Raw genomic sequence first — 72,089 nt, 5'->3', positions numbered from 1 at the left:
AGCAGCTCACAAGAGCTGCTGGTGCAATGCCGCCCCCTGCTGACTCGCGGCCAATTGGCCACCAGCAGGGAGGTGTCAATCAACCCGATTGTACTCGATCGGGTTGATTTCCGGCGATTCCTGTCTGCCTCATCAGAGCAGGTGGACAGGGTTATGGAGCAGCGGTCTTTAGACCGCTGCTTCATAACTGCTGTTTCTGGCGAGTCTGAAGACTCGCCAGAAACACGGGCCCACAAGCTCGGTTCGGAGCTTGATAAATGGGCCCCATGGTTACCGAATGTACAGTCACAGGCTCAATGTAACAATATTTCAAGAATCACACAAATGCCACCAAATAACAGATACAAAAAACTAATGCAAGAGAAATAAACATCTTCAAATTGGTGAGAGAAATAAAACTGCAATGTCCTGAGCCTGAATGTGACCAAATTTTTTCCTTTTTATGTATGTGGTGAAGCATTTAGTTTACTGGTGGATAGAAAGGTATGGGTGGAAATGGCTTAAGCTACACCTACAAATAGTAATGAGGTATAATAGTAATTGGTTATTGGTATGTAATGTTGAATAGGGAAAATCAGCAGGCAAAAGCTGCTTTTAAATGGGGGTGTGGGGGGGTGAGGTAGTATGATATGGCTCCAAAGGAAGACAACAATTATAATGGATAATGGAATGTAGCCGAGAGAACAATACAGTTATTGCGGAAGTGAAATTTATGAATATGATTACTCTAAGAGTTGCTAGGTGTTGGTGATATCTCTTACTGGATGTGGAGAGTTGTCATTAATTATATTTTGAGGTGGGTAGTTAGGATTTGAGTTATACTTTATCTATGGGTATAGTAAATGAAGGAAGAGGGTACCTGGAGAAGAAGAGAAGGATTCTCTCTCTAGAGATGGGAGGAGATTGTAGGGTAATGGGCGAGTAAGTTGGATTGTGTGTATTATGAGAATGAATAGACATAAAAGTGATTTACAAGAGAAATTAGTATAAGACAATAAAGTGGAGGTCGGAAGTAGTGGGTCCGGTTAAAAGGGTGAGTTATGTTATGGGTACATAGGGTACTGAAAGTAAGTTAAGTATTGTGTTGATTGATAATAATAATAGTGTGTGTCTACCTGTAGCAGAGTTAGGGTGTAACCTCTACCAAAGAGGGAATGCCAAATGGATATTATATGAAAAAAGGACAAAGAGAGGAAGTGGAATATAGTTAAACCACTACATAATAATTAGGCTAAGGGTGAGCTACGAAACTTCAAGACAGGCGAATTTATAACATATAATTCTAGATATGTTAATCTATATTCTCATTGAAGGTTATATAGGGTCCCTGGGTTTAGCTAAATTAATATACACAGAGATGTACCAACCACTGGAGGTACAAGTTACTCCTTAGAAAAGTATCATTACTGTATATTCGTGTGAACCCACAGAACATAATAAGAAGGAACAAAGCCAACACAATTAGGAAAAACTTTGACTGCCTTGAAATTAAAAGGAAAAAACAAGTAGTGCATACCTAGCATATAGGTAGTCATTATTCACATAAGTATGTCAAAATGTCCTTTTTGGAGCAAGGAGCTGTTGTTTAAATGTCTAATTGGGGCCATATCTGGGGTCAATTCTCAATGGATAAGGAAAAAAGTAGATTTGAATGTCCTCACTGGATGTAACCTAAAAAGAAAAAGCATATAAAACTGCTGCAACCCGCATAATAAAGAAACAGAAGGTTAAGGTGTAAATAATACGTAACAAAAGAGAATTCTCAGTAAAGGATACTTATAATCAAGGGCTATAACCAAAAGCCCGAATGGAAAGAGAATTGGTTTTGGAGTGTCTAGGAATATTCAATTCCGAGAACCAAATCCAGTGACCAGGTGAGGGTGCTCATTTAGTTGTCATCTCTGAAAGCAATCTTGTTGGTTAGGCCCTTTTGGAGGCGGTTGCCACACAGGGGCTGCAGTGTTGAGTTCTCTGGGGTGGTCCTTCGGTTTGACATTCTGCTCTGGTGATAGATATAGGCTTACAGGCCTAAGTAGTTTCATCCCTTGATCCAGGGAGGAGATGATATATGAGTGATCCTCTTATTGGAAGAAAACCTTAACTGGGAACCCCCACCTATACTTCACATTATTTTCCCTTAGGCATTGGGTAAACTGTTGGAGTGAGCGTCCTATCCTCAAGGTCTGCCAATTTAGATTCTAGGTCTGTAATCATGTCTGATAATGATTGTGTATAGGATAACAGACTCGCATTATCTACGGCAAGATCCTCATGCTTCCTCTCCAAGGTTTTGGTACGCTCCCCTAGAGATGATATGTCTCTTTTTAATTCAGTGACCGACAGTTTGAGGTCCTGCTTTAGAGAGGTATAATTGGTGTCCATTTTATCTGAGAGAGCTTTAATGGAGTCCAGGATAGAAGAGTGTGAAGATATAGATCTGCCAGTAGTTTGGTTTTAAAACTTATGAACTCCCTTAGATGAGGCTATGGAATCCCTGGAATCCTCATCGGACACATCCTGATCTAAGAGGGTTTTACTGTTGAAGTGATCCGTCAAAGTTCTTTTAGGATAGTCTGCCTGCTTTTGTTTTTTCCTTTGAGAGTGCACCATGTTGGCAAGTAAATGACTTTGTTAATAAAGACGTAAAGCACAACACAAATGATATATTCCAAGTTGGGAGCATGGATTGGAGAGAGTATTCCTGGCACCCCCTATCTAATGGGTTTAATCCTGCATTATTAGGGTTTCAGACCAGTTGTGTAAGTAGATTAGAGTAAATGTAATGGTCAGTAGGCTGGAAGGCAAGCCCCTCTCCTGGGGATTTTCTCCCTCAGAGCGATGTGGGAGAAGGTACTGGAATATGACCTGCAGTCAATCAAGATCAGTGGGAAAGGGTGGAGAGGGACCTGTTGGCAGAAACTGTTTACTAGAGTGATTATAGAGTAGTCTTTTAAAACCATGAAACAGTAGTAATGTCCTTTTATAAACTTCTTGCAGGGTTAAGAAAAGCAAAAATGTAATAGGAGTCTAGGGTAGAAGGCATAAGTAACAGTAAGAGGCCACTAGGCCTGGAATACAGAGGGAGTTGACTGCTGAGTAGGCTTTATGTATAAATAAAATCTGTTCTAATTGTCCCCTATAAATGCTTAGTGCAGATTTAGATATAGGTGGTAGGAGGGGTATGTTTTGAGTCTTTCAGATAGTGGATACCAGATTTAGGTGGCTGGGAGCATAATTGGGAAGTAGGCCGATATGAAATGGCTATGTACTGGCCACGTGGGATGTCACTTGCCGTTAATGCTTAGTAAGCTCAATAGGATAAAATAGGGAAAATCACTGTTGGAACTGAAAACCCCTTGAGATCTAGGGATAGCCACAGGCTGCATGTCTCATATAACCCCCATCTCTTTAACTATAGTGCCCACAAGTGTCAGATTTATACTGAGGCCTTGAGTGCTGCATCAATTAAGCGTATCTGGTAGTATGATGCTCTGACGGTTGCTCCTTGAGCAGCTGGGTATATGTGGTGAGATCCGAGGTTCTCTTGCGGCGTGGAGTTACAGGGCGGTGAGTAATTTCTCCCGATCGGGAGTTTCCTGAAGCTAGGTAGAAACAATGTAGTCGGGCAGCTGATCGCCGAAGTTGTGAGGGGTTGATTGCGGTCTATCTGGCTAGGGATGCCGCCAATTCTGCCAAAATTTGACCCCTGCTGCAAGTTCCAAGTCCATCCACCTTTGGATATAAATTTGCCGATGTAGAAAGTTAGTTTTTATGTATTTTACATGTTAAACGTACAGAGCTCAGTGAAAGCATGTACTCTCCGCTACAAGGCAAGCTCCGCTGTGTTAGTTGGTTTTTTTTTTTAACTTTTATTGGGTGTTTTTTTTTTAGATTAGGTTTTTTTTTGTTTTTTTAAAAGAGCTAAATGCCCTTTTAAGGGCAATGCAAAAGAGCTAAATGCCATTTTAAGGGCAATGCCCATTCAAATGCCCATTTTCAGGGCAATGGGTAGCTTAGGTTTTTTACTTTGGGGGGTTGGATGGGTGGTGGGTTTTACTGTTGGGGCGTCTTTGTATTTTTTTCAGGTAAAAGAGCTGATTTCTTTAGGGCAATGCCCTACAAAAGGCCCTTTTAAGGTTTAATTGTTTTTATTTTGCATAATTTCGTTTGTTATTTTTTGTAATTTAGTGTTTGTTATTTATTGTAATTTAGTATTTTTTATTTTTTGTAATTTTAGAATTAATTTTTTTTAGTAGTGTTAGGTTTTTTTAATGTGTAATTTAGTTTATTTAATTGGTAGTTGTTTTTAAATTTTAGTATAATAGTTGTTAGGTTAATTGTTAGTTTAAACTTAGGTTTAATAGGTTCAGTTTATGGGTTAATAGTTTAATTTATTTTTTTGCGATGTGGGGGGCTTGCGAGTTAGGGGTTAATAGGTTTATTTAGTGGTGGCAATGTCAGGGAGCGGCGGAATAGGGGTTGATAACTTTTATTAGTGGCGGCGATGTGGGGAGCGGCAGATTAGGGTTTAATAACTTTATTATAGTGTTTGCAAAGCGGGAGGGCGGCGGAATAGGGGTTAATAGGTAGTTTATGGGTGTTAGTGTACTTTGTAACATTTTAGTTATGAGTTTTGTGTAACAGTTTTGTTGTGCAAAACTCATAACTACTGCTCTCTGGTTGCAAAATGGATCATGTCGGTATAGGCTGGAACGCAAGCATTTTAGCCTCACCGCAAAACCTGCAATAATGGCGCTATGGAAATCCCACGCAACAACGTAATTTTTTTGAGTGCGGGATTGACGTTGCGTTACAGGCTAAAATGCTTGCGGTATAGCTATACCGATTAGACTCGTAATGACCGTGTTACTGTTTTTACGCTGAAATTGCATTTTTTAGCATTAAAACCATAATGCAAAACTTGTAACCTAGGTGAATAATAAGAACAAAGTAAATCGTATAATATAAGTAAATTGAAACATGTTTTAAAAAATTGTTTGCTATGCTTAATCGCAAAAGAAAAATTTTGCGTTTCATGTCCCTTCGGGTAAAATTGCAACACATGTTAAACATAATTTAAATATCCATTAATTCATTATAATTCTACTAAATAAGTATTTCTTATCGATTTCCAAAAAGGATAAACCATTGCTGGATGTATGTCGTTTTCCTGCCATTTTGTTTTCTATATTCTTAAATAAAAACTTTTACTTTACTTAAATAATCTTCCGTACAATACAGAGCATGTTTCTGTGCTTTTAGATTATTCAGCTATTGTTTTCCATATTTATTGTAAGCATGTTCCAAAGAATTATACAAACAAAAGGAACCTGTGCTTTAAAGGTCTTACAATCTAATCTCAGAATATGGAGATAAAATGACCTGCTTAATACCATAAAGAGTGTCAGTGGCAGGACTTGAACTCACGACCTTGTGATTTGTGATGTGAATTGTTATGCTCTTACCTCCATAGTATAATCAATACCTAATAACTCAATATCATACCACCAGGAACATTCCCTTTTTGTTCCAATTAAAAATCCACCAATGGAAATAAAAAACAAGTTGATAGTAATGTGATAGCGTAATATAATAACATCTATTATAAATTAGAGAGCACAAGTGAAAACACACACACACACACACACACACACACACACACATATATATATATATATATATATATATGTATATGTATGTATGTATGTGTATATATATATATAGATAATATATATATATATAACATAGATTATACACAAATATTTTCATATCTATTAAAAATGCACAATTGTTTTACTCACAAATTTATGGAGTACTGTTTAGTAAGAACCAGTGTTATATTTATCAATAGGTGAAGTAAGAAGCTGCCTATGTTTATTTTCACCTATAGGAAGATTTGAGAGGCTTGTCAGATGGTACAACTCTTCTATACACTTCCCATTGTTATTTTTAATCTAATATTTTCATTAGACTGCAAAGCAAAACTAATCAAATACTGCACTGGGTGATTTATTTTATTTTTTTGTTAGACTTAACTCTATGCTTTGGGTTATTTTTAGGGTTAGGGTTAGTGAAATGGTTAAGGTTAGATTTGCAGCTAGGTCTATAAGTAGGGTTAGAGTTATTTTTAGGGTTAAGGCTAGAGTTGAGTTAATTTTAGGGAAGGCGTTATGGTTAGAGCGATGGTAAGGCTAGTGTTAGAGTTCAGCAAGGGGTGGGACAAACGATTATAATTATTGCTAGGTTTAAGTTTAATGCAGGTTTTAAGGATAGTGTTAGGGAAACAAGAGGGTTAGGGCTAGATTAAGGTCTTGGGTTAGAGTTATGGTTTGGCTGAAGGGTAAGAGTTAAGATTATGGTTAGCATTAGTACTAGGGATAAGTTTAGAATTTAGGGCAATAATTAGGGTTATTTCTAATGTTAGGGCTTGCAAAGGGTTATGGCTATGGAGATGCCTTATAGTAGCATTCTACCATCCTTTTTCCAAAACTAGCAGATACTGTATGTTTGTACAGTATTGGCTTGTGGGATATAAACGCTTTGGCTTGTAAGCAAAAATCCCACAGCTATATTGGTGGGCTGTAACATGCTCCACAAGCATAACAACACAAAACATTTTTCTTTTCTCACTAAAAGAACATCAGTTTTACAGCAAACAGTGTCATATATTTTTTTATTTAGTTACCAAAAAAAATAAAAAAAATTACAATATTCCTTTAACAGCTGTTACTATTACAGACAGACTACCAGTATTAATGTCAGTCCCTTAAGGTTAATGGCGCATAGGGGTCAATTAATTAATGTGCGGACGGACATGATATGATGTAGCGTATCATGTCCGCCTCACATTGATAAATGCCAACAGCATACGCTGTCAGCATTTATCATTGCACCAGCAGTTCTTGTGAACTGCTGGTGCAATGCCGCCCCCTGCAGATTCACGGCCAATCTGCCGCTAGCAGGGGGTGTCAATCAACTCGATCGTATTCGATCGGGTTGATTTCTGTCTGTTGCCTCAGAGTAGACGGACAGGTTATGGAGCAGCGGTCTTTAGAATGCTGCTTCATAACTTCTGTTTCCGGTGAGCCGGAAGGCTCACCGGAAACATGGGACATCAAGTTCCATACGGAGCATGATAAATTGACCCCAGTAAGTGGTGTTTGTAAAATTAGCCTATGAGTCTTTTGATCCTCAAAACTGTAAGCATTGCACACACTTTTTAGACTATTTTCTATTTATTTAAAAGGTTATATTTTAGGCAGTTCCTGCTTCTATGGAAAAAAAAACTAAGGGAAACAAACAAACAAAAAAATTACAGTGTAAAGTGGCAGACAAGATAAACCAGGATCCTAGAGAAGAAGAAGTTAAAGAATATTGGCCAAGGAAGAAGTCCTGTCTTGAGGCACCTTTTGATACTGGGAGATCTAGGCTGAGTTAGGAAGACTTGTGGATGTAGTCAAGGTTTTTTCATTGAAAGAGTAATGAGCAGTGGGAGTGGATTCATACAAGTTTAGTAGGCATGGTTGGGCATGCCAAGAGCAAGGTTGGATGGTCTGAGGGGGAGTCACGGTGAACCATGTTCGGAGTGAATGTTCTCTGCTTGCACTGTGGAAACCTGGACATCAACAGTAAATGGAAAGCTGTGGGAAAGACAAAAGGGCAGGCCTCGGACAATCCAACAGTATTCAGGATGGTTGGGAGCTCTGGTTATGTGGTCATATTTCCCTTCACAGTTTTATTATTTCAGTCTTTGAATGGGAATTGATCATCAATAAATAAATAGATGATGTAAGAAGCTGTATTGATTATTCACTAATGATTTATGTCATAAATTAAGCTTAATTATCAATAATTATTATGCAATTTGCTAGAGGGTCCACTGGGGTTAAGGTAGAAAAAATGATTGGAACAGCCAATAGAATGCAAGCTCAATCCTATTGGCTGATTGGATCAGCCAATAGGATTAAACTTCAATCCTATTGGCTGATTGCATCAGCCAATAGGATTTTTTCTACCTTAATTCCCGATTGACTGGTAAAATTCTATAAGCCAATCGGAATCTAAGGGACGCCATCTTGGATGACGTCATTTAAAGTAACCGTCATTCAGTAAGAAGACTCCGGATGAAGAGGATGCTCCGCGTCGGATGTCTTGAAGATGGACCCGCTCCGTGTCGGATGGATGAAAATAGAAGATGCCGTCTAGATGAAGACTTCGCCCGGCTTGGATGAAGACTTCTCCCGGCTTCGTTGAGGACTTCGGCCCGGTTGGATGAAGACTTCTGCAGCTTCCTTGAGGATGGATGTCCGGTCTTCAGAACAGTAAGTCGATCTTCAGGAGGTTAGTGTTAGGTTTTTTTAAGGGTGGGTTTTATTTTTAGGTTAGGGTTTGGGCCTGCAATAGAGCTAACTGCCCTTTTAAGGGCAATGCCCATCAAAATGCCCTTTTCAGGGCAATGGGGAGCTTAGGTTTTTTTAGTTAGTATTTTATTTGAGGGGTTGGTTGTGTGGGTGGTGGATTTTACTGTTGGGGGGTTGTTTGTATTTTTTTTACAGGTAAAAGAGCTGATTACTTTGGGGCAATGCCCTGCAAAAGGCCCTTTTAAGTTTATAGTTTAGTTTAGGCTAGGGTTTTTTTTATTTGGGGGGGCTTTTTTATTTTGATAGGGCTATTAGATTAGGTGTAATTAGTTTAAAGATCTGTAATTTGTTTTTTATTTTCTGTAATTTAGTGGGGTTTTTTGTGATTTAGCTAATTTAATTTATTTAATTGTTTTTAATTTAGTTAATTTATTTAATTGTAGTATAGTGTTAGGTGTTAGTGTAACTTAGGTTAGGTTTTATTTTACAGGTACTTTTGTATTTATTTTAGCTAGGTAGTAATTAAATAGTTAATAACTATTTAATAACTATTGTACCTAATTAAAATAAATACAAACTTGCCTGTAAAATAAAAATAAACCCTAAGCTAGCTACAATGTAACTATTAGTTATATTGTAGCTAGCTTAGGGTTTATTTTATAGGTAAGTATTTAGTTTTAAATAGGAATAATTTAGGTAATAATATTAATATTTATTTAGATTCATTGTAATTATATTTAAGTTAGGGGGTGTTAGGGTTAGGGTTAGACTTAGGTTTAGGGGTTACTAAATTTAGTATAGTGGCGGCGAGGTTGGGGGCGGCAGATTAGGGGTTAATAAATGTAGGTAGGTGGTGGTGATGTTAGGGACAGCAGATTAGGGGTTAATAATATTTAAATAGTGTTTGCGAGGCGGGAGTGTAGCGGTTTAGGGGTTAATTTGTTTATTATAGTGGCGGCGACATTGGGGGTGGCAGATTAGGGGTTAATAAATGTAGGTAGGTTGCGGCGACATTGGGGGAGGGAGATTAGGGGTAAATAAATATAATGTAGGTGGCGGCGATGTTGCGGGCAGCAGATTAGGGGTTACTAAGTATAATGTAGGTGGCGGCGATGTCCAAAGCGGAAGATTAGGGGTTAATAAGTATAATGTATCTGTCGGTGATGTCGGGGGCGGCAGATTAGGGGTTAATAAGTGTAAGATTAGGGGTGTTTAGACTCGGGGTTCATGTTAGGGTGTTAGGTGTAAACATAACTTTAGTTTCCCCATAGGAATCAATGGGGATGCGTTACTGAGTTTTACGCTGCTTTTCGGCAGGTGTTAGACTTTTTCTCAGATGGCTCTCTCCATTGGTTCCTATGGGGAAATCGTGCATGATCACGTATGACCAGCTCACCGCTGACGTAAGCAGCGCTGGTATTGAAGTGCGGTAAGAACCTCAATTTTGCTCAACGCTCACTTCTTGCATTTTAACGCCGGGTTTGTAAAAACCCTTATTACCAGCGCTGCAGGTAAGTGAGCAGTGAGAAAAAAACTGCTCGTTAGCACCGCACAGCCACTAACGCAAAACTAGTAATCTGGCCGATAAATTGTCAACTGATATTATACTGTTTCGTGTGTTTTTCTTCCACATATTGGACCATAATACCAAGAACTAAAAATTATTAATGTTGTAATTCGGTTGCATATTAATTTATTTATTGATATTCATAAATTATTGATGCCTAACGTAACATGTGGCGTCGAGGTATGCGATTATGCTTGATTATTGGAGAAAATACAAATGTTTAGCTTTAAAAGTTACAGTAACTTGTGTGTCTTTGTAGATAAATGAATAAATGAAAGAATTAATGATGCATTGTACCCAGTTTTTATCTTTTCTGCCTGTGCAGAGATATATCAAATTTGTGAATCAATGTGCAACACCTGTATAAAGAAATAAAGTTTAATATTATGTTTATTGGTGTAGAAGATAGAAATTAATTATTGTGATTTTCTATTTAAATCTTTGCTGTTTTTTAGAAGCTATTTTATTTTGTGCCACTGACTGACCATTTGGTAGTCACATGGTGTGTGTTGAGGCCAGGAGGCCTACTTATCAAGCCGTCAACTTACTTGCATTCAACAGCACCAATACGCTCGCCTGACATCGCCTAACATCGCTTCCGCGGACCTGAATACGCTCTCCATATTTAACAAAAAGCTGTAAAAAAGCCGCGCACCAAGTACGGGGCGATGAGCAGTGGACTGTTGTTAACTAACAGTCATCGATCTCGCTGCTATTCGGCTTTTTCACAGCTTTATTTATACCCTGTCACTAAACACTGCCACTATACTAAACTGTTTAACCCCTATCCCGCCACTCCCGGACCCCGCCACAACTAAATAAAGTTATTAACCCCCATCCCGCTGCTCCCGGGGCCCACCACAATTCTAATAAACGTATTAACCCCTATCCCGCCACTCCCCGACACTGCCGCAACTAACTAAATGTATTAACCCCTATCCCACCGCTCCCGACACCGCCGCAACTCTAATAAACTTATTAACCCCTATTTCACCGCTCCCGGACCCCGCTGTAACTAACTAAATTTATTAACCCCTAAACCTCTGGTCTCCCACATCACTAGCACTTACTAAACCTATTAACCCCTAAACCGCCGGCCCCCCACATCGCCATAAACTAAATTAACCTATTAACCCCTAAACCTAACAACCCACTAACTTTATATTAAATATTAACTCATCCCTATCTTATAATAAATTAAAACTTACCTTTAGATTTAAATGAAACTATATTAAACTAATAATTAACCTACCCTAACTATTATACTAAAATTACATTAAACTATATTAAACTAATAATTAATCTACAAATTAAATTAACTACATTACATTTTTAAACACCTAACCCTACTCAAATAATTTAAATCTACAATTAAAAATTACAAAGTTACAAAAAAACTAACAACTAAGTTACAAAAAATAACAAACACTAAGTTACAAGAAAAAATAAAATGATCAAATATTTAAACTAATTACACCTAATCTAAGAACCCTATGAAAATAACCCCCCCCAAAAAAAACCTAGCCTACAATAAACTACAAATGGCCCTTAAAAGGACCTTTTGCGGGGCATTGCCCCAAAGAAATCTGCTCTTTTACCTGTATGTAAAAAATACAAATGCCCCCCCAACAGTAAAACCCACCACCCACACAACCAAACCCCCAACTATTAGCTAACCCAAATAAAAACCTAACTAAAAAAAATCTAAGCTCCCCATTGCCCTGAAAAGGGCATTTGTATGGGCACTGCCCTTAAAATGGCATTTAGCTCTTTTTAAAAAGCCCAAACCCTAATCTAAAATTAAAACCCACCCAATAAACCCTTAAAAAAGCCTAACACTAACCCCCAAAGATCCACTTACAGTTTCTGAAGAGCCGACATCCATCCTCAACGAAGAGGCAGAAGTCCTCATTGAAGCTGGCAGAAGTCTTCATCCAAGCGGCCGAAGTCTTCATCCAAGCCCGCAGAAGTCTTCATCCAGACGACATCTTCTATCTTCATCCATCCAAGATGGCGTCACTTAGATTCCGATTGGCTGATAGAATTCTATCAGCCAATCAGAATTAAGGTTGAAAAAATCATATTGGCTGTTGCAATCAGCCAATAGGATTGAGCTTTCATCCTATTGGCTGATCCAATCAGCCAATAGGATTGAGCTCGCATTCTATTGGCTATTCCAAGCATTGAAAAGCAGGTACGCTGGGCCGGAATAGTGGCGAGCGTGCCTGGTGGATATTTGATAACTTGCAAAAGATTAGCCAAATTTGGAACATCTGCAATGATGTAAGCATCGATCTGTGTCGGACTGAGAACGACGTCACAAATTTCAATTTTTGCCAGTCTGTAGGCTTTGATAAATAGGGGGAATCAGGCTCTCCACAATTATGCTGCGGAATTCCGCTGTATTTGCGGTTGACAGCTTGATAAATAGGCCTCCTAGTGTAATTTACATATGAAAAGACCTTTAACAATTCACTTTGAAACTGGTTAAACTAGTTTTTGTTTTTTTGCTGCCTCCATAATGAAAAACACAAATTTGGTTTAAATCTGTGTTATTTAGCTAGAATCACCATTCTTTTTATTTGTGTTTTATTCATTCATTTCTCTCTTTTTCAGGAATAAAAAGGAAAGTAAAAAAACAAACAAAAAAACTTTAATCTTTTAAATAATGCATGTAATTTTAAACAACTTTCCAATTTACTTTTATCACCAATTTTGCTTTGTTATCTTGGTATTCTTAGTTGAAAGCTAATATGATAATTGATAATCCCTTGAAGGCTGCCTCTCATCACATGCTTTTTTTTTAATTTGCTTTTCACAACAGGGGAGAGGTAATTCATGTAAACCATATAGATAACATTGTGATCACGCCCATGGCTTGTGGCAGACACTGCACTAATTGGCTAAAATGCAAGTCAATAGATAATAAATAAAATGTCATGTGATCAGGGTGCTGTCAGAGGATGCTTAGATACAAGTCACAGAGGTAAAAAGTGTATTATTATAACTGTGTTGGTTATGCAAAACTGGGGAATGGGTAATAAAGGGATTATCTATCTTTTAAAACAACAAGAATTCTGTTATTGACTGTCCCTTTAAGATATAGTGTACACCTTGGCTAGTAGCTGGAGCCAGGGGGAGGAGCTTTTCTTTTGTTACATTGTGTGAGTGGTCTTATCTGTAAGACATTAGAATTATATGCCTAAGGTAACCATTGTATGGAGTATGTCTTTCAGTTTTAACATCCAGGACCAAGGAGTTACAATGGAAATGGTAACAGAAGCGGAAAGCCACTGTCACTACAATGTGCAGCTGTGCAGGCTCTTTGCCGCAAGGTTCAATATGAAGTCCAGGAGAAAGTCTGAAAGATGGGTACTTATCCAATGGTTGTGGTGGGGTTGTTTGAATTGCAGGCATAATGACCTATAGCCTTTAACAGAGCTTGAAGAGGAGTTGTAGTTTGCTTCACTAACTTTATATGTCCGGAAGGATTAAAAGATGCAAAACATAGCTGTCATTGAGACATATTGGCCCATAATCCTTTACTGAGCCGGAAAGAAATGCTGTATGTTTCGCATTTCTAAATTTGAAGTGTCCAGGTAAGGGTGGAGATGGGAAGCCTGCCCATAGTTGTTATATGATTTCTTTTTGGAATTGAAGACATATTGGCCCATGGCCTTTAAATGAACTGGAGGTGAAACTGAAAACGGGAACACGGTTATGATCCAAGAAAAAGACTATTGTTTAAATTCTGATCTAATGTGCTTTTTTATTATTGCATCTATTTAACATGTGTGTACTATGATCTCATGCATACTCCTCTCTTATAAGTTAATGACAGTTGCACAATGCTTCTATAGCTAAGGTGACTTAGCCAAAGTTATTTAGTAGGTGGATGGGTGAGAGGTTTTACCTTTTAATTCTGGTTGGGCTATTCATTGGTTGTCCTTATCCATTTAGGAAGGGTTGTAATGCATAGCACCTTCATTACAAGGTATCAGAATGTCAGCATGGAGACAGCAACTTGGAGTTAAGAGGAATTATAGTAGGTAGGCATTTTGGTTAAATAACATATGAATTAATAGTAAGGGTGATGAATTTTGTTTTTGTTTTAATTGGGGTTTAGTTAACAGTTCCAACAAGATAAGTTTGATTTCCAGTTTAATTTGTGAGACTCTGCTGATATTGTGTTTATCAGTGAATTAGGAGTGGGGTGGATGTATAGAGACAATTCTCAGGAGATATAGTGTAGGTATTTTATCTATCTCCATATAGTAAAATATACTTAAGACACCACAACCAAATAGTTACTTGTGATAATTGGCACAAAGAGATCAGCTGACCATCATTGCCTGTGTTCAAGAACTTTCCAGCGAGAGGATTTTATCTGCTGTTTCTGTCTGTGCACATCAGTGCCTGTGTTTTTTCATTTAAGAACTTTTCAGCAATGGGAATTTTATTGCCACTCGGCAGCCATAAGAAGAGACCTAGGCATCTACTTATCAAGCTGTCAACTTACTTGCTTTCGACGGCACCAATACGCTTGCCTAAGATTGCCTAACATCGCGGCCGTGGACCTGAATACGCTCTCCAAAGTTACCAATAAAGCTGTCAAAAAGCCGCGCACCAAGTACGGGGCGATGAGCAGCCGACTGTTGTTAACTAACAGTCATCGATCTCTCTGCTCTTCGGCTTTTTCACAGCTTTATTGGTATACTGTCACTAAACACCCACACTATACTATAATGTTTACCCCCTATACCGCCACTCCCAGAGCCCACCGCAACTCTAATAAATGTATTAACCTCTAAACCGCCGCTCACGGACCCCGCCGAAACAATATAAAGGGTTTAACCCCTAAACCGCCACTCACTGAGCCCACCGCCACCTACATTATACTTATTAACCCCTAATCTGCCACCCCCTATACTGCCGCCACCTACATTATATTTATTAACCCCTAATCTGCCCCCCTACACCTCCGCCACAATATTAAATTTATTAACCCTTAAACCTAAGTCTAACCCTAACCCTAACACCCCCTAACTTAAATATAATTTAAATAAATCTAAATAAATATTCCTATCATTAAATAAAGTAATAAAACTAAATACTTACCTATAAAATAAACCCTAAGCTACCTACAATATAACTAATAGTTACATTGAATCTAGCTTAGGGTTTATTTTTATTTTACAGGCAAGTTTGTATTTATTTTAACTAGATAGAATAGTTATTAAATAGTTATTAACTATTTAATAACTTCCTAGTTAAAATAAATACAAAAGTACCAGTAAAATAAAACCTAACCTAACTTACACTAACACCTAACACTACACTATAATTAAATTAATTCCCTAAATTAAATACAATTAAATACAATTAAATAAAATTATCTAAAGTACAAAAACAAACAAACACTAAATTACAGAAAATAATAAACAAATTACAAGATTTTTAAACTAATTACACCTAATCTAATCCCCCTGAAAAAATAAGAAAGGCCCCCAAAATAAAAAAGCCCTACCCTACACTTAATTACAAATAACCCTTAAAATGGCCTTTTGCGGGGCATTGCCCCAAAGTAATCAGCTCTTTTGCCTGTAAAAAAAATTACAAATCCCCCCCAACATTAAAACCCACCACCCACACAACCAAACCTACTCTAAAACCCACCCAATATCCCCTTAAAAAAACCTAACACTAACCCCTTGAAGATCACCTTACCGGGAGAAGTCTTCACCCAACGGGGCCGGAGTCCTCAACGAATCCGGCAGAAGTGGTCCTCCAGACGGGCAGAAGTGGTCCTCCAGACAGGCAGAAGTCTTCACCCAGACGGTATCTTCTATCTTCATCCATCCGGCGCAGAGCAGCTCCATCTTCAAGATATCCAACGCGGAGCATTCTCTTCGGCCGACGTCTTCTTGCTGATTGAAGGTACCTTTAAGTGATGTCATCCAAGATGGCGTCCCTTAGATTCCGATTGGCTGATAGAATTCTATCAGCCAATCGGAATTAAGTTAGAAAAAATCCTATTGGCTGATGCAATCAGCCAATAGGATTTAAGTTCAATCCTATTGACTGATGCAATCAGCCAATAGGATTGAGCTTGCATTCTATTGGCTGATTGGAACAGCCAATAGAATGCAAGCTCATTGTTAAATATTGCTCTCCGCATTCAGCGTGCGGATCAGGTCCACAAGACATTTCTGAAATATGCCTCATGAACTCCAAAAAAATACAAAAAAAACATATGCACAATATTCTTCAAACACAACACTGGCACAGGAAAAACAATTCAAATAAAGCAAAATTGGAATGGAAACAGCCTTTGTAATGAGAATCTTCCCATCTAAACTGTGTCCTAAGACACATAAGATCTGTTTTCCTCTTCACTCTTTTACAATCATCACTCCTGCTCTACCTTTCAAATAATCATTAAACTTAAGTTTAGAAACTATAATGGCACCATCCTTAACAGCCCACGTACACAGATATTTCTCTCTCCACTCTCCAAAAACTTACATGCACATTTATCCTAATTGACTTAAAAACCACTCACCATATAAAAACACTCAACATGCACTTTCACTCTTCTCAAGCTCTCCTGTGTCTTGCAAACAATCATTACATCATCCATGTAACCTAAAACTTTCACACTACCAAGTACATCCATACTTCTAATCACCTTATCCATTCTCATACTGAGCAACAATGACTCAATCACAAAGAAAAAACAAAAGGAGACTGGGGGCAACCCTGCCTCATAAAACATGCAATCTGAATCTCTGCAGTCAAAAAGCCATTGACAAGAACTTTATTTATTATATCCCTATATAAATAACTAATCCTTCCAAGCATGCAGGCACTCCCAATCATGACAACACACCAAACATAAGTTCATGTGCTACCCTATCAAAAGCCTTTTCAAAATCCAATGTTGCCATAGCAACCAACACCCACTGACACACTTCATAAACATCGTTATCAATCAAATCCCAGAAAACACAATAAAACTCAACAGGCCATCCAGGTGTCTCAGTCTTTTTCATACTTTTTAGAATCTTCTCAAGCTTATTCATACTCACATCCTTTTCCAACTCCACAAAATCATCCCTCTCCAATTTCTTCAAAATCATATCCATCAAATCATGCTCCACACTTACATATCTGTCTTTCCTCTCATACAAATCCTTATAAAATGTCCACACTTCTCCTAATGCACTATTTGTCCCACTCACCTCAATTCCATTCTTATCCAACACACTTAACAAACCTGCCTGCCTTTAATATTTGATAATGTGTTTAACTGTATTTTTATTGTAACAAGAAAATGTTCTTTTTATTTTTAAACATTTATTTCTATATCTCTGTGTATGTATATATATATCTGTATAGATTCATATAGATATATAGGTATATATATATATTTTAAATTTTTTTTTTATCAGATATACATAAAAATAAACATATACAAATAAAAAGAACATTTTCTTCTATGTGAAGAACATTGGAATGTAAAATATTTATAACTACCTTCAGGTTTAGAGCTGTAGGTCTAACACAGTGTCAGAATAGGATGCAAACGATAAGTGTTAGGTTTTAATTTTTAACAGTGAGTTTCATTGAAGTCTATGGGAAGAAAGAAATTAACGTTCAAAGTCAGAAGATAGCCTGCATTGGGTTAATTCTGGCCCTTTATATATATATGTTAAATGCATCTGTTTAAGATTTTCCATTAAATCTTATTTTGTATTACAAAATGCTGAAATTTAATACAACCACCCACATATATCAATTGCAGGTGCACAAGATTTCCAGCTGGGAAAGCTTTTCATGAGCTTGGACCTTGTAAGGCACCATTCTCCAAGTACCTTTATCATTGCACAAAAAATCAGTCCAGGATGATTTAACTCTACCACCTCTGAGATGGCAGAAAGTTCAAGAAAACTTTAAGGGCCCTACTAATGAATAAATTACATACTTTAACTCATCAATGGCTTAACAGTTTCTGCTCAGCACCAGAACTCTATCTTTTTACCTCTATCTTTTTTTGCACAAGTTAAACATATAGGCCTCTAGCTATTAATGTCTGTCGGACCCGATCCGACAGTGCGGATCAGGTCCGACAGACATCGCTGAATACGGCGAGCAATACGCTCGCCGTATTCAGCATTGCACCAGCAGCTCACAAGAGCTGCTGGTACAACGCTGCCCCCTGCAGACTCGCGGCCAATCGGCTGCCAGCAGGGGGTGTCAATCAACCCGATCGTACTCGATCGGGTTGATTTCCGGCGATATCTGTCCGCCTGCTCAGAGCAGGCGGACAGGTTATGGAGCAGCGGTCTTTGTGACCAGTACTTCATAACTGCTGTTTCTGGCGAGTCTAAAGACTCACCAGAAACAGGGGCCATCAAGCTCCATTCGGAGCTTGATACATATGCCCCATAGGGTTAATTTAACAATCAGCAGATGCTGCTTTTCTACACCCACCGTTTCTGGTCTGCCAGAAATGGAAGTTAAGAAGCAGCGGCCATAAAACCGCTGCTCCTTAACTTCTTGTGGCAGACTGAAATCATTCCGATCCGATATGATCGGGATGATTGACACCCCCTGCTAGCGTTCCATTGGCCGCCGGTGAGCAGGGGGAGGCATTGCACAAGGCATTTAGCGATGTCGAGCATACATGATCCGCTTGACCTTTAGTGAATTGACCCCATAGAGTTGAAGTGTTAGTAGTGTTAAAATGACCTGCTCAAACAAATTAGATCATGCATTTCATTTTAATTATTATGGCCCTGCAAGACTGCTGCTCTTTCACTTCAGGCTTGTATGGGCAAACCTGTACCACAAGGGCTCCCAAGGTGCATCCACAGCTTAATGGAGTCACTTAGGTTAAGGGTATTTAACTTTTAAATATATAAAGTTGTTGTACATGAAATGTTTAACCCTTTCACTGCTAAGGTTTTTTCACACCCATGTACTAAACAGATTTAAGCTTTTTTTTTTTTTGCTGACATTTTAACACTATAGTAACCCACACACATTATATATATTTTTTTTATATAGAGCTAGAAACGCGTTGCATGTATAGGGGGATATTTGAATACCTCCTTTTTCACTCTTTGTACTTTGTTTTTAAATCCTTTTCAATAAATACAATTTTTTATATACAAAACAACTTTGAGTGGAAATACCTTACCTGCCTGCCTGTGTTCATTGATTTTGGAACACACTTACCAATCCTCCCCTACACCTGGATCCTGTTCCTTGGGAAAATCCTTGGAGGTGAGCTGACACACCCATTTGAAATCTGCCAGCCTGCTTTTACCAGCACATTGGTGTGCTTGGACAGTATGTGCGTACCCATTTGGCATCTTCTAAATTGATATAATCATATTTTGATTGATCTGCACATATAGTGTATTCTATCTATGCTTTATATATTCACTGCAGCACACAGGAAATCCTAGCTGGTGGTGAGCTTTTACATCCGATAATTCTACATCCTGCACCTACTAGCACATTGGTGTGCTCTACTAATATGTGAGTTGCCATTTGGCTCATTTTGTATTATACTCATATATATATTTGATGATCCTGCACATGAGGCGCCCCTCTATTTTTCTTCATATTCTGATACATTATTGCATTATATCCCTTGGACAAACATTGGAGTCCATCACAATCTTTCCAATATTGGCTCACATTTCAGCTGACATGGCAAGCATCTTTTTTTCGAGTGATCGCAATTCAAAATAGATTCAGCCTCTAAAAGCTCAATGCTGATAATGAGTTTCCCCTTGTAAACACCCTGTAAACATGTTCTTAAGTAGCATTTGTCAGGATCGAAACGGGAAATTCAACCAAAACTGACATAAACAATGGCAATTTCACACCACTTAAATTGAAGGTAAACTTTGATGAATGAAAACCGGTTTTTAAAAACACTATTAAAAACAGGGGCACTTTCATTCATCAAAGTTTAGAAAGCAGCCATTTTGTTTAAAAACTTACTTTTCTTCTATTCACAGCCGAAGCAGCTTCCCCCACACGGAGATCCTCTCTTCACAAATCAGCAATGACTAATCCGGCTTCCTCCAATCATGGCATGGCCTCAGGCAATGATTCCCCTGGGGGGAAAGCCGTGATTGGAGGAAGCCGGATTAGCCGGATTAGTCATTACTGACGTGTGAAGAGAGGATCTTCGGGTGGGGGAAGCTGCTCCGGCTGTGAAAAGAAGAAAGGTAACGCTTCTCTCTTTTTATTTATGCAAATTATGACACTTAGGGAAGTCTCCCTAAGTGTGATGCGAGAATCCAGTTGTGGACCCGTTGCTCAGTGTGCCTAGAGGGATATAGCTGCACCTCAATGACGAAGCCCACAAGAGACCGAAACGTACGTCTGGGGTTTTGCTGTTTCTCTCGTTCAGAGAGGGATTGTCTGGTATTTCGGGGCTGGACTGTACTGTTAAGTTAGGATCAGACTGATATACTTTAGGAAAGTTCTTATCTGTGAAAGGCACATGTTGAGCAAAAAGAGGCTGCTTCTTGGTTGGTAATTAGCCATAGAACAAGCTATTATGCTATTGTTCGTTCCCAAGTTGAGCGCTTCTCTCTTTCTATTTATACAAACATGTATCTATCTATCTATCTATCTATCTATCTATTTATCTATGTGTCTTACATACAGTATACACCTTTGAACCCTTCCTTGTCAAACATCTTATCATATACCATATTCCTTTAAATCACTGTTACCATACTTTTATTACTGAATAACTACACTATTTCACCTTTGGTTTAGCTTACCTTCGGCTAAGCACACCTTCAGTTTAGCACATCTTAGCGTTAGTTCTTGAGCAATAGCCAGGACCTGAGTTTTTCAGCACACCCTATATAAGTTAGGGATTTAGCCTGCCCGCACTATCCAACCTCCAGATGTTAGCGTGCCCTAGGCTTTCACTCAAATGCTACCAATTTTCTTTCAATCTGATCACATGAATAATAGCACTATTGATTTAACTTTAGGGCTAAATAGTGCTAATATTTATGTGTTTAACTTGTAATGTAGACCAAAGTGTTTATGGCTCCAAGAAACCCTCAAAAACTCATAATTGTGATTGCATCAAAACGTCCTTATTTTTGATGAAAATCTGCAGCCATGAAACATAATCCACATAAAAATCTTTTTTATTGCTAAATACCATAACATACATATTATATTTTTATATTTTGGCCTTATTTAGAATATGTGAACTTTTTATATGGTACTTGAACTAAAGGTGATCGTGCACCTCCATAGGGGTTACACAAGGCCCTTAGAGAATTCTTTTATACAAGGAAAAAAAGTCTAATTTGTATCCAATCAAATATCTTCTCTTTTGTCTCAAAGACTATTCACCCTCTTCAGTAGAATGGCCTTGCTTAATTGACTCTCACTCCTAGACACAGTACATGTAAATACTTTTGCAGTATTACCATTATAATGAATAATGTAATTTTTGTTTTAGGGCTCAGAGACCTTTTTACTATTATTAGCTGCTCATCATGGGGATAAACAAATAACACACTAATAATACAAATTAAACATTGAAACAATGTATTGCTAAATAACCAGATGTTCAGCAACTTATAAAAGCATGATATTACAATTTATAATATATAAATATAAAATTGTAATATTATGCTTTTTGATGGCATCACTATCTCCCCATCACCCCAAGTCAGATGCCTCAAGTTACACTTGACTTCAACCTATCCTTCCTCCTCCACAGCCAATCACTCTCTTCATCCTGCCACAACCACCTACGCAATAATTCCAAAATTTGCTGGGTTCTGAGCGCTGACACCACAAAGCAAATCAACTCACTTGTAATTTCCCAACTTGACTATTGCAATAACCTACTCACTGGCCTTCCTCTCTTCCACCTCTCCCCCCCCCGTCAATCCATCCTAAATACCTCTGCCAGGCTAATCCACCTTTCCCGTCATTATGTATCTGCTGAACCTCTATGTGAGTACCTTCACTGGCTCCCTATTTACTGCAGCATTAAATTAAAAATTATTACCTTGACCTACAAAACCCTCACCAATGCCTCTCCCCACTACCTATCCTCACTAATCAATAAATATACTCCAGCCTACCCACTAAGATCAAGCAATGACCTGCTCCTTGCATCTTCGATTATCACCTCTTCCCATGCTAGACTTTTCTCAGGCGACACCTACCCTCTGGAATGCTCTCTCTCATGCTGTCAGACTTTCCCCTAATCTGCCTTCTTTTAAACACTCCCTTAAGACATTTTTGTTCGGTGAAGTCTATTACCCAACTCAGTAGCAAATTAATTCCACTTACCTAATAATTCCCCTCATCTAATTCTTTACTAACATCATTCTATCCCTTTCAGTCCTCACCTCCTGTTTCTCACCCTCCTACCCTTCTAGAATGTAAATGCCCACGGGAATAGGGCACTCAACACTTCCTGTATGTGTTTGTCAAATTTAGTCTTGTCTCTTTTAAATTTTGTATTATTGTTTTATTTTTTAAAAAAATTACCCATAGACAGTGCTGCGGAATATGTTGGTGCTTTATAAATAACGTATTATAATAATAATAATAATACATTCAAGTTGAATAATCATAGAGTTCTTCATTGATCACTTTTTATCCTATATAAACTGCAATAATATTCTAATTCTACGAGTGTCTCAGAGTGCAATATATTAACATGCATACTAATGCAATGAGTGTTGTTTAATGGGTTTTTTTGCCCCCCAGAGAGATATGGAGAGACACAAATATAGATAAATGATCAAAAAGAAATAATTGGTCTAGCAGTCGTTTCTACTGCAGTCTTAAACACATACTGTCTCTTTACACAGTGTGCACGTGGGTTTAAGAATGTAAAAAGTAATTGCATTTTGCAGTTCTTTTTCCTCTTCAATATACAAGCACCTCTAGAAACCTACTTGTATAATACAATGTAGGCTTCTCTGCTTCATTTAGTTCTTTTTCTCTTAGGAAAACACATTATGACTTTGTACAAGCCTTGATCGATTTCTTAAGAGGCCTTATCTGATTGCTTTTATATTCTATTGATTTTTCTGAATTAAGTTTTATGGCCCTCAATTATTTTCTTGTATGATTGTTCACATCTATGTATGGTGTACCATATAATTACACAGTGGCATGATTATGTTCTGGCTGATAATCTCATTTAATATATAGCTTTTTTTTTTTTTTTTATTGAAATTATCTTCCATATGATCAGTTGATTTTTGATAATCACAAATTGCAAAACAACTTGATTATTGTAGAGATTATGAGTGTGCATTTGCGACACCTGGAAAAAAAAAACATGTTTATTGCAAAATGGTGTGATAATCTTCATTAGAAAAGCATTTAACAATCATAGGGAGATGATTTTTATAAACCTGCTGTTCTGTTGACTAGGGGATACAACTATCACAGCACAATTAAGTTTCAAATGGGTTTTGAACACTGATGGCTAATATAATTCCACACTAGCCATATACTGTGCATTATACAATCATTTATCATTTGCGGGGGAATTCTGACAGAACTCAAACGCTAAGCCTTTGATTATACTGTCTGTTTTCTTACACAGCCTTCTAGAAGCAAGTTAACTCTCCTTCAGGTGATATCTGAAGAAGAAGTTAAGACAAAAACAATTGGTGTAGCGGAAGTTTAATCAATTTATTAAACGAGTTCTGTGCTTGAAGATATTTTTCTTATATGGTATATGTCTATCAAACCTGTCATAAGTGACATTGTAAATGCCTGAATGCTTTATGGCAAATAGATCGCTACTGTTGTTCCAGGCTTTTTGAACCTTTTATGAATATAAATGTATGGCAGAAAGCATTGATAGAAACTTGCAATAATTTATATTCAGTACAACACAGAACCGGACTGATTTTCTCCTTACATTACATAGTGGATGTGTTATTCCATACAACCGAAATGTGTATTATTTTTTTTTTTTTTTACATGAGAAGTCTTTTGATCTGCATTTATTAAGGAGAAAGATATGCACTATCTTAACCCAATCCGACATCAATGCGGCAATATGTTCATTTTCTCCCACTACAAATTCAATACATTCATATTCAGAATCCTTTATCTAATAGTGCTTATTAGATTGGTTTGGCTACAGCTGCAAAGCAATATATCACTGAAAAATAATAGGTATGTCTTTTTCAGGCGATGATGTGATTTGCTTTAGCTATGCTTGCATGAATATCTGCTCCATTTATTAATAAAAGACAACATTAGATGAACTAACCTGCTTGAAAGTACAAAAAACAGAAACATTTGTTTATTCTCATCTCAATTCCTAAATAAACATGTTGCCAGAAATGTGGAATCAGCATCCTGTTTGGTAAAATGAGTTCAACCAACACTCAAAACAAGAAACACAAGGAAAGAAGAGACGTTAAAGGGACCATAGATTCATTTTTTCTTCGTTACAAGAAAAATATGGCATTTTCTTAAAGGACATGAAACCCAACATTTTTATTTCCTGATTCAGACAGAGCGTGCAATTTTAAACAACTTTCTAATGTACTTCTATTATCAAATTTTCTTTGTTCTTTTGGTATCTTTTGTAGAAATGCAGGGACCTAAGCTCAGGAGGATGCTCATTTCTGGAGCACTATATGACAGCAGTTTTGCAAGAATGTTATCCATTTGCTAGAGGGCAGCACTATTTCCTTTCATGTAGTGCTCCAGATGCATACCTAGGTATTTCTTCAACACATAATATCATGGGAATGAAGCAAATTTGATAATAGAAGTAAACTGGAAACTTTTTGAAAATGGTTTGCCCTGTCTGAATCACAAAAGAAAATTGTGGGGTTTCATATCTCTTTAAAGTATTACAGTTTTCTACTCTACTGAGTAAAAAAATATTTTTTTTGTTTTGTTTTGTGCTTGTGCTGAGCTTGTGATGCTTATGAGTTTTGCCTGCCAGCCAGTAAGCAATGAGTCCTTAAGGGATGGTCATAGATAAACAGACACTTTCTTTTAGCATCACAATCAAAATAAACATCTTTAAAACTTTTTTTAATTAAAGAAAACATTCACATTTAAATAGTTCTCTTTTACCTGCATGATAGAAAAAAATTGTTTACTGTCCCTTTAAGTAAAGCAATGGTACTGGACCATAAAGTTTGGAAGAAATTGATATTAAATATTGAGTGCTGGAGGGGGATATTATCTTCTGCAACCTATTCTTCCCTTTATTTGTTTAAGTACCCAGCACCTCATAGCAGACCTCCAAACTGTCCCAGATCTTGTGGAATTGTCAAAGGTTTTGAAATCTGCCCACTGTACATCCTGCACTTCCTCCTTTCAGAGCAGATTCCCTGTTTTCTAGGGACTGTCCCAGATCCACCTAAGCACTCTCTGACTTTGTTTAGCACCACCCATGAGGTACCAGAAGCCCCTCCCCTCCAGTGATGTCTCCACATACAACACTATTGGGACATGGCCCATAAGTCCCCTCACCTTCCTGTCACAAATATCCTACAGGAAATGTTGGAAGATATGCAATAGGACCACCAATGGATAAGAATATCAAGAGTTTAAATATCTTGTTATTATTTTAAATAAAAATGTAATAAAATAATCATAATAAACAGGAAGATGATATTCAAATTCTACACCTGCATTTTACCCCAATTTGTGCCCAGTATAGTTTTGCTCTAACACCAAAAGTGCAGCCTATGATAAGCTTTGTTTGACATCACAGGTTATTGCACCTAAACAACATTTAAGTGATTTGAAAAAAATCCATCAATTGAATAGTTGGACAGGAACCCTCAGACTGGTTCGCATAAGCAGATACCTACTTAGCTTAATGATAAATATGGTCTTGTTTAAGTACTACAATTATCTATCACCTAGATTACGAGTTTTGCGTTCATGTTTTAACGCTGAAAAAATGTGTTAAAACAGCAACGCAGCCATTACGAGTCTTGTCGGTATAGCCTTTTAGCCTGTAATGCAACGTCAGTCCTGCACTCGAAAATCGTTTTTGCATTGGATTTCCATAGTGCTGCCATTACAAGTTTTGCGGTGAAGCTAAAAAGCTTGCGTTACACCCTATACCGACACGATCAGTAGTTATGAGTTTTACGCAACAAAACTGTTACACTAAACTCATAACTAAACTGTTACAAAGTACACTAACACCCATCTATTCTGCCGCTCCCCAACATCGTCGCCAATATACTAAAGTTATTAACCCCTATTCCCCTGCATCCCAACATCGCCCACACTAAAAATCGCCGCCTGGATGTCCGGACTTCAAAAACTGTAAGTGGATCGTCAGGGTTTGTGTTAGGTTTTTTAAACTTTTTTTGGTTGTTTTTTTTTTTAGATTAGGTTTCTGCTTTCTTAAAATAGCTAAATGCCCTTATAAGGGCAATGAAAAAAGAGTTGAATGCCCTTTTAAGGGCAATGCCCATACAAATGCCCTTTTCAGGGCAATGGGTAGTTAGGTTTTTTTATTTTGGTTGGGTGGTGAGTTTTACTGTTGGGGGGTCTTTGTATTTTTTTTTTTACAGGGAAAAGAGCTGATTTCTTTAGGGCAATTCCCTACAAAAGGCCCTTTTAAGGGCTATTGGTAGTTTATTGTAGGTTAGGTTTTTTTTTTTACTTTGGGGGGGGGATTTTTTATTTTTATAGGGCTATTAGATTAGTTGTAATTGTTTTTATTTTGGATAACTTCATTTGTTATTTTTTGTAATTTATTATTTTTTATTTTTTTTAATTGTAGATTTAATTTTATTTAGTAGGGTGAGGTTTTTTTTAATTTAATTCATTTAATTTGTAGTTATTTTAATTTCAGTATGATAGTAATGTTAGTTTAATTTATAGTTTAAATTTAGTTTTTTTAAATTTCCCAGGTAAGTTTTTATTTTATTTTGGGATAGGGATCTTGTAATTTTAATTTAAAGTTAGGGGGTTGTTAGGTTTAGGGGTTAATAGTTTAATTTAGTGTTTTGCAATGTGGGGGGCTGGTTATTTAGGGGTTAATTGGTTTATTTAGTGGCAGTGATGTGGGAGGCCAGAGGTTTAGGGGTTAATAACTTTATTTAGTGGCGGCGATGTCGGGGAGCAGCGGAATAGGGGTTAATATCTTTATTATAGTGTGGGCGATGTTGGGGTGTGGGGGAATAGGGGTTAATAACTTTATTATAGTGGCGGTGATATCGGGAGCGACAGATTAGGGGTTAATAACATTATGTAAGTGTCGGCGATGTCAAGGGCAGCAGATCAAGGGTGTTTAGAAGTGGGGTTTATGTTAGGGTTTTAGGTTTAACGTAACTTTTTTCCCCCCAGAGACATTAATGGGGTTGCGTTACGGAGCTTTTCATTCCGTGATCGCAGGTGTTAGTTTTTTTTTCTAACATTCTCTCCCCATTGATGTCTATGGGGAAAGTGTGCACGAGCACGTCAAAGCAGCGCTTGTATTTTGTGCGGTATGAAGCTTAACACAACCATATCGCACGCACAAGGCGGCTTTTCAAAAAATCGTAATGGCAGCGCTATGGGGGGTAAAATAATGGACCTTTTGTTGCGTTCGTTTCGTACCCTCAATAGTGCAAAACTTGTAATCTAGGTAAATGTTAATTTCTGCAAATACTTTGGCAATAATTACTCATTACAGTATGTATGTGTATATATATATATATATATATGTGTGTGTGTGTTGCTGTGTGCGTGTGTTTTGGAGGTTGATTCAAGTCAAATGTATCAGTGATACATTTTAATGAAATATGGAAAATTAGTCCTAGTTGGGAAATAGTGTGACAACAGTTGACTTATGTCTAACAGTAGGACAGAAAGTCAGTGGTTAAGCCATCATTATTGATTTACCTGCACATAGGGATAATTACTAATCCAGGCATGTTAGCATTACTTGGCAACAGGATAGTATATTATATCACATATAAAAATCTCAAATTCTACAAAATCTACAAATTTCTCTAAGATCAATTCCTTGGCAAGATTTTCAGTTTATTCAGAACAAACCCTGTGGCTAGGAACTTTTGTATTATGTTCAAACGCTTTAAAGATGGTAGATGAGTAGAAGTACATGCAATTTGTTTTGTAAAAACATACTTAATCTACCACTGTTGGGATATAGATAACAAAATAAAAATTAGGTTTATCTTTGGTCATTAAACTTTCCATTTGTATACTATTTAGCAGTTTCAAAATGAATAAATATGGAGAAATATTAAATAGTTACTGAGAAATCAATTTAATCACACGCAAAGAAAAACAATAAAAGAGACTTTTGGATACATAGTATCATGTAATCATGGAGTAGGAAAATCCTTTCAGAGGTCTATAGGGATGTCCCCTTTCCTTAATATATACGTACATATCTTCCCTTTCTACTAGATTCAGCTCACATATAGCTACGCAAGAACCTATTTTGAGAGAGATAATTGAACGATGATCATAACTAAGAAAACGTTCCAGAAAAAACATAATACACAAAAGAATGAACAGAATAGTGTATGACAAGACAGGCCTTAAAGGGACAGTCTACACCAAAATTGTTATTGTTTTGAAAGATAGATAATCCTTTTATTACCCATTCCCTTATTTTGCATATCAAGTTATACTAATATACTTTTTACCTCTGTGATTATCATGTATCTAAGCCTCTGCAAACTGCCCCCTTATTTCAGTTCTTTTGATAGATTTGTATTTTAGCCAATCAGTGCTGACTTCTAGGTAACTCTACGTGCGTGAGCACAGTGTTATCTATATGACACACATGAACTAACACCCTCTAGTGGTGAAAAACTGTCAAAAGGCATTTAGATAAGAGGCGGACTTCAAGATCTAAGAAATTAGCATATGAACCTCCTAGGTTTAGCTTTCAACTAAGAATATCAAGAGCAGAAAGCAAAATTGATGATAAAAGTAAATTGGAAAGTCGTTTAAAATGACATGCCCTATCTGAATCATCAAAGTTTATTTTGGACTAGACTGTCCATTAAATAGAGACAGACCTTCATAGAGTTCTGTTTTGCATGTGAAGACATGGATTGATTGCTACTTAAAAAAACTTATTTTATAATGGCAAGGATGAAGCAAAAGGAAATTACTTTGTAGATCTGAAGTAGGACAGTCTGCAAGATATCCATACCAAAAGATGTGTGCAATGATGCTAATTTTTTAACTGAAACATTGATATAGTAAGCTTCGTATAATGATTCTGGTTATGAAAGACTGAATTCCTATTGCAGAGCTGGAGGGAGATAGACCAAACAACAGTTATAAAATGTAGACTTTGTTGATAGTATGTAACATGATATTATGTAACAGGTTTAGAACTATATGCACAAAAGTTCTAAAAAATAGATAGCATGTTCAGAATCATGCCAGAGTTCTTTCAATTTAAGGTTCAAAGAAAGTCATGATAATAAGCAAGGTAATACTAACAGGAAGGTTATCCAGAGGATACGCATGAGAATTGGGTTGCCACCTTTTCCTCAAAAAAATACCGGCCATGGGTGAGGGCGGAGCCTCAAAAGGGCGGAACCAGAAAGAGAAACCGTACAAAAGAAAAGCCGTAGTCATAGGTCATGGGTAGCAAGTTTACATTTTATTAAACTATGTAATGAAAGCCCATACAATCTAAATAACAGAATTTAAAAACAGCTGTCGTATGAAACAATCCAGCAGGATAAACATGGGGCTTTATTTTAAATCTGCCTCGATCACTTCCACCTGCTATCAACATAAGCAATTTAAGGGAATGTATGTGAATCAAGCCTTTAGAGTGACAGAGATAAAGCATGTAGAGGAAGGTGCAGCTCTCACTTCGGATTTGTTTTAGAAAGTTGCAGTAAGCCCCTAGAAAATAAGATCCATAAAGCAACTTTACCTTCAGACAGGCCTAGAAACTTGACTCATCAGCATAATACAAACTATCAAAAACAGAAAAAGGACATTTTGGTTATGCGAATACTCGGTGATTCACATTTTTAGCATAAATTTGGACGTTACATTGTATCTGCTAATCCCCAAGTAGTCATTGAGTTTTAGGTCACAGGTTACTGTGCTTGTCTCCAGCAGATGGTTCCATTCTCCCCTTTAACATATAGGGGGATATTTATCAAAGTCTCAACTATGCTGCATTCGCCGGCACCAATACGCTTGCCTAACATCGCGCCCGCAGACCTGAATACGCTCTCAATATTTATAAAAAAAGCTGGCAAAAAGATGCGCACCAAGTACGGGGCGATGAGCATCGGACTGCTGTTAACTAGCAGTCATCGATCTCACATCTATTCGGCTTTTTACCAACTTTATTTATACCCTGTCACTAAACGCCGCCACTATACAAAAATGTTTAACCCCTCTCCTGCCACTCCCGGACCCCACCACAACTTTAATAAAGTTATTAACCCCTATCATATCGCTTCCTGACACCACCGCAACCTTAATAAAATGTATTAACCCCTATTCCTCCTCTCCCGGACCCCGCCGTAACCTAAATAAAGTCATTAACCCCTATCCTGCTGCTCCTGGACCCCACTGCCACTAAATAAATGTATTAACCCCTAAACCTCTGGCCTCCCACATCACTACCATTAACTAAACCTATTAACCCCTAAACCTCTGGCCTCCCACATCACTACCATTATCTAAACCTATTAAACCCTAAACCACCAGCCCCCCCACATCGCCATAAACTAAATTAAGCTATTAACCCCTAAACCTAACAACCCACTAACTTTACATTAAAATTACAACATCCCAATCCTAAAATAAATTTAAACTTACCTGCAGAATTAAAATAAACTAATTTTAAACTATAAATTAACCTACCCTAACTATTATACTAAAATAGCAATTAAATTAACTAAATTGCATATTAAAAAACCCCTAACCCTGCTCAAATTATTTAAATATACTATTAAACATTATTAACAATTACTAAATTACAAAAAAAAAATAAACACTGTTACAAAAAATAAATTACAAAAAAAACAAACCACATTATCAAAAATGATAAAGAATTACACCTAATCTAACAGCCCTATCAAAATAAGAAAGCCCCTTCAAAATAAAAAAAAACCCTAGCCTACAACAAACTACCAATGGCTCTTAAAAGGCCCTTTTGCATTGCCTCAAAGAAATCAGCTCTTTTACCTGTAAAAAAAAATACAAAGACCCCCAACAGTAAAACCCACCACCGAACCAACCAACCCCCCCAAATAAAACTCCTATCTAAAAAACCTAAGCTCCCCATTGCCCTGAAAATGGCATTTGTATGGGCATTGCCCTTAAAAGGGCATTTAGCTCCTTTACCTGCCCAGACCCTAATCTAATAATAAAAACCACCCAAAAAACCCTTAAATAAACCTAACACTAACCCCGGATGATCCACTTACAGATTTTGAAGTCCCGCTTGAAGGATCCATCCAGCCGGCAAGAAGTCTTCATCCAGGTGGCAAGAAGTCTTCATCCGGGTGGCCTCTTCCATCTTTATCCAGCCAGCGAAGTCCTCATCCAGACGGCAAGAAGTCTTCATCCAGACGACATCTTCTATCTTCATCAATCCGGTGTGGAGCGGGCCCATCTTGAAGACATCCGGCGAGGAGCTCCTCTTCAATACGGTCGCCGCCATAAACTGGAACTTGAATGCAAGTGATGTCATCCAAGATGGCGTCCCTTGCATTCCTATAGGCTGAAAGGTTCCAATCAGCCAATAGGATTAGAGCTGCTAAAATCCTATTGGCTGTTCCAATCAGCCAATATGATTTGAGCAGCTCTCATCCTATTGGCTGTTCCAATAGGATGAGAGCTCAATCAATGGGATTGAGACTGGCGGATCGTATGTTACGTCACAAATGTCAACTTTTGCCGGTCTGTAGGCTTTGATAACTAGGTCGGATCAAGCTCGCCACAATTACGCTGCGGATGAATCAAATACACATTCATATATATATATATACTATATATATATATACATATACAGATATACATATATATATATATATTTATGTATACAGTATATATATATATATATATATATATATATATATATATATATATATATAACATTCTTTTATGCCAGAAATAAGTAAAGTGAATGTTAAAGAAAACTATTAAAAAGCAATCAATAAAAATTAAATTTTTTACTGTACATTTTACACTAACACTGTTTAAGCCCCTGAACTGCCAGAGATGACTGCCCATCTCCTTTACACAGCCATCTAGCAGACAAGGGGTTAAACAGTTAGTTGTACTCAGGGATTTTTTTGGGGGAAAAAGGTGCCGGTACTCTTTGATAGGCACTGCCCCTCCCATCTCATATGCCCCTCCCACCTCATATACCCCTCCTCCACCATGACAACAGTAGTAATAATAATATTCCTGCTTCTCTAACTAGATCAGTATTTATAAGTTTCATTCATAAGGGCACACTAACAGGCCATAGATTAAGGATTACCTTGGGTGAGAGCACACAAATAGCCATGCTCTAGTTCAGATATCCTAAAAATATTTGCCCTGCAAACTGGAATTTAGAAACACTAAACTAGATGACCAACTCAGTCATGGTTATAGTATTATTAATGCCTTTGTCATTTGCAAGGCATAGGCCTGATTGAAATTAGAGTATTAAAGAAAAGTGACATAAAAAGGCCCCAGCTTGAACCTCTGTTTAAAGGGATTTGGAAATCAAATTTAAATGTTTATTATTTAGATTTAGAAATAATTTTTTCCCCTTCAGTTATTTAAATGTACAACTTCCTCTTTTGTCTCCTTGGTTGAAATGTGTCCCTTTTACATGAGGACATACTGAAGTAGGCTAAGGAGTGTGCATGGAATAAAACAGCCATTTTTATATATACTTAAAAAATTATGCACTCTGTCACAAAATATCTGCAGACAAAATATTTTTTTAGCAACATTTGCAATTTTTGCAGTCTTGAAACATGTATCCCTTTAAAAGCTTCTTGAGTGTTATCTCCTTAGCTGCAGCCTGCATCCAATTAGAGCCAGATTGTACCAGAGTCACATTTTGTTCCTCCATTAATATTCTGGTTTAACTTTGTGAATATCTAAATCCCTCTCACAAACGTTTACCACCCTGTCCACAGAGTGCCACAAACGATGTCCCAAGCGTCACCAGGCACACCCACAGAGGATCGATCAGGCTATTTCCTATGCTGTTCAATACACCCTGACTCCCCATGCCTCTATTTTTCCTTATATGTGAATATACTACAGTGACATTGAATAATCCCTCACGGTATCTCGCCTGAATAGCCGCCACCGCCACATGACACGTTTCCACACACCGACTGAACAGATATTTCCTCCTCACTGCACGCAGTCTACTCAAACTTGTATGCCTGAGAGTGGGTGAAGTTGAAGCTGGCTGATAAGATCACTAATATGTGGACCGGAGTCATCCACACCTGGTCTACATATTACCAATGCAGGTCTCCCAGCTGCATGTATGCCAAGCACATACCGGCTCCTTCCACTTCACTCAACCCTACTCCACACTCAGTCACTCTCCACCACCGCACACACTAGAGCACCCTCCAAGTGACTTCAAGTCCAGTGCCATGCCAAATAAAAAGCATACATTTAATTATCAGTCCTGCCATGATCTCCCTGCTACCAGCCGTTATTCCAGGTGTCCTCTGGGTGCAGCGTGCAGTGTCAGAGGCTGTCTCTCATACAAAATAAAATTCCCTGTAGATCTCAATTTTGCTTTGAAGAGGTGCTGGTCAGGTGTGCAGAGGTGCCGGGATGGCATTCCATTGCGTACCGGCAGAAAAAAAGCACTGGTTGTACTAGGCTAAAGAAATGTGACACTGCAAAAGTATATTACAGCTTACATGATCTCAGCAGGACCGGTAGGGAAGAGGACAGTTCCTTTCAGTCCGGGAGAAAGTAAACACACTTAACTCCGTTCTTCTCTATGCAGACCCCGCCCCCCACAGCAACCAGAAACCTGTCAAATGTGAGAGGTCATTAACAGGGGAGGAGACACTGTATGCCCGCATGTGAAGTGTTAGAAAGCATGGGGATTTGTTTTTGCCAACTAGTACCCTGCATTACAGGAACATAAAATAATGCAGTGACCATTCAAAAGCAAAGTAAAATACCGGCTGGGTGGATGAGAATGTTTAATGTCCTAAAAAGAGTCATGGCCAGAGTAATTATTCCAGGCAAAGTGCAGTGGGTAAAGAAATAGAGAAGTTAAAATACCAGTTCTAGACCAAGAACAAATATTTCAGAGGGCTATGAATAACAATACGCTTTCACAGAGAGCAATACTTGGACAGCCATGGGGAGTGGTCAGCATGACCAGTCAATTTAAAATGTTGACTGAATTCTGGCAGGCTTTAGAACCTATTTGACGATCTGCCAAAAGAGGCATTACACCCTGCACAATTGTTGCACATTATGGCTAGTGATTGAAGAAGCAATTGCCTGTTGGGAAATTAATTCTCAGGTCATAAAGGTGTGTTCTACTTTTTTCCACAAGGACTAAAAGTAGAGCACCCAGCTCTGAAATTTTTCTGGCTATGAACCAAATTATTAGAAAAATGGCCTTACCTTACATTGGTGAGGGGGGTTACTGATACACCCCACCACATAGACTCTTCAGCACTTAAAGGGATACTGTAGCCAAAAATTTAATTTCGTGATTCAGATTGAGCATGAAATTTTAAGCAAATTTCGAATTTACTCCTATTATCAAAATACATTCATCCACCAATAAAAAAGTGCTGTCCAGAGTACTGAAACCAAAAAAAAAAAAAAAAAGCTTAGATGCCTTCTTTTTCAAATAATGATAGCAAGAGAACGAAGAAAAATTGATAATAGGAGTAAATTAGAAAGTTGCTTAAAATTGCATGCTCTTTCTGAATTACAAATGAACAAATTTAGGTTCAGTGTCCCTTTAAATAAAATAACTGGTAATTAAACTGGAGAGTTAAACAGTCAATGTTACAGGCTAACATCCTTATTTATAGAATGAATATATTCATGTTTGACTGAAATGCCATCTGTTTAAACTGTCCAGTTTAAATAAAAATGTTAGTTTAACGCTAAGAAGTCTTGGACTATGCAGTGGAGTACAGCAGTAGCCCCCTCTCCAATGTTATCGTTAATGTCATTCCTTTTTAAGACCATTTTCTACTGATTTAGTCAATAGACAAGAACATTTCAGAGTTGTTTCCTCTACTTTTGTCCATTCTACAGCACACTTTTATGACCTGAGTGATAAATTCTAAGAGGCAATTGCTTCTTCAATGTCTAGAAGTCTTGGACTGTGTCTATCCTTAAACGGAGAAGCTTTTATTGCAAAATAAGAGCTTTGAGGAATTAGAGGAAATATAAATAATTAAAATAGTCAATGATAGTCACAAATTGACAGAATCCCAAGACAATTTATGAAAAGAATCAATCTTGAAACTAGGTGCCTTGAAAAACCTGTTTAGCCTTTTCAAGTTCAGTACAGGATTAACCATACCTTCTATCTTTGTAACAATGAACAGTTTGGAATAAGAATACCTTAACTAGAGCATGATGAACTTCAGGAACAATGCTAAGGGCCCCATCTACTAATAAGCAGCCAGACAAGGTTCCCAACTTGGGAACCTGTCCGCCTGCCTTTGAAACCAATGGCAGTGGATACTGGATGTCCATTGCAAGCATGCACTATTTCGCAAGAATGTCTTTGTTCAATGGCTCCCCTGCTTGCATATGACCAATCATGCAAGAGTAGGGCCTGAAAATCACCCTAAACTAATGTATTTGTAGTGTTTTATCTCCATCAAATCAGAGGTGTTGGAGAGGGTAGGTGCTCCGTACATTGCGGAAATCAGACTTGCTCATGCAAGGGCTCAAAAGAAGAATTCAGTGCATAACAAATTGAGCCCTATATGTAATTACACCACATACAAGAATGTTTTTCAAGCTGAGTTTCTGCATACATTTAATTTATTAACTACAAAACAATACTTTAGCTCAAGCACTAATGCACACTCAGAAAAAAAGTGTAGGGACTGCAAAATTAAAATGTTTGGGGAAAAAAATAGGTATATTAGAGGTATCAATGAAGTCAGTGATTTGCTGGCCTTGCTGAATCATTTTATGGAAATATTGATGCAAGCTTGATATCAGTGAAAGGCTACAGAGAACTTCTTTCTTTATCTGTGCCTTAAAGGAACACCTCAGACAACAAGCCTTTTATATCTCCAAATAGATAGAAATTGAACGGAAAGCCAACACGAAGATCTTTTATGATGTTTCTAACTAATTCTAGCTGGCAGGATACGTTTTACCCACTTCTTCTGAATATGACAATAACAGACAACAAGAAAAAATAATAATATTGCAGTGTTTAAAGGTATTTACCCAGTCATATATTATGTATAACATTATCTTTAACCAGGGGCATGTTTAATCAATAGTTGGAAGTATATGCCAATTTATATAATACTATATAAACATAATGTAAATGTTACATAAAAAATTACAACAAATTATTACATTCAAAGTTTAATTTCTAGAAGAAAATATGGGTGCGTATAGTGGACAAAAGTATAGGTGATTGTATTCCATTATTATTATTATTATTAATTCATATAAATGACTTAATGATTATTATTGTTGGAAAACAATAATAAGTTACGAGACAAAGGTGGTTATTAGGAGTATGATTAATAAAATATAAGTAGCTTTATCTCCCCAACTTCGTACATTTGGAGGCTAGAAGACTCTCTCTTGACTACCCCACCTATTAGGGACGACTTACAGAAATCTCTCACAGAGTACTTTATACATAACGATGCAACACATACTACACTCTCCACTATGTGGGAAGCACATAAGTGCGTCATGAGGGGCGAATGCCTTAAGCATAAGGCCAGACTTGTCAGGCAGTACAGAGAAAACCACACGCGACTTCTAGACACAATATCCAACATGGAGGCTAAACACAAACTAAACCCCAAAGACGAGGGCATAGGAAGGGCTCTTCATGCAGCAAGACATGAGTTAAAACAACACCTGCTCCAGGCACACCAACGAAGGGCCTTCACAATTAAACAACAATACTATGAAGGAGGCAACAAACCTGGCAAATTGCTGGCTAGATCAATACGTAGGGCACAGCTCAAAACTTACATCCACCATATTGAAACCCGGGACAACACTAAACTCAAAAGCAGCAAAGACATAGCGGCAGCTTTCCACTCTTACTACAGTAAATTATATAATATATAGCAGGGCAAGAGGACTGACGAATCAACTGCAGACTCTAACACAAAAGCACAAAATATTGCCGAATACCTAACTGCATTAGAACTACCCCAACTGACTGACTCAGATGATGACAGTCTAGACACACCTATTTCCTTGGAGGAATTGACGCAAGCTATCAGGGAGCTGCCTAGCGGGAAAAGCCCAGGCCCGGATGGGCTTACCCCAAAATATTACAATACATTCCTCCAGACACTAGCCCCCCACATGCTCAAACTGTTTAATAGTCTAAGAGAGAACCCATCTAGTGAGCACAATGCTTGAGGCGCACATCACAATTATACCCAAACCAGGCAAGACACCTACAGCACCAGCAAACTTTAGGCCTATATCATTACTAAACACGGATATTAAAATACTGGCCAAGATATTAGCAAACCGACTGAACCGATTCCTCCCAAGTCTTATCTCAACTGACCAGGTCGGCTTTGTACCGGGCAGGGAAGCGCGGGATAACACCTCAAAGGTCCTACAGTTAATTAACTATGCTAGAGTTGAGGGCAAGTCAATGGCCCTCTACTCGACTGATGCGGAAAAGGCCTTTGACCAGGTTGACTGGCTCTTTTTGCGTCGGGTAATGGAAGTGATGAATTTTGGCAACCCTTTCTTAAACATGACATTTGCCTTATACTCCTCTCCAAATGCGCGACTCCGGGTCAATGAGGCCCTGTCTGAGGCCTTTCAAATCTCAAACGGCACTAGGCAGGGATGTCCACTATCACTGCTGTTGTTCGCGTTATCAATAGAAGCCCTGGCACACAAAGTTAGAAGAAATAGTAACATTACAGGAATAAAAATAGGCGAGACAGAATACAAACAAGCACTCTACGCGGACGACATAATGTATACCCTGACAAACATAGATACCTCTGTACCCGAACTGCTTAAGGAGATTAATAACTACGGAGCGCTCTCTAATTTCCATCTTAACCTCACAAAATCCGAGCTATTAAACATTAATGCCCCCCTGAACAAGTTAAATACCTCCAAATGTCACACGGGATATCAATAGCCACCAAACAATTACGTTATTTAGGAGTATACCTAACCAACAACCCACAAGACTTGTTCCGCAACAACTACCTAAAATTTAAAACAGAAATAATTAGAGACTTGTCATCCTGGAAAAATAAACCCCTTTCCTGGTTAGGCAAAATCGGGGTAGTTAAGATGAATATCCTACCACTGATACTGTATGTCTTGCAGACAGTGCCCATTCCCCTACCAAGAGAATACATAACACAACTACAGACACTGCTCGAGCAATTCGTATGGGCAGCTGCAAAGCCTAGAGTGCCCAGGAGAACAATGTATCTCCCGCGAGACAGGGGGGGTTGGGGTTCCCAGATCTGAGCGCCTACCGGCATGCCATTTTACTGCAAAGAGTAGTGGAGTGGTCGCATAATACATCACATAAAGCTTGGGTTCACTTAGACGGACAAATCTTCAAAATCAATAACATGGGAACTCTTGCCTGGATCTTAGCAACACACCGCCCAAAGAGCATTAGCAAATACCACATTACGCAAGAGACCCTACACGAATGGGACAGGGTTGTGGCCACCAGCACACATATCTCGACCAAACACTCACCGTTGACACCTATCATTGAAAATCCTGAACTCCCTTATCATAGAATGAGCTCACGCCTTAGTGCCCCGTACCCACTTAAAACAGGTTGCATACACCACGCAACAGAATCAGGGAAACTCAAAACACAACAACAAATGAGAGATACATGTAATGATATTTTCTCTTCTTGGTTAAGACACAACCAGTTGAAACACTATGTGACACATCATGCACATAGACAAGAACTCGGTAGGGATCCCACTTCATTTGAAAATCTATGCATTACAGGGAAACCACAGCGGAGACTAATTTCTAAGATTTACAAATTACTACTATTGCCACCTGACACACAGCTCCCAACATACACCAGAGCATGGAGCAGAGACTTTCAATCTGATATCACGCAGGAAGACTGGTTACAGTCCTTCTCCTTAGTAAAACGCTTGTCAATCTCTGCCCACATACAAGAAATCCAGTTAAAACTTATGAGTAGATGGTACCTCACTCTGGTGAGACTACGTAAATACTACCCATCTGCCAATCACATGTGCTGGAGGGGATGTGGAGAGGTGGGGACTCTCCTGCACATATGGTGGCCTTGCCCAAGACTGCTAGGATTCTGGCAAGAAACAATTAGACACATTTCAGAGAAGATCTCTGTGAATATACCATGCACACCAGAAACAATACTTTTCCTACACCTACCGAAAATAAAAGAAAGGCACACACAGGCGCTCCTCCTGCTCATGCTCACTGGAGCAAAGAAGCTCATTCCAAAAAAATGGAAAACAGCTGACACCCCAACATTTGATGAATGGCAGACCACTGTAAACGACCTCTTAGTGCTGGAGAGACTACACTATCACAAGATCAATCAAATAGTTACTCATGAGATGATGTTGACACAGTGGAAGGGCACACCGCTGTAAACAAACCTGTGCCCCCCTTGCACCTAGACACACACCATGCCTTAGCCCTAAATATGGCAAGAAGTCCCTTGCGTGTTTTTTTTTCCTTTCTCCCCATTCCCCCCCCCTCTTCCTTTTTCTACCTTTTCTTACTCCACTACCATTTTCTTGAGCTTCTTAACTACTTATTGAACTCTCCGGACACTTCTATTCCGGCACGACGCATACTTATAAATGTGATTTACCATACTATCAACATTATGTTAATTTAAAAATGTTAAAAACATTAAGCTTTGAAAAATTGAACTCATGTGGACGTACATCAGACTTTAATAAGATTGACGCCTTTGGAACTATTTTGTTATCAGCATAATATACTGAGATACCTGGCGAACTTGATTATGTCTGGATGTTTTAAAGCACAATGTAACCAATATTTGTTAAAAGAAAAAACTGATGTCTTTGAATATCTATCACCGTCCAATTATGTATATTTAACTTTCTTTTTATCGACAATAAAGCTTATTTAAAAAAAATTAAAAAATAAATAAATATATAAGTAGCTTTAGAATGTGACCATTGGAATTTTTCAGACCAAGAAATGTATACTTTTAGATTAGGTTTAAATGCATTTTGTATCAATATCTGTAGAACCAAAAAGGCAGACGGCGAGATTACGAGTCTTGCATTAGCCTTAAAAAGCAACGTTGAGAGGTCCCAACGCTGCTTTTTTCCTAACGCTGATATTACGAGTCTTGCAGGTACAGGTGTACCGCTCACTTTTTTGGCCGGACTCAAAAATACCGCAAATCTACTTACATCAATTGCGTATCCTCTTTTTTCAATGGGATTTGCCTAACGCCGGTATTACGAGTCTTCAAAAAAGTGAGCGGTACAGCCTCTCCTGTCAAGACTGATACCGTATTTAAAAGTCAGTAGTTAAGAGTTTTATGGGCTAACGCCATAGTATAAAACTCTTAGCTAAAGTGCTAAAATGTACACTAACACCCATAAACTACCTATTAACCCCTAAACCAAGCCCCCCACATCGCAAACACTAAACACATTTTTTTAACCCCTAATCTGCTGAACCAGACATCGCTGCCACTATAATAAATATATTAACCCCTAAACCACCACACTCCCGCATCGCAAACACTAGTTAAATACTATTAACCCCTAATCTGCCTGCCCTAACATCGCTGACACCTACCTACATTTATTAACCCCTAATCTGCCGCCCCCAACGTCGCCGCCACTATATTAAAGTTATTAACCCCTAAATCTAAGTCTAACCCTAACCCTAACACCCCCTAACTTAAAAAGAATTTAAATAAATCTAAATAAAAAACTACAATTAAATAATTTATTCCAATTTAAAACTAAATACTTACCTATAAAATAAACCCTAAGCTAGCTACAATATAACTAATAGTTACATTGTAGCTAGCTTAGGGTTTATTTTTATTTTACAGGCAACTTTGTATTTATTTTAACTAGGTACAATAGTTATTAAATAGTTATTAACTATTTAATAGCTACCTAGTTAAAATAAAGACAAATTTACCTGTAAAATAAAACCTAACCTATGTTACAATTACACCTAACACTACACTATAATTAAATAAATTCCCTAAACTAACTACAATTAAATACAATTAAATACAATTATCTAAAGTACGAACCCCCCCCACTAAATTACAGAAAAAAATAAAATAATTACAAGTTTTTTAAACTAATTGCACCTAATCTAATCCCACTAATAAAATAAAAAGCCCCCCAAAGTAATCAGCTCTTTTACCTGAAATAAAAGTACAATACCCCCCCAACATTAAAATCCACCACCCACACACCCAACCCTACTCTCAAACCCACCCAATACCCCCTTAATAAAACCTAACACTACCCCCTGAAGATCACCCTACCTTGAGATGTCTTCACCCAGCCGGGCCGAAGTCCTCAATGAAGCCGGGTGAAGTGGTCCTCCAGACGGGCAGAAGTCTTCATCCAAGCTGGCCAGAAGAGGTCCTCCAGACGGGCAGAAGTCTTCATCCAGGCGGCATCTTCTATCTTCATCCATCCGGCGCGGAGCGGCTCCATCTTCAAGACATCCAACGCGGAGCATCCTCTTCCATCGACGTCCAAATGAAGAATGAAGGTTCCTTTAAATGACATCATCCAAGATGGCATCCCTTGAATTCCGATTGTCTGATAGAGTTCTATCAGCCAATCGGAATTAAGGCAGAAAAAATCCTATTGGCTGATGCAATCAGCCAATAGGATTGAGCTCACATTCTATTGGCTGATCAAATTGTTATGAGCTGCTTATTCTATTTTCATTATTTTATATGTTTAACCAAACTTTTCCTTTTCTTTTACTGAACTCTTCTCTGAAACTGCAGATATATTACTTCTGTATTTTCCAGCAATTCACTCCTGACCTAATAAGTGATGTATCTTTAACAACTTACTTTTAGCCAAAAAAGTATATATCAGTACATCTTAAAGTTATGGCTTCTCCCATACATTGTTTTTTTAAATATCTGAAACTCAAGGTAAAATCCAAGGCTTCTCTGTACAGTATCAACTTCTCAATCCAATTAGCCAGCTAGCCTCTGGTCACATTCCAAGAAAACATATCTCCCAAATTTTAACATAGAGGACCTGTTTTTTTTTCTTCCTTTCCTAGTAACCACTAATCATGTGAGATTTATTGGCCAATCATTATCAGCCAATTAGCTCTCTGCTTTGTAAGTTACTGTAATAGTATAAAAATGCATGTATATGAAAATGTGTTAGTCTTGCGTTGCTGTTTTTTGTTCTGGGACACTGTTGCAACAGTGTAATAAAGATTACCTCTCCTGAGGTGAGCCCTTGTTTGATAAATATCTGGTCTGGACCTCTTTATTACTGCACCTGAGACGAGCTCACTCACGACAGTAACTTGGCGACTCTGGTGGGACATACTTCAGGTCGACCTTTCCGTGCCTCCCTGGCTGGGAACCAACATCTGCGCGCACCCATCTGATTCAGGTCTATAGCTTACCTGTGGGAGGTTTTGTCTTGTTGGCCAGGGAGTCCCGGGGGGCGATAAGGGAGTACGTCCTGAGGAACAGACCACAAACAACGGATACAATCTACCCCTTGGACCAGTCTGTGAGTGTCTTTTTGTCTTTTGTGTTCATGTAGGTGTAATATATGTTGTGGGTCTTTTACCCTGTTTTTGTTTTATATACTGGATCACTATTAAATTCAGTGGGACATCTGTCTGGCAGTTAAACACCATTAGGGTGCCAGCCCACTATAAAATAAAGTTTCAGGTGGTAGGGATTTTACAGAGGCAGAAATAGTGATCCAAGACATATTGTTACTTGAGACTATAGTGCTAATCTCTCCCGCTAAGCAGGGACGTGGAGGTAGTGTCCGTCCGGTAACTGCAGGGACTTGATTGACTATAGTGCTAATCTCTCCCGCTAGGCAGGGACGTTGAGGAAGTGTCCGTCCGGTAACTGCAGGGACTTGATTAGGGATTAAGGTGAGGTGTGGATTTTGAGGAGTTAAAGTGCCCCTGTTTTTGGTCTAATTTTTGTAGACTGGGCACTTTGTCATCAAAATTTACATTCACTTTAAGGAACAGGGATATAATAATGGGATCCCGGTTGTCTAAAGTAGACAAAGACTCTCCCCTTGTTAAAGTATATGCAAATTAGGGAAAACTCAGTACTGCTGGGTTATAAAAAAAATTAGACTTTATACTTTGTGCACAGAGCTCTAAGTTTCCTATACTCTCAGCCTTGATCCTGAATTAAGGTGGCTGAGATTTGGGTCCTTTGAGCTCCCTAAATTAATTGCCCTCCGCAATCTTCTGGTTGATATATGCCCTGACCAGATGTACTACTATTATCTGTTTGAGAATAGTAGGGTTGCGGACGTCAAAACCCAAATGAAAATGTGTTTTCTGTATTACTAAAAGTTTCATGTATGTTAACATTGCTTTAGAATAAATGCTGGGAGTGAAATATTTGAGGTATGCGAGTTGATAAGAGTTTTTGTGTACAATCGCTGCAAAAGAAAGCTGGCCTTGATGTTTGATGCAGGCTGGAGCTGTGTGTGTGTATCAGGGATTCTTAGCTAAGAAATTTGATGACGTAATGATTTGCTTGTAATTGCTGTAACTTGGTTTTAAAGTCATATGTATGTTCTTAATTTTGTGCGCCAATAATAGAATTTTTTTTAGTTTTAAGTGATATTTGTTTTATGTATGGGCTGATAAGAGATTTAATGTGTTTCCATCTGTTTGAGGCATATAAAATATATGCAAGTGAAGTAACTAAGGATTTTGAAAGTGCGATGGTGTGTGTCATTTTTGTCACGCTCTAGTAAATATGAGAGTTTTTCTTGTATATGATTAATGGGTTAAGTATGTTTGTGGAAAAGATAATAAGGTAAAAAAACTTGTCTTGTTTGCCATTGGAGTTCTGCTTCTTTGCTGTATTATGGACTGTTTCATTAGATGTATCTAAAGTATTTGGGTCTGTTTCTTTTGCAATAAATATTTAAGTATATGCAGGTTGTGATGCAGTTGGGAGGTGGAGTTTTGATGGTAAATAAGACAATAAGGTTGAATATGTAATATGATAAATGGTCAGCCCTTATGGGGACAGTACACTGTAAAATTGTTTTTATATTAATGTATTTTCAATGACTTGTTATACAAGCTGCATAGTATAAAAAATAATCAGCAGCTAACAATATAAATTTAAATATCACTCCCCACACTTTACATTTAAAGGGACACTCAGGTTTTATAAAAATTTTCATGATTCAGATACAGCATGCAATTTTAAACAACTTTCCAATTTACTTCCATTAAAAATAATGTGCACAGTCTTTTATATTTACACTTTTTTTTTTTAGTCACCAGCTCCTACTGAGCATGTGCAAGAACTCAGACTATACGTATATGCATTTGTGATTGGCTGATTGCTATCACATAGTTCAGGGGGAGTGGAAATATACATAACTTAGAAATGTGTTAGAAAAGAATCTACTACTCATTTGAAATTCAGACTAAATGCTATTGTATTGTCTTGTTATCTTGCATTTGTTGATTATGCAAATCTGCTGTGTTTACTGGTCCTGTCTCTGGGAGCATAATAATTGCATAAGACCTGGATGATTTTCTATATTTTTACTTTAGTTTGTTTTACAATAGTTTGCTTACATAATCACCTTGTGCAGACCTTTCCTTGTATATATATTCAGTATAATATAAAATCCGTGAGACTAGCAGTGGGAAAAAAAAAAGAGTTACATTTGCTTTCCAGCTGATTGAGGCTTCATGCCGATGTGGATTTGACTTCTGAGTTGAATACATACAGGTCTGTGTAAAAGTCTGTTCTAATACAGGAGTGGAATTGCATGTTGCAAACATTTTCTTTTTCTCTTCAAATAAGTTGCAAACTGAGAGATATCACTGACCTGAATGTATTCAAGCTCTAAAAAAAAAAACTGCTCACTGCTCAACACAGAGGCCTAGATTTGGAGTTCGGCGGTAAAAGGGCTGTTAACGCTCCGCGGGCTTTTTTCTGGCCGCACCATAAATTTAACTCTGGTATCGAGAGTTCAAACAAATGCTGCGTTAGGCTCCAAAAAAGGAGCGTAGAGCATTTTTACCGCAAATACAACTCTCGATACCAGAGTTGCTTACGGACGCGGCCGGCCTCAAAAACGTGCTCGTGCACGATTCCCCCATAGGAAACAATGGGGCTGTTTGAGCTGAAAAAAAACCTAACACCTGCAAAAAAGCAGCGTTCAGCTCCTAACGCAGCCCCATTGTTTCCTATGGGGAAACACTTCCTACGTCTGCACCTAACACTCTAACATGTACCCCGAGTCTAAACACCCCTAGCCTTACACTTATTAACCCCTAATCTGCCGCCCCCGCTATCGCTGACCCCTGCATATTTTTTTAAACCCCTAATCTGCCGCTCCGTAAACCGCCGCCACCTACGTTATCCCTATGTACCCCTAATCTGCTACCCCTAACACCGCCGACCCCTATATTATATTTATTAACCCCTAACCTGCCCCCCACAACGTCGCCGACACCTGCCTACACTTATTAACCCCTAATCTGCCGAGCGGACCTGAGCGCTACTATAATAAAGTTATTAACCCCTAATCCGCCTCACTAACCCTATCATAAATAGTATTAACCCCTAATCTGCCCTCCCTAACATCGCCGACACCTAACTTCAATTATTAACCCCTAATCTGCCGAGCGGACCTCACCGCTACTATAATAAATGTATTAACCCCTAAAGCTAAGTCTAACCCTAACACTAACACCCCCCTAACTTAAATATAATTTACATCTAACGAAATAAATTAACTCTTATTAAATAACTTATTCCTATTTAAAGCTAAATACTTACCTGTAAAATAAATCCTAATATAGCTACAATATAAATTATAATTATATTATAGCTATTTTAGGATTAATATTTATTTTACAGGTAACTTTGTATTTATTTTAACCAGGTACAATAGCTATTAAATAGTTAAGAACTATTTAATAGTTACCTAGTTAAAATAATAACAAATTTACCTGTAAAATAAATCCTAACCTAAGTTATAATTAAACCTAACACTACCCTATCAATAAAATAATTAAATAAACTACCTACAATTACCTACAATTAACCTAACACTACACTATCAATAAATTAATTAAACACAATTCCTACAAATAAATACAATTAAATAAACTAGCTAAAGTACAAAAAATAAAAAAGAACTAAGTTACAGAAAATAAAAAAATATTTACAAACATAAGAAAAATATTACAACAATTTTAAACTAATTACACCTACTATAAGCCCCCTAATAAAATAACAAAGCCCCCCAAAATAAAAAATTCCCTACCCTATTCTAAATTAAAAAAGTTACAAGCTCTTAGGTTAATTGTAGGTAATTGTAGGTAGTTTATTTAATTATTTTATTGATAGGGTAGTGTTAGGTTTAATTATAACTTAGGTTAGGATTTATTTTACAGGTAAATTTGTTATTATTTTAACTAGGTAACTATTAAATAGTTCTTAACTATTTAATAGCTATTGTACCTGGTTAAAATAATTACAAAGTTGCCTGTAAAATAAATATTAATCCTAAAATAGCTATAATATAATTATAATTTATATTGTAGCTATATTAGGATTTATTTTACAGGTAAGTATTTATCTTTAAATAGGAATAAGTTATTTAATAAGAGTTAATTTATTTCGTTAGATAAAAATTATATTTAACTTAGGGGGGTGTTAGTGTTAGGGTTAGACTTAGCTTTAGGGGTTAATACATTTATTAGAATAGCGGTGAGCTCCGGTCGTCAGATTAGGGGTTAATAATTGAAGTTAGGTGTCGGCGATGTTAGGGAGGGCAGATTAGGGGTTAATACTATTTATGATAGGGTTAGTGAGGCGGATTAGGGGTTAATACATTTATTATAGTAGCGCTCAGGTCCGCTCGGCAGATTAGGGGTTAATAAGTGTAGGCAGGTGTCGGCGACGTTGAGGGGGGCAGATTAGGGGTTAATAAATATAATATAGGGGTCGGCGATGTTAGGGGCAGCAGATTAGGGGTACATAGGGATAACGTAGGTGGCGGCGATTTGCGGTCGGAAGATTAGGGGTTAATTATTTTAAGTAGCTGGCGGCGACATTGTGGGGGGCAAGTTAGGGTTTAATAAATGTAATACAGGGGTCGGCGGGGTTAGGGGCAGCAGATTAGGGGTACATAAATATAACGTAGGTGGCGGTCGGCAGATTAGGGGTTAAAAATTTTAATCGAGTGGTGGCGGTGTGGGGGGACCTCGGTTTAGGGGTACATAGGTAGTTTATGGGTGTTAGTGTACTTTAGGGTACAGTAGTTAAGAGCTTTATAAACCGGCGTTAGCCAGAAAGCTCTTAACTCCTGCTATTTTCAGGCGGCTGGAATCTTGTCGTTAGAGCTCTAACGCTCACTTCAGAAACGACTCTAAATACCAGCGTTAGAAAGATCCCATTGAAAAGATAGGCTACGCAAATGGCGTAGGGGGATCTGCGGTATGGAAAAGTCGCGGCTGTAAAGTGAGCGTTAGACCCTTTAATCACTGACTCCAAATACCAGCGGGCGGCCAAAACCAGCGTTAGGAGCCTCTAACGCTGGTTTTGACGGCTACCGCCGAACTCCAAATCTAGGCCAGAGTCAGGGGGTGGAGCAAGTGCTATGCACAGAAGTCAGGGAAAGAAAAAAAATATTTAAAGGGGTATAGGCAAACTGATATAAAATCTGAGATTTCAAAAAATATTTACAGAGAAAGAAAATGAAGTTTATTGTATGCTCAGCACTAGTATATTTAACTATGTCAAGCAGTTTCAATTAAAAATTATTCTTAATTTGGGTAAACTGTCCCTTTAACTATCCTGCACCCCTGTGAGTGTGGTTTCTTATTACTGGCTTGTTTACTTAGGCTGATTGATAGATGAGACTCCAGTATAAAACTTTTACTATAGGTGGGTATACCACAGACTAAATCAGCTATTTCAAATGCCAAAATAGAGGAAAGAAGCTTGTACAGGGACATTCATTACACATTTATGTGCCACACGCAGTACACCTCTTACTCAGTCAGACAAATACACAACATTTTTTTTTTAAACCAACGTCTCACTAGGTATGAGACATTGCTTCTTGTACCTTCTAATATCACTATCCTCTACTGTACCTCTCTCAACCCAGCAACTTTGTTACCTCTACCTGATGATGGTACCCCCCACTATGACTGTTTATCTGTATCTCTCTTTTCCTCCAAACTAAGGGATGGCCTCTCTGATGTGCCTCTACCTAACCTGAATTGGACACTGTTCTGTGATGGAAGTTTGAGGATGGTGAATGTTTCTGCTGTAGTCATGACAGATTCTGTTATAGATGCCGAGCCCCTCCCATCTCACTACAGTGCCCAAGCGGCTGAGCTACATGCACTCACACTTGCTTGTCAGCTCTCAAAGGACAGGTCAGTAAACATTTACACTGATAGTAAATATGCTTTAGGGATTGTATATGCCACTGGTCAATTATGGAAATTAAGGGGTTTTCTAACTTCTGCTGGTACCCAAATTGTCAATGCACCACAAGCTTTTGCATTCCTTGACTCAATCCATTTACCCACTTCCATCTCTGTCATGCATTGCAAAGCACACACCCACTCACAGGAACCCATTTCACTTTGTAATAGTTATGATGATCAAATTGCTTAGCATGCAGCTTCTCTGCCATTTACACTACATTGTCTCTCTTTACACTTCTCTTCCTGAACAAACTGTTCACCTCTGGACTATTCTTGGTATTACCTGTGACTTTTGATATCTGGTCCACTCCAGATGGATGCCCTGCTCTACCTCAACCACACCTCTCTCTTATGCTATCCTTTCTGCATAACAAAACACACTGAGGTACCACACAACATTGCCCCCCCACCATCAAGCTGCAAAATGGGTTGTATTGAATTGTGAGACATGCTCAATTCAATCCAAGGGGGGAACCTAAAGGCCAACCAGGCGGATGCCCATGGGCATTTGAAACTTTTGAATGTTTACAAATTTACTTTTCTGACATACCTCCCTGTAGGGGATTCAAACATTTACTTGTGATAGTGGACCAACTTACTGGATGGGTCGAGGCCTTTCCTACAAGAACTGTGAAAGTCCAAGAAGTTGCCAAGTGAATGCTAAAAGAACTCATACCCAGGTTTGGCCTCCCAGAGTAATTGAATCTAACAGAGGAACACATTTCACAAGTAATATTATTCAGCAACTGACATTAGCCTTAGGCTTTCCTTGGCATCTCCATACCCCTTGGCATCCAGAAAAACTCAGGCCAAGTGGAAAGAAAAAACCAGACCCTAAAACAGACTATTGCAAAAATTTGTTCTCAAGTAAGCCTTAAATGGGTAGATGCTTTGCCCCTAGCACTGTTTGGGACTCACACAAACCATAGGGGGACCCTCAAGCTCTCACCATATGAACTATTGTTTGGTAGGCCACCTCCTTTGTATAGTGCCAACACCTTACACCTGCCTGACCTTGCAGTAGGTGATGTATAACTAACTGCTTATCTTTTGCAACTGCAGACATTCTCTCCACAGACATGTCTCTCTCTCTCAGTCTTTGCCATTGGACATGACTGCACATCCCTTCCAGTCAGGTGACTTCATTTTAGTCCAGGCCTATCAAAAAAAGCCACTGCAGCCTCTCTGGAAAGGTCCTTTCCTGGTTTTGCTGACTACTCCAACAGCTATCAAAGTTGCTGAGGTCGACTCTTGGATCCACTACTCCAGGTGTAAAAGATACAGCCCAGACAAAGAAGCAGCCTGCAACAAGCCAAAGAAAGAAGAAGCTGGGGCAACCAAGGCCTCTGAAGAAGGGGTAACCAAGACCCCTGATGACGATTGGTTAATTCAGACCCTTCTGGGTTTGAAACTCAGACTAACCAGAAATAGTGAAATCTCACTAGCTGAATGAGTGAAACTGAAAGATCTGTCTTTCTCTTATTTTCATTGTCTCACTCCTCTGTTGATATCTTGAGTAACATCCCTCAATATGTCTCCTTTGTTTTGTGTCACACTTTTGACCATGCTCTCTTACTCTATTTCCCAATATGTGTCTTCTGGTCAGTGTGTTTGTCCTAACCCCTTTACTAAATACTCTTGTTCTGGTAACCTTGTATCTGTGGCAGTTTTCCTAAGGGGTTTGTTATCCAGTCTATTTGCATAGCCCCACTAGTGAATGTGGTTTGAAAATTATGAAGTGGGTAGCTGAGAAATGAAAGTCACCCCTTCTTGCTTGACGTTCCCCTGTAACTACAATTGCCACAACCCCTATTTACCCCCACGATTTTTTCCCCATAATGGTAATTTACCTAATGCCCAATTGTCCCCAGAGAACTATTCTTTAGGTGAATGGGGACTAAACTCACACGTTGTCCTACTCCAAACTATAGCCAATCACACAGAGGGCAATTGTTATATTTGTGCTCGCATTCCCACTCATCATAAGAGGGGTATTCCTCTTATGGGTATTAATGTTGATTTGTTTACCTTTGATTTGTCTACTTTTATTCCTCCAGGTACACCATTGTTCAACCCATCAGGTAATTTTATCTCTTTGGGAGGCACCTCATATGGTACTATCTGCAGGGAAATTGGCCAAGGTATGGTGCGGTTGGGGGCCTCCCTATGTGAGTATGTAATCTCCAGTAATGGCACTCATTTACAGCTGGTAAATTTCTCTGGAATGATCCTGACTGTGAATCATAATCTCACTGCATTTTTTTTATTCCTCCAGGGCCCCAATTGTACTTTTGTTTCCCCATCCCTTGTACAATCTTTCCTCAGCAGACCACCCCCTGGGTTGTATTGATATGTGGACAGACAGCGGTGTCAGTCCTCCCTGGTAACTCTACAGCCATCTGCTTCCTGGGTGTGGTAACCCCAGCCATCCGTGTTGTCCCCCTGCTGCCCTTGGGCCCAATTCGCAATAAACGTGAATCTGAAAGCTTGCTGCCCCCCTTGTCTAACAGTATGCTGGAGATTCAACTGGTCGAGCTATCCTCCCGGCCGTTGGTGTCTACCTGAATCATCAGGACATCATCATGTTATCTGTGACACTACAGACCTTCATGAATGAGAGTGCAGGAGTTGTTCAGAGTGTGGCCCAAGAGTTGAAGCAGCTTAGACAACTAGCATTTCAGAATAGGATGGTCCTTCATTACTTCCTCGCTTCCCAAGGAGGGGAGGGGGGTGTAGTCTTGTGAGCAAAGAATGTTGTACCTATGTTACTGATCAATCACTTAATTTGAGTCACCATCTCACAGTTATTAGGTCCCTATCCCAGGATGTCCAAGATGTGATTGATGACAAATTTGGCCTTGGAGGTATTTTTAACCATCTCTTTGATTGGCTACCTAATTTGGGATGGTTACACTCCCTTTTTCTGTATGGCATTGTTATTATAGTATGCCTTATCCTGATGTGTTGCTGTATACAATGTGTACCTGGTCTAATCTCTACATGCAAGAATGTTTTCACTGTGTCTCATTCTTCTCCCAAATACTTGTTTCCCTCTATCTGTTTTGAATCTCCCCACCATGTTGAGATCTCTCTTGACCCTGATTTCTTCTGAGTTCACCTACTTCTCTCCTACTCTATGTCTCTTTTGACCTCTTGATCTTACAATGTTATTGTCTACCCACCAGCTGTGCCCTAAAATTCCCTGTCTTATCCCTATGCAGGATGCACTACGTCCCTAGGATCGTCTAGAACTTTCCTACATTGGGAAACTGGCCACGGAGAGACCATGGACCATCATCTACCTTGATGGCCACCCCGGTCGTAGCCTGTATACCCATAACCCACTCCTTTTTCCCTCCCTGGTGGTTTCTATTTCTTCATTGTCTTTCTGTATTGTTTTATTTTGATTTCATATTGCATTACCTTATACTTACACTCTCTATATTTCCTTCACAGGTGCAGAATTCCTTCACCTCCCAAACATGCCATGATACTGCCTGACAACCCACTATTCGCCATCAACTCTGCAAGAATGATGGGGATTGTTAATTGTTGTTAATAAATCTGGGAGGGGATGTTTCTGCACTATGTCATGCCACACACATATGTCATGCCACACACACATTTACAGCATAGGAATGTTTAGGTAGTTGTCTACTCCACCCGATGGCGACTAGCGTCCGGTAATAGCGGAATTGCCTACTACCTAATAACTTCACTCCTACCTTGTTTTTGCTTACCCTCTTGTAGTCCTGTGAACCATCTTGGATGCGAGCACCCATGTACTAATAGCATTGTGATTGTCAAACCGCCATGAGTCACATTTACTTTTTGTGATCGCGGCACTTTGACGTTTGCGATCAAAGGGGGGAATGTTATGAGCTGCTTATTCTATTTTCATTATTTTATATGTTTAACCAAACTTTTCCTTTTCTTTTACTGAACTCTTCTCCGAAACTGCAGATATATTACTTCTGTATTTTCCAGCAATTCACTCCTGACCTAATAAGTGATGTATCTTTAACAACTTACTTTTAGCCAAAAAAGTATATATCAGTACATCTTAAAGTTATGGCTTCTCCCATACATTGTTTTTTTAAATATCTGAAACTCAAGGTAAAATCCAAGGCTTCTCTGTACAGTATCAACTTCTCAATCCAATTAGCCAGCTAGCCTCTGGTCACATTCCAAGAAAACATATCTCCCAAATTTTAACATAGAGGACCTGTTTTTTTTTCTTCCTTTCCTAGTAACCACTAATCATGTGAGATTTATTGGCCAATCATTATCAGCCAATTAGCTCTCTGCTTTGTAAGTTACTGTAATAGTATAAAAATGCATGTATATGAAAATGTGTTAGTCTTGCGTTGCTGTTTTTTGTTCTGGGACACTGTTGCAACAGTGTAATAAAGATTACCTCTCCTGAGGTGAGCCCTTGTTTGATAAATATCTGGTCTGGACCTCTTTATTACTGCACCTGAGACGAGCTCACTCACGACACAATCAGCCAATAGAATGCCATCTCAATCCTATTGGCTGATTGCATCAGCCAATAGGATTGAACTTCAATCCTATTGGCTGATTGCATCAGCCAATAGGATTTTTTCTACCTTAATTCTGATTGGCTTCTGCCCGTCTGGAGGACCACTTCGCGCCGGCTTAGTTGAGGACTTCGGCCCTGCTGGGTGAAGACATCTCAAGGTAGCGTGATCTTTAAGGGGTTAGTGTTATGTTTTATCAAGGGGGTATTGGGTGGGTTTTAGAGTAGGGTTGGGAGTGTGGGTGGTGGGTTTTAATGTTGGGGGGGTATTGTACTTTTTTTCAGGTAAAAGAGCTGATTACTTTGGGGCAATGCCCCATAAAAGGACCTTTTAAGGGCTATATGTAATTTAGTATAGGGTAGTGCTTTTTATTATTTTGGGGGGCTTTTTTATTTTATTAGTGGGATTAGATTAGGTGTAATAAGTTTAAAAAAAACTTGTATTATTTTATTATTTTCTGTAATTTAGTGTTTTTTTCGTACTTTAGATAATTGTATTTAATTGTATTTAATTGTAGTTAGTTTAGGGAATTTATTTAATTATAGTGTAGTGTTAGGTGTAATTGTAACTTAGGTTAGGATTTATTTTACAGGTAAATTTGAATTTATTTTAACTAGGTAGCTATTAAATAGTTAATAACTATTTAATAACTATTGTACCTAGTTAAAATAAATACAAAGTTGCCTGTAAAATAAAAATAAATCCTAAGCTAGCTACAATGTAACTATTAGTTATATTGTAGCTATCTTAGGGTTTATTTTAAAGGTAAGTATTTAGTTTTAAATAGGAATAATTTAGTTAATGATAGTTATTTTTAATTAGATTTATTAAAATTATATTTAAGTTAGGGGTTGTTAGGGTTAGACTTAGATTTAGGGGTTAATAACTTTAATATAGTGGCAGCGACGTTGGGGGCGACAGATTAGGGGTTAATAAGTGTAGGTAGGTTGCAGCGACATAGGGGGTGGCAGATTAGTGGTAGGTGGCGGCGGTGTCCGGAGTGGAAGATTAGGGGTTAATAATATAATGCAGGTGGCGGCGATGTCGGGGGCGGCAGATTAGGGGTTAATAAATATAATGTAGGGTTTGGCGATGTTGGGGGCAGCAGATTAGGGGTTCATAAGTATAATATAGGTGACGGCGGGTGTCCGGAGCGGAAGAATAGGGGTTAATAATATAATGCAGGTGTCGGCGATGTTGGGGGCGGCAGATTAGGGGTTAATACGTGTAAGATTAGGGGTGTTTAGACTCAGGGTTCATGTTAGGGTGTTAAGTGTACACATAAAATGTGTTTCCCCATAGGAATCAATGGGGCTGCATTAAGAGCTTTACGCTGCTTTTTTGCAGGTGTTAGGTTTTTTTCAGCCGGCTCTCCCCCATTGATTCCTATGGGGAAATCGTGCACAAGCACGTTTTGCCAGCTCACCGCTACCGTAAGCAGTGCTGGTATTGAGGTGAGATGTGGAGCTAAATTTTGCTCTACGCTCACTTTTTTTGCGGCTAACGCTGGGTTTCTAAAAACCCGTAATACGAGCATTGTATGTGGTGATCGGTGAGGGAAAACTGTGCGTTAGCACCCCACAGCCTTAACGACAAAACTCGTAATCTAGGTGAGAGTTTGGTTCCAGGGGAAGTTTAATAAAATGTTACAATGCAGTTCAGCAGGAAGTTGAGATTTGATCAGTTAAGAAAGTAATAGCTAAAGTTTATACAGCATGTTTTATTATGGTTGGTTAATCAAAGGCATAAAGTTGTTGAGTATATTGTACATGTAAAATTACATTGAAACACATTTGGCAAGGAAAACATTTTTTTATTGACAGTCAAGTCAGAATGAGATGATGAAAAAACAAACAAATACAAGATTGCACAAAACAAAAGCGGTACCTAAACCTCTAGCTTAAAACTTAAAGTGACATCCACTTTGTGAAATTCTAATTTTCTGCCATCTTTCTGATGTATATGCATTTAATCAAACTGTACAACTTGATCTGCAACTATTGGGGTAATATATAGTAATAATTTAGGGAAATTATTAAAAAGTAGGTGGGTTTCCAAAAGATACTTCTTTGAATTTCGTTGTAATTTGGGCTAAGCCTAACGACCTAGATTTTCTGTCGCGTTAGTGATGAATTATGAATAACACACACACACACACACACACACATATATATATATAATATATATATATATATACTGTATACAGTCTTAGGAGGTGGTGTTTAACTCCAAAATGTCACTTACTGTTCACAATAAGGGCTCCATGTACTAAGCAGTCAGCGAGCTACCCGCAACAAATCTCGCGTCCAAACTCGCAAACTGATATGTACAAAGCCGTCAATTGTGTAAAAACTCGCATCTTTAAAATTGCGAGCGTACTTATCCGCCATACCTCGCTACCTCTCCATTTTTTACTGTAATTAGACACATTTGACCACCAACTCGCCAAAAACGAGTTTTTGGCGAGTAAAAAATCTATTTGTCCGCTCGCGTCAATCTCCGCCCCCACCTCGTTATTTTTGCCTCGCCACCTTTTAGGTGGCGGGCAAGGTACAAAACAATAGGAAAGCCACTAGACGCCAGTCTATACATATATAAAAGGCAGTAATATCAGCATTGTACTTACATTGTTCATTTCAGCAGCTATGGAGAGAATTCTGTTTTTGTTTATTCTCCGTTTGATGCAAATCCGGGCTAGAAGACAGAGTACTGGAAATGTAGCTAATCGTATCGTTAGAAGAAGGAGAGTTCGTGTCCCCCGTGTATTCCTTCCACGGGTTGGTTTGCACGGCCTTTCTGACCGAGAGATCATACAAAGATTCCGGCTTGATCGTGAATCGATATTACACCTGTATCGAGAGATTGAAGATCATTTGGAGCCGATGACTGCTCGTTCACAAGCTATTCCGGGACTTCTGAAACTATTAGCTGCATTGCATTTTATGGCAACAGGCTCCTTTCAGGCAGTTTCTAGCGTCATTATTGGAATGAGTCAATCTGCTTTTTCACGACACTTATCCAAAGTAATAGGGGCTATGATGGTTATTTTTCATCGATATGTTTGTTTGCCATCTACCCCTGAAGAATGGCAATCTATCAAGTCAAATTTCTATAGGATGGCTGGGATGCCCAATGTCCTAGGTGCCATAGACTGTACCCATATTGCTGTAAGACCACTTCAAGCTCATGAGGAGATCTATAGGAATAGAAAGCATTTCCATTCCTTGAATGTCCAGATGGTCTGTGACCCCAACATGAGGATTATCAGTGTCCGTTCTAACTTTCCTGGCTCCTGTCATGATTCTTACATTTTAAGGCAGACTGGGTTATACCGGAAGTTCGAGGACGGAAATATGCCTGACGGATGGCTTCTAGGTAAGCATAACTGGCGTCTAATACGTCTCTCATTTCAATGTACCAAAATTGCGCCCAATTTGTCGACTGTAATCTGTATAGTTTAATTGTATTGTATAGTTCTGAATCTTTATAATTATTCTTATATTAATATTTATATTTATTATATCTTCTATTAGGAGATGGAGGGTACTCATGTACAGAATGGCTGTTGACTCCCTATAACAACCCACAGACCAGAAGTCAAGTACGTTTCAATGAAGCTCACCGATCTACCAGGGGGATTATTGAGAGGACTTTCGGTCTTTTGAAAATGCGGTTTCGATGTCTTGATCGTTCTGGTGGTGCTATGCAGTATGCACCAGAGAAAGTTGCAAAAATTATATTGGTTTGCTGCATACTGCACAATATTGCAATTAAAAGAGGCTGTCCATTAGAAGATGAAGATCCAATAGATGCTGATGATTTACCAGAAGAAATATGTGTAGAACAAGCTAATAGGCGTGGAAATGCAACAAGGGACATGGTTTCAGAACAATATTTTGTGTTTGAGGATTAAAGTTTCAGTTGATCAATAAAAAACTTTCTTTATTAACTTGTCTCCATTTTTTTTTAAGAATTAAGGTTATTAAAAATCACTCATGATAAACAGTTAAATACAAAACAGTTGTTGCTCTTCAATTATCAAAGGTTTCAAATAAATAAAGTTTATGATCAAAGTTATTACAGACAATATATTATAGGTAATACATTGTCTTTGTGACATCACACTAGTGTCTACAGCTGCTCTCACTCTTTTACATATGTGATTATTGTAATGTAATCCCTCCATAGCTGATGCTAATTCATTGTATTGTGTCATTGAATTGTAGCTGTAACAAGCGACAGTATATTCAACAGTGCTTTGTTATCAGATTGGATTTTTGAGTTAAAAAAGACTTGCTAATTTTATTTCTTTTATTCTAACCTCTATTTTTAACAGCTACTAGGTTTTCCCATATTCAAATAAATACCTTAAGGGCTTACTCTTAGCACTTATTTTCTTAACCTTTATAATATATTTTTGCATTCAAGATTTGTTAAAAGAATAGTGGCATATAGAAAATAATGGCAAAATAAATTATTTTATTAAAAAATTATAATCTTTAAACATTATATATTAACAATTGTAAACCAAAGTAACTTTTTAATACATATAAACACATCTGAAAAAAAAGGAAATGTTTAGAAACCAAATAACAATTGTAAACCAAAATAAATTCTAATACATATACACACATATGAAACAAAGAAAATGTTTAGAAACAAAATAACAATTGTAAACCAAACAACATTTTAATACATATAAACACATCTTAAAAAAATTAAATGTTTAGAAACAAAATAAAAATTGTAAACCAAAATAAATTTTAATACATAAAAACACATCTGAAACAAATAAAATGTTTAGAAACAAAATAACAATTGTAAACAAAAGTAAATTTTAATACATATCAACACATCTGAAACAAAGAAAATGTATAGAAAACAAATATCATTTGTAATAACTATCAACATCGATATTTACAAACCTTCCTAAAATACATTAATCTACATATACATTATATTTTTCTCTATTTTTCGGGGATACATATCTATATCAATGCGCTAATGATTGACATAACGATTAATCACGTCATCGTCTAACATGTCGCGTCCTGAACCTTTTGGTGCTGGAGAATTGGTGATATTAGTTTATGCCATGGATAAATATTTCCCTAAACGGATTGGTGGTGTGAGGGGAGTGAGACAGGAATGCAGAGACAAAATTATATACGAGATGCTGAGAAGAATGCATCGTATTTCAAAAATTAAAAGAACAAGACGACAGTGTCTTAGAAAATATAGTGATTTGAAGAGAAGAGAACCGAAGTACTATAAATCGATTCGAAGATTGATAAGGACATGTAAGTTTCAAAATTATATATGAAATAATTTTTAATAATATAAAAAAAGGGTTTATTTTTGAACTGCGTCATCATTGACGAATCCAGGAAAATAATATTTGAGTGTTACTTTGACTATATTAGTATATACAATTGCAAAAAGTTACAAAAGTAAGCATGCAGAACTGAGTTAGTAGATTAAAATTTAACTATATTACTATATACACTTAAAAGGTTAGAAAACTTAGCATACAAAAATGAGTTAGTAGAGTAAAATATAACTATATTAGTATATACACCATTGAAACATGCAGAACTGAGTTAGTAGAATAAAATATAAATATATTACTATATAACATTGAAACATGTTAGAAAAGTAAGCATGCAGAAATGAATGTTTTGAAAACCAAAAATTACTTGGAATAATTAATTAAAAATTTTTTATTAATTTTTTTTATTATATATATGTTTATAGATATGAGAAGTAGGAGAATGAAGTGTGCACACCCACCACGCTACTTAAGGTCAATGTTAGTGCAAACACCCAGAAGTGAAGCTCTTTCTCCACCTTTGCCAATAACACTATTGGATATTGAATTATCTCCAAATCCATATGAAATTTGTCATAAAGAGACACAGACAGGTAATGACTTATTATTTAAATTTTAAATCATATGTTTTAGGTTTTTGCTTAAAAAGTTTTAGCATGCAATATTAATCAAGTTGCTAATTTACTTCTATTATCATTTTTTTCCTCATTAACTTTCTATCTTTATTTGAAAAAGAAGGCATCTAAGCTAAGGAGCCAGCCAATTTTTGGTTGAGCACCATGGACAGCACTCTTTGATTGGTTCTGTCCAATTAGCAAGTACAACACAGTTGGTTCACCAAAAATGGGCTGGCATCTAAACTTAGATTCTTGCTTTTCAAATAAAGATACAAAAAGAATGAAGTAAAATAGAAAGTATATTTAAATTGCATGCACTATCTGAATCATGAAACTTAGAAATTGGTTTCTATGTCCCTTTTAATGATTATTATTATTATTGTTTTAAATAATATATACAAGGTTTTTGAATTAATAGTTTTCTATCTTTATCTTTGTAATTTCGTTCATAGATATTACCATGGAAGACATGGAAACTAGTATGGAAATGGAAGAATTTCAAAATCCTGATAGTGTGACAATATTTGAAGCATTGACTTCAGATGATACTCAACCAAGGATAGAAGTTTTACCAACAATGATGGTAGATAAAGGTATGTTTCATACTCAGTAATCTTAAATCTAAGAAAATCCAAGTTTTAACTAATACATATTGTATATTTCAAATAGGAGTTGGCTCAGATGAAAGCTTTAAAGGAGTGGACATAAGTGTAGAAGCTAATATAGTAGATAACGTAGATAACAGCACATCAGGAGGTAATATTTGTGATGAAAAACCCTATCATACATTGAATATGTATATGAAAATTGAATTAAAATTTGCTTTGCATTTATTTTTCTACAGATTTATCTTCAACATCAACTATTGAAACTGCAGACAAAAGTACTCAGAGTTGTCTAGAAGATCATGTTAAACTAAAAATTTCTAAAATTAGGGCAACTTTGGGAATGTTAATGGAGCAAGTAAATTTTTTATACCGTAAATATGTAATTTGATTTCATTTTTTGTTTTGTCATGATTAATAACTGAGAAAAACTTTTGTGTTGAAGAATCAAAAGTGAGTTTGAATTTATGTAAATAAACGTTTTTTTTGGCCATAAAAAATTTTGTCTTTATTAAATAATAACATTTTAAACTTAAAGGGACACTGTATCCAAATTTTATCTTTTGTGATTCAGATAGAGCATGCAATTGTAAGCAAATTTCAAATGTACTCCTATTATCAAATTTGCATGCTCTATCTGAATCACAAAAGAAAAAATTTGAGTACAGTGTCCCTTTAAAATACACAAAAAATAACTTAGTAAACAATATACAGATTAAAAAAATGAACAGTGAGTAACATTTTAAACGTAAAGGGACACTGTATCCAAATTTTATCTTTTGTGATTCAGATAGAGCATGCAATTTTAAGCAACTTTCAAATGTACTCCTATTATCAAATTTGCATGCTCCATCTGAATCACAAAAGAAAAAATTTGAGTACAGTGTCCCTTTAAAATACACAAAAAATAACTTAGTAAACAATATACAGATTAAAAAAATGAACAGTGAGTAACATTTTAAACGTAAAGGGACACTGTATCCAAATTTTATCTTTTGTGATTCAGATAGAGCATGCAATTTTAAGCAACTTTCAAATGTACTCCTATATTATCAAATTTGCATGCTCTATCTGAATCACAAAAGAAAAAATTTGAGTACAGTGTCCCTTTAAAATACACAAAAAATAACTTAGTAAACAATATACAGATTAAAAAAATGAACAGTGAGTAACATTTTAAACGTAAAGGGACACTGTATCCAAATTTTATCTTTTGTGATTCAGATAGAGCATGCAATTTTAAGCAACTTTCAAATGTACTCCTATATTATCAAATTTGCATGCTCTATCTGAATCACAAAAGAAAAAATTTGAGTACAGTGTCCCTTTAAAATACACAAAAAATAACTTAGTAAACAATATACAGATTAAAAAAATGAACAGTGACTAAATAATACAAAATGTTCACTCCAGACGTGGCCTCTTTGGGTCTGTTGTCGCCTCCCTTTCACTGACAATAGCCAACAGAGATTGTAATGTCCTTTCGCTGATGGTTAAAGCTCTGTTAATTTGAAGGTTTTTCTCTTCATCCATCTGCCTCTGCCACTGGAACATCTCTCTTTGCAGCTGTAATTTCTGCATCTCTATCTCATTCCTTTGCATTTCTATTTCCACATTTTTTTCTGACAGAGCAGCCCAGCGTTCAATATTTGTGTTAATAATATTTTGCATTTCTCTGTGGTCCTCTCTGTATTGCCTTGCCAGTGTCAACATTTCCCTCAATGCAACATCGCCCAATAGTCCTTCTGCCGGTGTATTGTCAATATTTACACCACCTGTTTGCAGTGCAATTGGTGGTGCCTGTGTTTCAACAGGTTCCTCAATGTTTTCTGGTGTGTGAATTTCATCCGGTTGCGCATCTCCCAAATCTTCAAGAATATCCGGAGTCTCACTTCCATCATGCCCTCCTGGTGGTTCATCTTGAATGGGATTTTCCACTATCGGCATGAGATTGATAGTGATCTCCCTTGATGAGTTTTCTTCTTCTAGATCAAGACATAACAAATTGTTAGTAAATAAAAATAAAATGTTATAAAAACACTTGCAGAAATAGAATAGAAGGAGAGAGCAGATACAACCGTCATACACCAATTTAATTTATATTATATATTTATACATATGTGATACATACCATCAAATAATGGAGATGAATGTCCAGTCAATCGCTGGAAAAGACGTCCCAAATCACCTATAAAAAAATAAATAACATAAAAATAAATAAATAAAATGTTTTTTTGTCAATGTAACGATATATTCAAAATTATTAATGGAAATGTATTTTGCAATTAACTGGACACTGAAGCAAAAATAATCTTTTTGAGAATAAGATATATTGCATGGAATTTCTATCAGCTTTCTTATGTAATAAGAAAAAAAAAATGTAAAAAAAAAAAATGGAGATAAAAGAGATAAAACACACAACATTGAAATTATTCATTTGTAAAGTACTTACCAGTTGATCTACCAACACCAGTTTGTGGAGTGCTGGTCCTTAGATCAGGAAGTGTGTCCGCCGAGGAAGTTGTGTGTGTAACATTAGATGATGAGCGTATTAATTGTCCATGTGTAAAACTGGCCGAAGGTCTGGAAACAGCTGCACTGGGTGGTCTTGAAACCGCAGAAGATGACGTAGAACAAGTGGGCACTTCGTTACTCCTCACAGGCTCTGCTTGTGTTGTTGGCATCGCTTTAAAAAAAAAAATTAAAAAAAAATTAGGTTTATTTTGTATTTCTAGTTGAAACTGAAAGCTAAAAGTGTTAATAATAATAATTACATCAGTGAATGCAGGCTCAATCATTAAAGGGACATGCCAACCACCTTTTTTTATGATTTGGAAAGAGAATGCAGTTATAAACATCTTTCTAATTTACTAATATTATCTAATTTGTTTTATTCTCTTGATATTCTTTTTTGAAAAGCATTTGATTAATGCACAAAGAAGCCTCGTGTGATTGGCTCAACATGTGTATTTATTTTTTTGGCGTCAACTATGTGCATAGCTATATCTGAAAAAAAGTATGTTTATAAAGCGGAGAACAATTTGGAAAGATGTTAACAATAATATTCTATAGTCAAATAACGCAACATGGAAGTCAATAGATCAGAAATTTAAGAAGGCATGTGATCTGGGGTTAGTCTCATGATTAATGTCGGACATACAATATTATTTTAATAGTTTCAAATTACATTATTTCTATTGTCATTATCTCTTTAAGGTTTCTATGCAATACTGGTTTGAAAATAAACACATGGGTGTTATCTTTAGGGATCACTATATTAATAATCAACAAATCTTTAGTTCCGTTAGACCATTAAAAAAAAGGCAGTATAACAACACTATTATTGTACAATACCTTATACATATATGCAACATAAATGATTACAGTATTTGGGGCCTAAATGGCTTGTACAATCCCTTATACATATATGCAACATAAATGATTACAGTATTTGGGGCCTAAATGGCTTGTACAATCCCTTATACATATATGCGACATAAATGATTACAGTATTTGGGGCCTAGATGGCATATAGGATACTGAAGCGTAAGAAGTCAGATAATGTTATTTTAAAGAAATATATTTTGGAGACAATGACCTTTCATAACTTTAAAAAAAACATTTACGTCAACTATGTTGTACATTTACCTCTTAAATCACTGTCACAATCATCGGTTATGCCAGTGATGATCTCCGGTCCCAGACGCTGAACAAGCTTCTGCTCATAGTCATTGAGGTCGGCCACATATGCTGGTCCACCTCCGGTAGCACGTGCCGAATTTTTCTCTCTGGCCAATTTAGCTTTGGCGAAGCGTTTAATGTCGTTGTAACGCTTCTTCAGCTGATCGACATCCTTTTTTCCTGGACCCTGGGCACTAACAGCGTCGCTGATCCTTTGCCAGATCTGCTTCCTTCTAGAAAAATTTGTCTGTTTGACACGACATCCAAACAAATAATCATAAGAGTCAATAATCATATCAATCAAAACGACGTTTTGCTGATGAGAAAAGTGAGGATTCTTGGATTTTGAAGCGGTTTCAGATCCAGATGAAGCCATATCGAAATTGTAAATAAAGATCACAAAAACGAGCGCTCTGTAATTACTCTCCAAAAATTTTGGAACAATAATACAGTTGTTTAGAAAAGTTGTCCATTTATAGGAGCAAAATTCTATTCCCGCTTCTACTATGACGTTCATGACACCTTACATGTCACGTGTTAACAATTGGCCAGACAATTGAACTGAAAGTTAAGTACATCAGCTTATTCGCGGCGAGCGAGGCGTCAAATTTATCAATATTCCGCCACTGCTCGCGGCGGGTTAGACGTGTCTATTTATTGTGTGATTTTTAGTACATAGCTACAGCGGACACCATTTCGCCCGCGGCGAGTAACTGCGAGTTTAGCCGCGTCTAAAATGACGGATGAATTGACGGCTTAGTACATGGAGCCCTAAGGGTGTGATTATTTTAAAAATCCTACCTGGACTTTTTGATGTGGATATCTACACCCTGGTATTTGTAGATTTAAAGTGAGATTGCCCTTACATTCTTACAAATATTATCATGTTTATATATATATATTATATATATATATATATATATATATATATATATATATACACACATACAGGTGGCCCTCGTTTTACAACGGTTCAATTTACACTGTTTCAGAATAACAACCTTTTTTCCAGTCATGTGACTGCTATTAAAAAGCATTGAGAAGCAGTACATTTATTAAAATAGCCAGTAGGTGGAGCTGTGCGCTTGTGTTGCAGCAAAGCCAAGCAAGCTGAAATTAATCAGTTTAACCAGACCTGAGCTATCGAGCAGATTTCAAAGGAACAAGATCTTCCTGTCTATAACTCAGTCCAGATTGGAATGCACAGAAAGAACTGTTTGCAGAAAAATGCAAGTGAAGTCTGGGTTTTGTGATTATTTTATTAGGTTTATAATGCTGTTTAGCAAATGTTTTTGTTCATTTAACTTAGTTTAATTATATATGTTTTGTTGTGTGATTATTTTATTAGGTTTATAATGCTGTCTAGCATTTAAAGTCTTCATTTCAAAGCTTTTAAAATAATGTATTAAGTGTTACTTTTGACAATTTTGAGAGGGGCCTGGAACCTATCTCCCTTACTTCCCATTGACTTACATTATAAGCTGGGTTTCAATTTACAACGGTTTCGATTTACAACCATTCCTTCTGGAACCTAACCCCGGCGTAAACTGAGGGCTACCTGTATACAGTATATACAGCATATATATATATATATATATATATATAAAACATCCTTACAAATATCATCATGTTTATGATACAGAATATTACAATTTCAGTAATAAAATATAAGTAAAGATATGTTTTTGTCTAGTTAAATGATTCCCCAAGTATCTATTTTTTATTTTAATACATTATTATTTGTTTGCTCATCAAATCTCATATATACAATAAGGAATATAAAAAAGGCCACCAAAGAGAAATGAATTCACATTTTGTTTACTGCTGTTTTGGGATGCTCATAGTTAGTTTTATAGAGAGATTTGTTTTGTGAAGTTGATTGTATTGATGCTGGAAAAATCAGGATCCTATTTTGTTATTTGCAGTGTCTGGTATACGTGGCATATGACTGGCTTCACTCTTTTGTGGATGAACCATGATTTTCAATTTTACGGTCTCAGAACACTGAGTACATTCAATAAAAGTAATACAATTTATTGTATCTTTCATCTCTGTGTTACCAGGTCTAAATAGATCCTTTATATTGCTTTTGAAAGACAGATGGATAATTGTTTTAAATATAACCTCAAGGAAAGAAATAATCTGAAATCCAATAATATTTATGCAAAATATAATTATTCAAGAGCCAATAACTTTACAATTAGGTTTTCTGCAAAAACTCCACAAGTAAGTTTTTGATACATTATTTCAAAATACAATTAAATATTGAATTTCCGTTGGTATAGTAGGAAAAAAATATAATTGGAGAATCCAAAGGTGGAAAGCCACCACGAACAGTCCTAGATGCTTCTGCTATACCCATGTGGGGTAATCAATAAGGGAACCATCTGAAAATTAGCTACAGGTATAAGAATACTCATTAAAAAAAAAATGTTTCATATCTTCTATAAGGCTATTATGGAATCATCTTTTTTTCTTTTTATTGCATTTAGGGAGAAATATGTATTTTATTAGTACAGGTTTTCATTGGTGTTTGTTGTAAATTTTTTAAAGGAATAGTCTAGTCAAAATTAAACTTTCATGATTCAGATAGAGCATGCAATTTAAGCAACATTCTAATTTACTCATATTATACATTTTTCTTTGTTCTCTTGGTATCTTTATTTAAATGTAAGCTTAGGAGGCGGCCCATTTTTGGTACATCACCTGAGTAGCGCTTGCTGATTGGTGGCAACATTTAGACACCAATCAGAAAGCGCTATCCAGGTGCTGAACCAAAAATGGGCCGGCTCCTATGCTTACATTCCTGCTTTTTGAAATAAAGATACCAAGAGAATGAAGAAAAATTGATTATAGGAGTAAATAAGAAAGTTGCTTAAAATTGTATGCTCTGGGACCGATTTAACAAGCTGTCAGTTGGCCCCAATGTGGCTGTTTCCACCCGAGCCTTCAGGCTCGCCGGAAACAGCAGTTAAGAAGCAGCGGTCGTAAGAGCTCGTACGCCTTCTCTGAGGCTGCGGACATCAATTCGCCTGATCCTATATGATTGAGTTGATGTTAAATGCAGACCGCGTATGTTGTCGGCATTCAGCGATGTCTGTCGGACATGATCAGCTGAGCGGATCATGTCAGACAGACACTTGATAAATTGGCCCCTTTATCTGAATCATAAAAGATTAATTTTGACTAGACTATTGAAATGTTACTAGTACTTTAATTACTCGTATTCATTTATTTTAAGATTACTAAAATGTGTGTAATTTTCTAAGTTAGCATTGACACAGACAATAGATCATTGTGCAGCCTATCTTTAAACAGAAAACCCGAACTACCAATGAATGAGATATAAAATTAACACTTTTTTATTTTATTTTAAATATCCATTTGAAACAAGGATTCCCTCGTGCCAGTGACATGCTTCTCTAGTCGGCTTTTAAGCATAGCAGGGTTTGAAGAGTACATCAAGAGAAATTAAATGTAGACATCTGTTTCAGCCTTATTCAGCACACAATATTTTCCTACTTACTTCATGGTAAAGCTGGCATATGGCACCCAAACCAGTCTCAAATGAAGTTATGGCGAATAAAAAGTAGCATTTGAAAGAGTTACTACTTTGCACTAAAATAAAGTATGTAAAGATATGAGAATTCAGTGGTTTTCTCTTCTTTTTAAGAATATGGTTTATATGATCTTTTTACTTTGCACCAAACTGGACCTAATATATTTTAGAATGCTGAATCTCCATTTACTATGTTATCAAAATTTCTTTTTTAATTATATTTATTCTGACATTTTTTTCTCTTCTGTTTTTCAGCACCTAATTAAACACAGCTCATCAGCCAATTAGAAGAAGCATATGTATGTAGCCACTAATAACCAGCTAGTGCGTTGTTTACCTTAAACCTATAAAGGTATACATTTTAATAAAAAGATAACATGAGAACAAGGTAAATTTGATAAAGGAGGGAAATTGAAAAGTCTCTTAAAATTACAAACTCTATCTGAATCATGAAAGTTTAATTTTTACTTCTATGTATCTCATTTTAAAATGAATCAAAATAATATGAAATATTTAATGGCACATACCTTGATGTCATATTATTGCTTAACCCCTTTATGCCTGGACTTATTTGTCTACATTCAGAAGTTCCGATGTAAGCAAATAAGTAAAAATTAAAATCACATGATCTTTCAAGCGATCGCATGATTTCAATGATGAGATTGATTCAGGGTGACGTGCCTATGATGCTAGGCATGCCCTCCAGCCTGCGATCCCATTTAGCAAACGGCTATGGCTTTAGGACAACCAGATGGTTAGAACGTTCCATGCCGTCCTAGCAGCGCTAAAGCCCAGCGCAGTTAGAATGGTATGGATTGTCCTAACAGTGGGAAGGGGTTAAATATATATAAAAAAAACTGCATTCAAACATATTTGGCAATGATTATCAACATTGTAGCAATAATTGGTTATATCTTACAATAGTTTTATTCTTGTCAATATCTTTGAAAATTCTTGTTAAAGGTATTTGGAAATAATGCTAAATCCTGGTTTCATTTAGTTTTTCTTTTGTTATGTGAATGTTTAGCGACTCAGTTGCCAGAACCCCAGAAATATGATAACAACATTTATTTAAAATTGATACAGCAATTTCACTGGTTGACTGGAACAGCCAATGAATAAAAAAAAAAAAAAATCATCCAAGCAACTTTCCAATAATTCTTTACTTCGTAATTTATTTATTTTTGGAATACGGCCATGCTATCTCTCTGCTTCTTATTTTTAACGTTAGCATGATCATAGGATGCGTTAAAATTTTGTGGGACTTTGCACATACTCCTTAAGTGATTTTCATTTTATCTGACATTTCATTTTTATTAATACTCTTTTTCTTTTGCAAGATTCTTTTTTTCCCTTCTTTTCCCAAAATATTTTTGTATCCGTGAGAACTGCTTAGAATGTTACGCCTAATTGGGCATCTTTTTTAGACACATTCTTGTGTATAAAACTTACAACTTCTCATATTTTTATATAAAATTAATGCTTTGTTTTGAGTGTTGGACATAGCGTCCACTTGTTTGGCATCAAAACAAGCCAGAAAGTGTTTCTAGAATTTTGCTTTGGCGTTTGCAACATTTTGCTTAAATCCCTTAAGATTTTCTCAAAGAAATTTCCTTATGTGTTCTGTAGAAATGTGCCAACAAACTTCAACTTTATGAGTTTTAATATGTTTTTTTGCAGGGAAAATAATAAAAAAGTACATTTACAGCTAATATTGCTTGTGCTGTTGATCTATATTTGATCTATTTTGCAAACAGAACAAGGATGATTTAGCAAAACACATGCTGTTCCATCAATTTATATCATTAAAATTGAACTATGCATTTCTTCCATAAATAATACAAGGTTAAATTATTTAAGTAAATAAAATATTTTGTATTTATAAACTAAAAATGACAAAAAACAGCTTTTTTAAATATTTGGGAGAACAACACATATTTTTTAATTTCAGCTTTTGGTATTTTAAAGGGACATGGAACTAATTATCTTTCTTTTATGATTGAGTTAGAGCAAACCATTTTAAACTATTGTCCAATTTATTTATTTTATCTAATTTGCTTTGTTCTCTTTATATCCATTGTTGAAAAGCACAATTAGATATGATCAGGAGCAGCAACGCACTACTGCTAATTGGTAGCTTTACTGCTATACTTCTTATAATGGCTCAAACTAACGTGTTCAGCTAACTCCCAGTAGTGCGCTGCGGCTCCTATATCAAAGGATACAATGAGAATGAAGCTAATTTGATAATAGAAGTTAAATTGGAAAGTTGCTCAAAAGCACATGCTCTATCTGAATCATGAAAGAAATATTTTGGGTTTCACATACCTTTCAGCAAGATTTGTCAAATAACATCTTAAAAAAAGTAAGATACTTAATTTAAATCCAAAAAGGGACAGCTAAAATATTCGTTCAAGTCATTGGCACTTATATGAATGTCAAATTTACCAACCCTTATAACGTATTATGGGTGTATCCTTATAGAGGTGGCCAGACTTTAGTAAAATGGCGTATAATGTTTGCCAGTGGGGTCTACTTGTGAGGGTAAAACTGTTCATTTTTGAGTGTGTGAATATTTTAAAGGAACAATCTATCGCAAAAATTGCAGGTAAACTGAAAATTACTGTTAACAGATAAACACAAGGTGATAAAACAATGAGGCCAGAGGGTAATATGCAAGTATATGCTAGAGGACAGACTACAGGTAGATACTAGGTGGTCAATTTATTATTGGCCGAATTGGGCCAATTCACCCTGTTTCCGCGCGAGCCTTTTGACTCGCCGGAAACAGTAGTTAAGAAGCAGCGGTCTGTAGGCCGCTACTCCTTAACTCATACGCCACCTCTGAGGCTACGTACAGCAAGCCGCCCGATCCTATATGATCGGGCTGATTGACACCCCTGCTAGCGGGGCAGCAAATCTGCAGGGGGCGGTATTGCACACGCAGTTCACTAGAATTGCTTGTGCAATGCTGCATACGGACAGCGTATGCTGTCCACATTCAGCGATGTCTGGCGGACATAATACGATACAGCGTATCATGTCTGCCAGACTTTAATAAATTGACCCCTAGGTGACAAGACACATGCAGACCCCAAGAGCAGTTTTTGAAAACATCGGAATCATTGATGACAGTAATTCCCAGTCAAATTTACTGTCATCAACAATTTTGTTGTTTTGTGAATACAATCTTCATTTTCTTCAAGTTACCCTGTGAGTTCAGAGAGGAATTGCCTGGTATTTCGGTGCTGGACTGACCGGGATCAGACTGATATACTACAGGAAATTTCTTCTCTGTGAAAAGCATTACTGGGCTAAAAGAAGCTGCACCCAGGTGGTAAATCACCATAGAACAGGCTAACAATAGTATTGAGCCAGTTGTTCGTTCCTGTGAGTGTGCTTCTCTCTGTGTGTATTTAATAACCCTGTGAGTATGTTCCTTTTAGTGCAGGCTGTTTGCTAAGCTATATTGCACTATTGTTGGCCTTCTCTTCTGAGGTTTTCTTCTGAGACCTGAGGTGGGAGAAAGAGGTTTGGGAAGCACCGCACAGTTGTGTGCAGATGGTGGAGGAGTAAGCGGGGCTGGCAGCATCTTGAAATACAAGGGAAGTCATTGTGATTGCTATTTTTCTGTATTTTCACTAATAATCTGGCTTGTTGTTATTTTGATATGAGCAGCAATAATCCATGTATATTACCCAAGTGGGAGGCTGTCTAAAGCTGTCACAGACCAATCATGCACTAAATGCAAATTAGTCAAATTAGACAGCTCTGCAGGACGATATTTAGCTGCATACAGAACCAGCCATTGTGAGGAGAGTCATTCTGATGCAATGCTGGGAGGGGACACAGCCCAAAGCTGGCCTACAGAAATGGGATAGGGGGTGGGATACAACAAAACAGTGAGAGGGAAGATAGAGATGGCCCTGCATCATGCACAAATAATGATGCTGTTTACTAGCCCACAACTGGCTTGGCCCACATGGCAAACACACTGTATATCCTATGCTCATTCTGGGCCTAGCAATATTTTCCAAATGATATCTATAACTATTACATTATACCAGAGAAGCTGTCATATTATTACCTTTACTTATTATATGCAGTAGATCACAATATTTGTCTCAACCCATTTTTGACAGCAACTCCTTAAATCCTATAGTAGTGTCTAGGTAGCCTATAAAATGTTTGAAAATAAATCATTATTCACATTGAATTACCCCTTAAAGGGACAGTGTACACCAGAATTGTTATTGTTTTAAAAGATAGATAATCCCTTTTTTACCCATTCCCCAGTTTTGCATAACCAACACAGTTATATTTCAATACTTTTTACCTCTGGGATTATCTTGTATCTAAGCCTCTGCAAACTGCCCCTTTTTTCGGTTCTTTTGACAGACTTGCAGTTTAGCCAATCAGTGATGGCTCCCAGGTAACTTCACGTGCATGAGCACAGTGTTATCTATATGAAACACATGAACTAACACCCTCTAGTGGTGAAAAAACTGTTAAAATGCATTCTTAAGAGGCGGCCTTCAAGGTCTAAGAAATTAGCATATGAACCTCCTAGGTTAAGCTTTCAACTAAGAATACCAAGAGAACAAAGCAAAATTGATGATAAAAGTAAATTGGAAAATTGTTTAAAATGACATGCCCTATCTGAATCATGAAAGTTTATTTTGGACTAGACTGTCCCTTTAAGTCTACCCGTGATCTTTTTCCTACCACAAATACCAATCATTTAAAAATATCAGAAAAATGGGCAGGCTCAGTTGTGAGAGTAAGTCGGCCCTCAGCTACACTGATCGGTTGCTCAACCAGGATTGATAATTTATTTACATAGCAAAGAAACCTAAGCAAGGCCACTAAAGACAAGGACAAGAAAACTGCTGCAGT

The sequence above is a fragment of the Bombina bombina genome, chromosome 9, assembly GCF_027579735.1.
Source record: "Bombina bombina isolate aBomBom1 chromosome 9, aBomBom1.pri, whole genome shotgun sequence".
Lineage (NCBI taxonomy): Eukaryota > Metazoa > Chordata > Amphibia > Anura > Bombinatoridae > Bombina > Bombina bombina.
This window is presented reverse-complemented; position numbering follows the sequence as displayed.